Genomic DNA, 72,089 nt, shown 5'->3' with positions numbered 1-72,089 from the left:
GGTGTATGAGAACAAGCTGTATCTAGACGATACGTGTCTCGGGGTTAGAGTTGAAAACAAATCTTATGAGCAGTTGCAGTTGGTAAATTTCGTTGTTTGCCCTAATCAATGTAAAGTTTTTTCTAGCCTAAAAAACATAAACTAAAGTATTTTTAAAATATAACTTTATTGATTATTGCGATCTGAAAGTAACATATAAGTTTAGCTATTCAGAAAAACCATATGACATGTTTATGTTGCAAAACCTTCAACCATAATCAAGATCATTGTTCTTAAAAAATTTACAGATTTATTAATGATAAGAATAGATGTGATAGAAATTTTAGCTTATTTTAGAAACTCATATAATGACTGATCACATAACCTCCCTAATTTTATGAGCATGTGTCGGATAAAGTTTGTTGACAGCCAATAAGCTAATTTACCGCTGCGCATCAGTAAAAACAATGACCTCAGACTTTTAGAAATCCATATCAACAAATTATACTTTGTCATTGTGTGTCTGAGTGGGTGTCTGTTAGTCTCTGTAAATGTTATGCGTTTTTACATTCTGTTCCCAATTTAATCCAAATTTCATGCATATGGGATTTTTTTTTTTTTCAGATTGTTAGAGCTGTATAGTTCAAAACTCTGTCTGGTTCCTGAAAAACAACTTCTTAAATTTTTATTGGCGAGCTATGTGATTGGAAATGAAATAAATTCAAGGCATTGCTAGACTTTTTGCTAGTTTTTAATAAATTAAAGCTATGATAATCCAAAACTTGTCGTGTAGCAAACACTTTTGGTATAAACTAAAGGTTTAATTGAATTTTCTTGCTAGTTATTGGTGGAATTATTAGCCTGTTAGTTACATATTGCTGGAAAAGACATATGGAGAAGTCTATGCCAGTTTATGGATGTGGATGGAATCAATCAACAAATGCTTACAGTATTACACAATTATTAAAAGTATTTTTAATAGTTGGTTAAGCATTTACCTTTAGGGTACTTACCTTTAGGGTACTTACCTTTAGGGTACTTACCTTTAGGGTACTTACCTTCGGAGTACTTACCTTCGGGGTACTTACCTTCGGGGTACTTACCTTCGGGGTACTTACCTTCGGGGTACTTACCTTCGGGGTACTTACCTTCGGGGTACTTACCTTCGGGGTACTTACCTTCGGGGTACTTACCTTCGGGGTACTTACCTTTAGGTACTTACTAAAAGACGCAAAAGCACCATAAAAGAAAACATACAGCAACTTACAATATAGCCTGTAACCAATGTAGCCAAATATAGCCTTTCTAACCTGTAAGCAGTGTCATTCATGGCACAGAATGATCGTGTTGATACAGTTCGTTCCGTAAGCGCTATGACAAACTCTTCCCTTAAGTTGTACTTTCTCTTTGCTGGGCAGTTATACTTAGAACCCAGGTTAGCAAGCTGGGAGACTCCGTCTATTCCTAAAAAGTTACAGACATGTGAGTGGTACCAGTATCAGCATGAGTGCTTATATCTACAGTGATACGTATCGAGTACCACACATGCAACAAGCTACATGTGTTATTAAAAATGGCTATTTTACATAGTTTTATTGCATATTCTTAGAGATAAACACTGTATTTTTAGCAACACATAAACAACTGCCATTAAAGATGAACTTCCATCAAGTTTTAGTTGATTTTATCACAAAGTATCTGTATTTTTCCATTATTGAATACATAACTTATAGCAAAAACTAATGAATTTTATTCAAAAATGAAGGGGACACGACTGGAATCTAAAAAACTCTGTGTGTACTCAATTGAGTATCATGTATGCATAAAGAATTCAAAGGCACCCTACTTCTGCAAGATTTGTATCCATTTACTTGATCTGTATGATTTGATAAACTTGCGTATAAAATTATGACAAAAGTTTTATAGGAAAAACTGCACCTGACTCACATTAAGCCAACTGAATACAAATTGATGGCTACTACATTATGAAATGAGAGGGAACCTGGTATTGTAAAGTTCTCGGAATTAGTTTCTTCCTTAGCTATCTGCAGAAAGGTAGGCAACCAATCAGTCACATGTATCATGAAGTCTCTGGAAGTTCCTCGCGTGCTCGAACAGAGTCGAGGGTCATAATATATTGTTGGAACTCGAATTCCTCCTTCCATAAAAGTCATTTTAGAGTTTCGAAGAGGGTAGTTGTTGCTATAATACGGTTTACCTAAGTAGGCAGAGGCTTGAGTTGGACCTCCATTCTATAAATAGATTAAAAAGTCATAAATTATGTTTGAGTCAATAGATTTTACACTCAACTATGATAAAAGTTGCTTATTTTCTTTATTCTAAACATTGAAATAACATGATTTGTCAGCCATTAAACAAATTTGGAAATGTGCTGCAAATTAAGTTTAGCTTCAGGTATTTAAATTCATAATGAAACCGTTATAGCATTTTCAGATGTGACGCTGCAATATTTGACTTACCTATAAAATGGTACAAAATATTATCGATTTTGTGGAAATCATACCAGTATTTAATGTGATATTGAGACTCCATAACATTTACTCTTTACTGAATATACAAGTTTTAATGTAAACTCTGGAGACATTCCTCTTCCCCCTATATGTTTAGTATAAGAGCAACTTGTGTTTGCTAAAATGGCTCATCAGTTAGTTCAGACCCCTAAATTCAAGTTGCAGCCAAAATGATTCTATTTGATTTTACATTCGCTCAGACATTTGGCGAATCAAGGAGCATCTGGATGCTAACTAATTCTTTTTTGTTCACATCTTTTCACATTACTGACTATGACGATTTTATTATACAATGCTGTCGCTAAAATGCTAGTCCCACAGTAGCTATCGTGAAGGGAATTATAATTCATACAATCTGTGAAGGCCAATCACCATGGCTAATGGGGGGGGGGTCGCATTGTAGACTGTCACGGATTCACGCCGAAATATCAGGGAAGTTTCACAGGTGCAATATTTCTTGACATATCTGCACTGCCTCGGTAATGCTATAGTTAAGGCGTTCACATTTTCTATTTATAATAACTGAGAAGATAACCCTAACTTACTTCGATACGTTTGTACTGCTTTTTAGTTTTGGCAGGGCCAAATATGGCTGCTAATGAATCAACAATAATAATGCTATATAAGTGAGCTCAATAGCATTTTGCAGCCAAGTTATAAAAAAATTATGCAGAAAAATCGTTTTATGTAAATACTTGCCAAAACTGCCAAAACTTTACCGCAAGACAAGATTAGGAAGCAGAATATAAAGTTCAGCCAACATGCTACAGAAGTTGCAAATAAATGATACTGTCAATGGTCTCTTATTTATGCACTCTATATATCATAAATTTCCTTAGCTAAACCAAAAGTGGATGTGCTTACAAAACTTTGTGCTCTCATATAAACTTTCCTACATGCTGCCCTTTTAACACTTTTTGTGAAAATACAGTAGACGCTCCTATAACATAAATTCCATATAAGGTAAATAATTTATGTAAAGGTTTGGCTTTGTAGAATGTAAAAAATTTAAGTGTCAAATTTGGTAAAAATTCTTAACTTTGATTTAAATAATGAGAATCTCAGTTAGCCATTAAGATATTACTTTTTTTCTTGCCACACTTTAGAGAAAAATTGATGTATATTGTGCTCTCTATTATATACGCTAGTATGCAGCTCTGGAAATCTAGTTTGCTATTGGAGGGCTTCATTGCGTCGAAAAATCACAGAAAATTAATCCAGATGTTGGATTGGTGACATATCAAGCTGAATGTCATGATTGTTAGTCTCGTTGTAAGCAATCTTCTATCCTAACCTTGAACCAAGGTGACAGATAGATGGACGGCCAGACAGACACCACTCCTAATATGTATGTAAAGCTATATTTTTGTTTTACTTTTTTTTAGACAAAATATTTTGCAACATTTTTCATCTACAGAATAGAAATTGTTGTCTAAACAAATGAAAAAAAACTGATGTAAGTTGGCATTGAAGGTGTGCGCTTCTTAACTTATTGTAAAATTGCCATAATCATAGACCATAAACCGAGTGAAAATAATTAGAAAAAATGTTGATACAAGCCAATAATACTACAGTTAATGCGCAGTTTTGAAATTAAAAATGTGAAGTCTAAGTTTTTCTTTTAGAAAGGCCAAAAGAGTGAGTTTGGGAAGATCTTAAAACAGATTAGGCAATTTACCTGTATTTTACTATTCGTATAACGCAAAATCTTTATAACGTAAACGTTCTGGGAATGAATTATTCACGTTGTAGAACTGTCTACTGTATATCCAAACTGACACAATGTTCCTGTTATATTGGTTGCTGCTTGCCAAAATTCAAAGTATGAGACTGTAATTAGAACTAGTACTACTAGGAGTGTTGGTAATAATAAGCAAAATGCAGAATTGAACTTTATAATAATTTCATAGAAATAGCCAATAAGGCAAAGAAACTACTCACATCAGAAGAAAAGACAATTATGGTGTTTTTGTGGAGCCTTGTTTCTCTCAACGCCGATATTGTTGTTCCAACCAAATCATCCAACGCTGAAACTATCCCTAAAATAACATACGCTTTTTAGATGTACAGACCAAGAGCATGCTAACAGAAATTGAAACGATGTTACACTGGTGAAAGGAGGCTTGAGATCTGAGCTTTAAAATCACTAATTCTAAATAAAGATAAATAGCTCACTAATGCTCAAAATTAGCAAATAATATAATATAATAATATATATAATAATGTATTTAGCATAAGAAGTCTAACTGCAGTTACAATTCTGTAACAGATGCATGATGCAATGTCAGCATAGGATGCAGTATCTTGCCGTAAATATGGGCAATTACTTTTGAATGCGGAATGCCTAACTACATGTACGTGACATTTTTAAACTCCACAAAGAATGACTCACCTTATTTACTTATGGTTTACGTATTTAGTATCTTATGCTAGGTCACTCAGGTATTTCTACTCTTTATCTGCTTTCTCATATAAGCTTTTACTAGTGACTCCTTATAATCAATGGTACGAAAATTCAGTTTAGGAGTATTTTTTCAAACATTTTACAACATAATTAGGCAAAATATGGTTTTAGGGTAACGGCGCATCTTAGGTCGGTACAACGTGCATACAAAGCACGCGCTATTAATGTGTAGGCTAATAATAATAGTAGTAATAATATTATATTATTATTCAATATTCTATTTATATTTATAGTCTGTTCATAAAACAGGTCTAAAACACTACACAAAGTATTCTTTATATTTTCTATTGACTGTTGTATGTGAGTTGTGATGATAGTGCATGCGCGCTGTATCTAAGGCGTTGTACCGACCTAAGATGCACCATTACAGATTTTAGTATAAGGCTACAGAGTGTAACTGCTGTCAAAGCTCATATAGATAGCTGCAAGAATACTTAGAGGACAGACCTAAGTACGTTCGTCGATTCTTCTCTGCAGGGTTCGAAGCATTCAGGAAGTTGTGCACATTAAACATTTCTTCAGTGGCCTAAAATTCAAACAATATACAATACAACTATGTTTTAAAATTTCTAATTTTAGGCAAAAGCAGAGAATTGTTTGCAATAGTCTTCTCAATGACTAAATTCCTATAAAAAGGTATATTATTATAAAAATATTTGTAGCCCTATTATCTAGTAGAGCTTTAAGATTTATACAGACATAATAACTCTCAGCTAACAAAATAAAACTTTAATAACCAATAAAAGTAATATTTCTAACAATTTTCTGACTTAGCCTGGTTTACATTCTGAGTAGTCTAAGTGCAGCTAGGTAACTGGTTTTACCATATCCGTCTCCTAATATATCCTCTATCCTAGTTTTAGACCTCTGGTTATTATTCACTTCACATATGAGATCGTTAAACAACAACACACAATTAAAAAAATTTGATTCTAAATCCAAGTTCAAATCCAATATTAAAATTTAATTAAATTTTCTGTTCCTTGAGCCCAGCATGCTACATCTACCTCCCTATGTTTCAGTTTATAGACTTTCTATTACTACAACCTACAGTTTAATATACTTTTGCTCGATTGAATAATTTGCAATTGTTTCTTCTCATTTTTTTTTGACACGAAATAAAAAGCATCATTTATTTGATGATTAATAATGCAAATAAAAAGTTGTAAACACATAAAGTTATAAACACACATGTTGTAGATATGAAAAAAAGGCAAACAATATGAAAAAAAACTTGAAATGAGTAGAAGTCAACAAGCAGGTAGGCATAATTAAAGTTAGACTAATAAATATCAAAAAATATATAAATAAACTCTTTGAAGTTGGCATAGTTTACTTTAGACTAACTCAGTATCTATATTTCTATCATACACCACCTGTTTTCTTGTTCCTAAGTCTACAGTTTTATTAACCTGTTAGCAAATTAAAAACAAAATAGCTATTATATTTTATTTCCATCAATTGTTAAAATATTAATCTAATCTGTTACATAGAATTTAGTTTTTCACAGATTTTTTTGCATTATGTAATTTGTTTGCTTTGTTGCTATGTGTAGTTATTTGAAGTGTTGGTTGCTTTGGTGTATTCTTAGGAACTATCTGCTCTAACATATTATGATGTAATCATATTAAGTAAACACCAGAATTAATCGACTTTGTGAGATGTTTGACCCAATTCTTTTTTTGACCCAATTCTCCCAATACTTGTGTCAGTTATGAGTTATTAAGTTATGAGTTATCACATGCTGCAAACAGGTGAACTAACAACTACCGTCCACTCCTCACTTCTTGAGACTTTGCTTTTTAGGATTTTAATTGTCCAAACGATTGTCTGATGTGGTCGTGCCTGTCAAAAGAATGACAACTTTGATCGAAAGGTGGCTCTTACGACAGAAAACACTTGCGTGTGAATTTCCTGCCAGACTGTTGTACTGTAATTTTTGTTTGTTATAATGGCTGCTATTAATATCATATTGTAGCGTATTGCAGGTATAATCACATGTTACTCCTTCATGTACACTGTATATATGTATAGTGTACCATATTGTCACCTTGGAGCATGTGTGCAAGACAATATAGGTGGTTTAAGGTATAGTACTGTAGTCAATTTTCAATTTTTGGACGTTTTTCAATGTCTGGCATAGACCGGTCTGTATGATTTGAACAAACGAAGGTTGGCTGTACCTGTGTATACTCTCAATGCAAGAAGACTAACAAACTCCTACCTGGAGTGGGATATGGGGAGCAGTAGTAGCTAGCCACATAAAGAAAGGTTTCCTCTCACTTTGCATGGATTGATTCACTATTATTTCACGGACGTCCCTCATGTCTTGTATCTAAAACGTATCAAAGGTTTTGAAAAATGCAACTATGCGCATGAAGGAAGTATAAATACATGTATACAGTTGTCTATTGCAAGTTTAGTTAACTTAATAGCTAGCAAAATGCTTGAGAAAACAAAAAATGATTGTGCTAACTACAAAATTATAATTTTGAGAGTTATGATGATTACATAAAAATAATTTTGCTACATTTCTGCATTAAAAAAATTTACAGTATATTTTCCTAAAATTTTTAAAAACATCTGCAGTTCATTCTCAGAGCTTTTTACATTTTGGCTCAGTTAGCTTATTAGCTTATTTTTGTAACAACGGTATTAATTATGGTACTCAGGCTAGTGTATGACCGACCTTAGATCACAAGGAACTTGGCTAAGCACATAATTATAGATTGTAAACTTTCATAAAATATATAGCTAGGCAGCCTTTTAAGCAGTAAGAGCAAGTCATGTAACAAACATGAACTTCTTTAGCATAGATTTTAACTCAGTTTCCTGACAAACAAACAATAAGACACTGATAATAAGTCTACCATAAACTTACAGTAAGATGTGTTCCTATGTCTTAATAAGTCTACCATAAACTTACAGTAAGATGTGTTCCTATGTCTTAATAAGTCTACCATAAACTTACAGTAAGATGTGTTCCTATGTCTTAATAAGTCTACCATAAACTTACAGTAAGATGTGTTCCTATGTCTTAATAAGTCTACCATAAACTTACAGTAAGATGTGTTCCTATGTCTTTGATGCTTGGTTCACCATTAATATTTCTTTGCATTACTCCCCTGTCAGCTGAAAAATACAATAAAAAATTTGAAATTTGATTTTCAATTGAGTTTTATTTCCTTGCAGTAAATCTATAACTTCTCAAGTATAATTGGAGAATTTAGTTACTGTGGTTGACACAAACTTTTCTTACAGTTTGATAAGACTATAAACCATTGTGATTGTGCAAAGAACATTTGTCATGAGTGCCACACACATCTACACACGCTGGATTTACATGACACATTCTGCGCCATGTAAATCCAGTTGCAAGAATTTAACAGGTGTCAATTTAGAAAATGCATACAGAGGTTTGACCTCATAAACTGGAGACCTCTAGAAGCAGTGGCGGTGCCAACTGATTGTACAGGCTCCCTCTTGACATACATGTAGGTAAGTGAAACATTACAATTTGAACAAAGTCCAATCCACCCAAAAATATTATGACTGATTTAATTTGACATTAATTATTAATTACATTGCAATTTGGAATGAAACAGAACGAATGCTAAATATTCACAAGAACAATCTGGTTCGTTCTTCAAAAAATTTCAAGTAATATTTAAAAAAATTTTGTTCAAGTTTTAAAAGGATTATAGCAACTACATTCAAACAAAAAACAGTGTATTTAAAAATAAACAACTTGTATTTAAACACAACAGGGTAGTGGCTAGTAATACATGTTTTATGTATCATTCAATATGATATAAAATAATCTTAATATAAAACTATATAATTCTGTTTAAGATTAATACTTTCTAAATGGAGAGTTTATGGACACAATTTCTTCTATAAGTTAGATGAATTTTTTGGGTTGTAATGCAGTAAGGGTATATCATTACATATACTCTGACAATAATAAATACTAGTGTTTTTATGTAATTCAGACGGTTTTTAGAATAATTTCAAAAGCTATTAGTTAAACTAGTACCCTGGCAGTCTAGTGTGCTGTGAGTAATCATCAGGTGTGCTGATAAAGTACATAGAATATGTATGTGCACAATTATTCTGAAAATATGTAATTTGGTTGATTAGCTGGGGTGTTATGGTGTTGGTCTATCAATCCAAATGCTGTGAGTCTGAGTTTGATTGAAGGTGGTCTTTTAATCCAATCTGTACTTCTGGTTTCAAACAAATGGATGGACAGACAGACACAGCTCCCATTATAGCAAAAAATGTTTTGCATGTTTATGGTTAGGATTCTAGTACAAAATTGTTTCTTATTGCTAATACCTAAAGCACTTTGTAATTCCTACTGTATCTCAGTGTGCTACATTACAAACAGTTTAATGATGAAGTTAAAATGCTTTGCTAATGAAATATTTGCGTTATGATCTGTTTGGCTCACTCGCTAAAAGCATTAATAATTACCAAAAGCAACACTTACATGCATCATTCTACAGTTTAAATTACTCAAATGATTTTTGCATTGCTTACTGCAAGCATATGTCATATGTGTAGTACAACTTATATGACGTTTAGTTAAGTGGTGTAGTCATATGTGTACTACTACCGTAACGTACCTGACGGTTAGTTAAGTGGTGTAGTCATATGTACCAAGTTGGTAATCTCTAGTATAATAGAAATGTCTCTGTTGACCCGTCAGTCTCACCACAGTTAGTTGTTGGAATACAATATCTCTTCATATAGAATTCTACATCGCAACTTTCAGCCTTGTAGATGAACACTAACAACTGTGCTAATCGACCACCCACTGGATTCCCAGAATAATTGTATGTATAGCTATTACATCTGACAATTTCTCACAGCGCACTAGACTGCCAGGGTACTAGTTTATGTAAAAACTTTCATTTCAACTTTATGTAATTAATCCTAAAGACAATTAGTGCCTAACCCTGCATCAATGCCAGCGTGCAAACAGTCTTTTGTGAACCTATCTTTGTTACAAACACTGATATGTTGCCATGGTGAAACCAATTTTAAGTGTAGCTAGAATGTAGCAATTTTGAGCATATCTTTGATTCCAGCTATAAATAATATAACTTACAAGTTATTATAATGAAATAACCATTGCTACCATGAATATTACCATAGTTACAGTATATTATACATGTATGTACTAACATTTTTTTAATTGTACGTAGATGAAAAGACCTCTGTAAATGCCAATTTCAAGTTACGTGTCACATATTGCTAAACCGTGACAAGTCATACTGCTTGGGTGACACATCAGTCACTTGTCGTAATGCATCACATAGTTTTTCTTGACATAACTACTTGGCTATCTAAAAACTTAAAGCAAGATTTACTATAGATATTTCTACAAAGTTTTTGTTTATATGAAGAGTTGTTCACCCTGCTTTATTACTTAGCTACTAGACAATGTTAGCTTGAATCCAAACGTTTTAACCGCGATCAAGTTTTGTTGATTTTAATCTTGAAACATCCTGGCAGTCAAATCACCTCAAACACCAAAAACAATCGTAAATGATAGAAAAACACAAATCACTTTTGATAAAATCTGCTAAATTTTTGTGTAAGTTTATCTTTAACAGGCTCTCACTTACTCCAGTTGAAGTAGTCAGCCTCTCCTGACAGTATTCCTCTGAACTCTTCAACTCCACGATTCAGGGGCAGACAAGACTCACTGCAGTCTCCTAGGTGCCACCTGTTAGAACATAGTAATTCCATAATTTCCTGGCCTGATGACTACAATCTTTGCTATAATAAGAGCCGTGTCCGGGCATCTGCTTGTGCAAAGGTTGGAAAGTGAAAAAAAGATTGCATCTTGTGGGATTTCCGCTCATCTTGTGGGATTTCCACTTGTAACTATCAGCACGGAAGACCAACGGTCTAACGACTATACCAAACCCCCAGCCACTGCCATTTCTGAACAGCTGCGCGAAAAGTCATTGCACTTGACAATCTCTTGCAGCACACTAGACTGCCTGCATATGAGCTGATTATAAAAAATAGTTAAAGAATAGAGAAAGCATAATATTTTTATGCTTTATTATTTATCTTGAGGTGTTGACTGATGTTCTAAAAAAAGAATCAAGGAGATTGACCAACCAGAAGCTGAGATATAGCCAGCCAAACACAGGTCTCCCAAAAAACATAAGTGTTTTGGTAATCATCAATATATGACGTATGAAATCGACTTGTGTGCCATTGGTCAATTAAGCCAACTAATGCGCTCTCCTATAACAATCACGGCGTTTTAATTGGTTTAATTCCTGGAAGTATAGAACAATCAAATTGGGCCTAACAATCATTGCTCTGAGAATTCCGAACCAGTCCCTCTGACGTGTAGACTAGTGTTAGAATAAAATAATTACACGCATCTATTATTTCGCAACATTCTGCTATCACTTTTTACAAATTATATTAGTTACATCATTTATTCTATACGCAGTTATATTATTATTTTGTATAATATGCATTATGATTATAACATTATTCATAAAAAATAATCATAGATAAGATAATAGATCAATAGAAAAATCAAACCAAAAGTTATCGTTTTCTTTTCTTACAGCAAGAGCAGCACGGTCAAGTTATTCTTTTTTAAGATTATGGCTGTAGTGAACTTACAGTCTGTTAATAGTGACGATAATCATGAAAATCAACTAAATGCTGCAGTAGATACACAATAGAAAAATGATGAATGAACAAAAATTCACATTCTCATTTCTTATTCTAAACAAACTGCAATCGCGGATGTCGCATATAGACTATACGCGCGCCGTTCGTTGAACAGAGGATCTTCGGAGCATATACGTGGAGATCGAGTTAAAATTTGAAGCACAATAGTCAAACTCTGCTCTTCTGTTTTGAAAAATCACGGCGAGGGATTGTGGGCAAATGCCTTTACCACACAATGTTTGCTTGATTTTCCTGAGAAACCAGAGCTAGTCGGTAAATTATTTACTATCACGAGAAGCGTGTCCCATCTCGTAGCCAAAACAATCATTATACGTAACGGCGGTAAGGGTGCACAACTCCGGCACATGAACATTAAGTCGATTTTATACGTCACAGTTTTCGGGATTTTTGAAGGGTTTTCCTCTGATTCTTTATTAGGTAGACCTGTGTTTGGCTGGCTATATCTCAGCTTCTAGTGGGTCAATCTTCTTGATTCTTTTTTTAGAGCATCAGTCAACACCTCAAGATAACTAATAAAGCATAATAATATTATGCTTTCTCTATTCTTTAATAATTTAGCAGTATTTAGCAATTTATCTAGCAAAATTTCAACATATAAAAAAGTCGGTTTTACAAGCTATACGTTAGACACAATAAAACAAGAGATTTACTGAGTCCAGTATTCAGTGCAGCAAAAGCAAAATCTTCAAGTTAGTTTCTTCCAAATATTTTAAGTTGCTTTATAGCACGGCGAAAATTCCTGATGTTCAGGTAAAGATACCAAAAGGTCAACTAATGTAGTCAACACCAAGTAATTGTATTGAATCTCTATTAACGGGTTAGACCTTTCCGCAAGGGTTTACAAACTTAGCAGTCCCACTAGGGGTAGTAAAACTACAATGGTTCTCATAAGGGTCTCAAGCAATTACCCATCATATTAATCAGTTACCTACAAAGTGACACGCAACAAGCAATGAGCTGAACATCTCACATCGCATTTGCACTCGAGGGCGGGAGTTGTCTGACCCCAACTAACAGGGAACAATAAGGGACTACTACATAGCTAAAATTTAAAACCAATGACCAGCAACATAAAACCTTTTTTTATCTCTGATTGTGCTACGAATAATTTATAACAATAGACTAATTGAGAGTTTTCTGCCTTTTAGAAACATTTTTATCAGTGTTGTGCAACCATACATTGAGCAGGTTACAGCACAAATATTAATCGAATACAGTCAAAACTCGCTCTATGCTTACTTTCCAATGTGTGTGGTTGAGTATCCCTCCTCTCTCATATATTGGTGGATAGTTTTATGTTCAACGGGTAGACAACTCTGACTTGCTTGCATTAGCACCAGTAACTGCAATGAACTCTAACACGGTGTTGGTTGTTCTCAATTACTCTCAATTTATATTATCAGAAGCAAACAATAAAAGATATATCTATCATTAACGTTGTTATTATAAATTGGGTTGATAAGGGATATTCATCGAATAATTTATGGTAATTCAAACAACAACAGTACAAGGAAGTACCCAAGTGAAAATAATTACCTGTAATCCATTACGTGTTGAATACCTCCCAGTCATGAATGCTGACCTTGACCTATTAAAAGGCATATTAACAATATATGAACATGAATTATCTATGAACTTAGTAATTAGTAAAGTTATTACTATCACTTAGTCAGAAAGTCTGAGAAATGAAATTTTCTGAAGTTTCAAGAAATAATATTTTACTTACGTTTTGACTAATTTTATTGTGACGAAGCATTCAAACACTGTTGCATTCAAACAACTATACACATCATTAAACTGTTTTTATGCTTCTGCAGTTACTGTAAATGTTTTAAATTATCTCTATTCATTAGGTTTATGTAGCTATAAATAGCAATAAACTTTGCTGACTTTAAAATACTGCAGCAGTTATATACTATGATTTGTAGTGCTAAACATCAGTGATATACTAAATTCAAGATCATTAGCAAATTAGCATCTTTAGCGAAAGTAATGACATCTAGCTTTAATATCAAAGCATCCGAGATTATACTAAGGATAAAAGTTGTGTTTTGATAAGTATTCTGTGACCTTATAATGGTGGTAGTAATAGTAATAGTAGCAGTAGTAATAGTAGCAGTAATAGTAGTACTTAGTAGTAATAGTTGTAATGGTAGTAATAGTAGTATTAATAGTAGTAGTAATATTAGTGGTAATAGTAGCAGTAGTAGTAGTAGTGGTAATAGAGGTAATAGTAGTAGTAGTATTAGTAGTAGTAATAGTAGTAGAAACAGTAGCAGTAATAATATTAGTAGTAGCCTATTAGTAATAGTAGTAGTAATAGTAGCAGTAATAATATTAGTATAGTAGCCTATTAGTAATAGTAGTAGTAATAGTAGTAGTAATGGTAGTAGTAGTAGTAGTAGTAGTAGTAGTAGTAGTAGTAGTAGTAGTAGTAGTAGTAGTAGTAGTAGTAGTAGTAATAGTAGTAATAGTAGTAGTAGTAGTAGCAGTGATAGTAGTAGTGATAGTAGTAGTGATAGTAGTAGTAATAGTAGTAGTAGTAATAATAGTAGTAGTAATAGTAGTAGTAGTAGTAGCAGTGATAGTAGTAGTGGTAGTAGTAGTAATAGTATCCCATTCATGTGCCTCTGAACATTCTTAAAAAATGTTAGTGACATCTTTTAGATATAGTGTCATTAATAAAAGTATACAAAATCGTCTATTTACAAATATTTTAATAGCTTCAAAAAGGTTACGTAAACGATTGCCGTGGCAAGTCATTGCTTGAATACTGTTAGTTGATTGAAGTTTATTGTTACTGTCGTAGCTACTAGCAATTTTGTTTCCCACGCAGAACTTCATTCCTGCTTCATTTACTATAGCAGGAATGAAGTATAGTCAACAGATTTCGTCCCTCAAGGGCCATGTAAGTGAAATAAATTTATAATTAATTAATTATATATAGGCAACTCTCATTAATTTTATTAACTGATTTATAAAACATTACAGATAATACTCATCAGTTACATTACTAACAAATTTGATGAAGTCTTATATTTAAAAAAACCCTTAATAAGGAAGAAGAGCAGTCCATTGTATGCATGGGTTAATGAATGTTTTCCTTATTATGGTTACCAGAATTTCTTTGTTGATACTTGAAAAATCCACTAGTTCAAAAATAGTGTCTACATCACATAATCTGGATAGCAAGTGCCCCTGTAGAGTATAAATGCTATGCCAGGGGTAGGGGTCAGTACAGTTTGTTGATAAAACCTGGGGTACACGTATGGAATCCGAAAATGCCCTACAATTTCTAAATGTGCAAAGACAACAAGTTTCAAACTCTTTTGCTAATCTGCTAACTCTAAAAATCTAAATCAGGCTTTTGAAAAACGCTTTCTTTCTCGTAAAACTGGGCAGAATTGAAAGTATCTCACCTTCTTTAACAAAAGTAAGTGATACATGGATCAACATTATCCAGGTTAAATTATAGTGTGCAGATCTTGCTTGAATAAAATGCTTCACGATTTATATTGATAGAGTCAAATTTGAAAAGAACTACACCATAGCACTGTGGTTTTGTTTGTATTCCCACAGCAAGCAAAGGTAAATCTTGTCTATGTGTTCTACATTTACAATTATGTATAGTAATGAAGCCCACTTTGTCAGTGTGCGTATGTGTTTCTAGATATTTTGGCTGATTTCATTTCCAATGCCTTTCATGATGTCTTTGAAAATATTTGGTTTCAAAGCTCCATCTGGTTTGTCAAAACCAGTCTATGAAACGTCTAGCTGTAGGCTATTGATTGGAAATGAAAGAAACCCTAGGGATTAGCGAGCTCACAGCTAGTTGCTTATAAGTGGTTGGCGCTTTGGTCATGATTCTCTGTAGCCAACAGCAGAACCCTCAGAATATTCAACTCTACTGTATCTAGTTTATATGACTTTGCCTAGAGAAAACTTGTAACTTGTCTACATATATTATTAAACAGAGCTAATAATGATAACATAACTTACGCACTGCAGACTGGCTCCATATATGCCTGTGTAAGCTCTATTCCTTTAGCCTTCAGAGCATCTATGTGAGGTGTTTTAATCTTTGGGTTGTGAAATCCAACATCATTCCATCCTATAATATGGGTGCAAGAAAATACATTCATAATAGTAGGCACTTCCTACTGAGTGGTTTACATAAAGAAATTTTATTGTTGTCATTCTATTGTTGGCTGCTATGTACTGCATATGCTGCATAGCCTGGGATCCTTAGTAACAAAGTGACCATTTGACCATTTGACAAAGTGACCAATAAATTAACCATTTGAAAGGTAGCTGTAGAATTAATCACTAAAATATTGTGTACGGTTTTTATACATCACGGAAAATCATGATAAAGTCAACAATCAATTTGTATGTGTTCTTGTATGGAAACCGAGTATTTGCATTTTTCTAACAATTCACTAAACCAATTATACCAAAGTGGTTGCAAAAGCACGTAAGCATGTAAGAGAAATAAACAAAAAGAAATAGGTCTCTTGGAGGGTGACAGGTAATTCTTTGTAAAGTGACTGCTTTTTTGTTTCAATGTTTTTTTGCCCTTGTAATCGACCATAAGGTAAGGAAAGGCACTAGTGTTGAATAAACACTTTGTAAAGCCATGTAAACAGTTTATTACTAAGAGTGCATTCAGCCATGTTTATTTACTAAATAGCAATCAAGGTTAACATTCAGCAAGAGATGTTCACAAATACTGATCAGTACTTTGGTGGATCAGTTTTTAGAGATTTTGTTCAGAGGAAATTATACATTTAACTTAGCCTGCAATTTTATGGATGCATTAATGATTTGGGACTACAGCATAACTTCAATTGATGGAACTTTTGATCCTGCTAAAACCAAAATGTCCTATTTAGCTCATGAATACGGTAAATACAAAATTTTAACTTAGCCTGCTCCTACAAGCAACGAATTGACTAGCAGACCTCGAATTGATTCACTAATTAGAACAATGGCACCTAGCGCTGACCACATTCACATGTCAAAAGGTCAGGGAGAATGTTATAAAATGCTTTGAGCATCATGATAGAGTGACGCAGGTCAAAGTTCGTTTCTATTGCAATAACCTAATCTTGGTGGTTTTGCTATTCTTTCAAATGGTTTCAAGATGTCATCTGCGAGCAAAACAACAAATATTGTTATGCAGTATCAAACGTCACCAATGTTACACAAACTTCTCCTTTGCCACCAGCCATCACGGCAACACGCTGCAGCACTGCAGAATACTGTAAATAGGGCAGTACCTGCTGCCAACACATGTGCACAATCGAGTAACTATTCAACAGTCTCCACTGCTAGAAAATGGTTCTGTCTGCCCACACCATAACACTGATGAAAGTTTCTTGTAAGCAAAGGAGTAAGGGAAGGAAACTCAGTAGCGCAGTTCATGTGTTGTGCTCTTTTCATGCTTCAACAACATAACTGGTTTGCTGCGTTTCTATAGTTACTGGGTTTCCATGCTTCGAATGGATTTGAAGTTTCTTCCACTTCGAATCATAGAAGTGGTAAAATTCGAACGGATTCAATACCATTTCACTTTGCTAAATTAGTGCGAAGGCATTCACAGTGAAACTATTATTTATTCGAAGTCACAGAAATGATCACTGTGAATGGACTCAAATCAATAATACCAGGCTAAGCTCTCTTTATTGGAGGTGAAGAATTCAGCGCATTACAGCACACTAACAGCGAGTATATTCTAACTACTATTGTCAATGATACATGTAAGTTGTTCATATAACAATGATGAAATAATTACCTTTTTATTTTATTGTCTCATTTATTAAATAACTGAACCTACCGATTGTACAGATTTCCAATGCACTAATACCGACCTCTTCCTAGGCTTAAATTTTCTAGCATAGAAAAGTTAATTTTACTAAAAGCAACTGCCATTCGTGCAACCTTTTGCAGTACAGTAGTTAGAGTATAGCAAGTAGTAAATTATGTTGCTATTTGGTAATATAAAGGCATAGACCTATCAACTATACTGTATATTAAGTATAGTTAATAGGTCTATGTATAGAGGCTAGCCTACAAAAAGGAAAACAAAAAGAAAGTTCTGAGATACTATCCTGGTTGAGTTAGTGCAACAAGTGTACAAAGCATGATATGACAAGTGGCCGTAACCTGAGAGCGAGTCTACATTAATAATTTTTGTTTTGAGAAGTACATTAATATTCTTGGAAAAATCGATAAAGGGCAACTCTGAATTGTTGAAACATTGGGGTGCGAATTCATCGGCAGAGGTCAACTTCAAATCTATTCAAAGCATGAAAACCAGTGAGTGAGTCTCGTTAGCCAGTCTTCTGGTAGCTTTCCATGCAAGCCAGCTTTAGTATCACTGGCTAAACACACGAAAGCCAAGAATGCTCACATATCTTACGGCACGGAAGCCTAAAAGATTCTACATATCACTATTTCTTTTAACATATCGGCAATCAATTGGCCAGGCACTTAAGACTAGACATACCACTTGTACTAAAACGCCACTTTGAGGAAAAAATTCCAAAAAGAGCGCCATGGCATTTAAATAAAGGTTTTGCAGAGATTGGTGCTTTCGTCCAGCGCTCTTAATCACTCAACTACCACAACTCTATCAACATGTAAGTCTGGCTTTCAGGCCAAACCCTTCGTGCTGACTACAATAGAGCTGACACAAAGATTTGAGCGCATCTCTTATTTGGAACATGGAATACTAGTAGTTTACTCCATAATAGGGAGCTACTTATTAGTACAGTGCGTCAAGGTCAATATCAATGTGTAACAATATAAGTGCATATAATTGGATAATGGTGTTGGGTTCTGCATACAGTAAAACCTGTATTTAAATGCCAGCTTTATTTGAACACCACCTCTATTTGAGCACCACTATAGAATAAGAGCCAAAAATAAAGCGTCACCCTTTAATTGAACGTTCCTTCTATTTGAACACCACTTCTATTTGACCGATACTGTTTCACATTCTTATTTTTCACGAACCAATAACAGCAAAAGATCAGTAGAAAAAAGTCCACAAAACCGTACTAATAATGACTTGATTGCATTAACAACAATTTATTCATTCATTCATTGTTTTAGTTCATATTGAAGTCCAACAGTTCGTATTCCATCTGCAAGTTTTTAAGATTTTTCGTTAAAAAATTTGATTGCAACACCAAATAAGTAATTAGTAATTGTATCAGGCTAATAGTGGTTATTTTTTTAGTGCAGTTTAGTTACTTCGATGTATGTGGGAAAAGTTTTCACATTTACGATGGGAAATGTGCTACTACATATTTTGAGGGTAACATTTTGAGGCTATTGTGACTACACATGGTTTTTTTTATTTGGGCTGGAAGCTTCTATTTGAAACGGCAGCGTGTAAAAGGTTTTGCTCTGCTAAAAAATTGTTTGAATGCTAATATCTACTAGTTTAGTTGTGCAGAAGAGGAGTTGAGGTCAGAAGATACTGTGGAAGGCATTGAACTACCAGAAGAATGTGAAATGGTTTTAAACAAATACAACAATCAGAATACAACTGGCCGAGCAAACGATGCTAATATTTTTGTTTTAAATATGTTAAAATTTGTTTTAGAATGTTGATTTTTGTTGCTGTATGTATTATAATTATGGTTTAATTATGTCACTTGTTCTTGAATATATATTTGTAGCGTTTGATAGGTTATTATTATGAAACTTATGAATTTGCATATTTATAGCATATTATTCGATCGCATGATTGCCGTAATCTGAACTCAGCCTTCAATGGATCGATGAAAGTAACTTCTCTTCTATTGCACATAAAAAGCCAGTTTTGGCTGCGAACTGTAACTAAAATATTGATGAATGCAATGAGCTTTTATGCAATATTGTTAAATATAGTTATAAAATAAAAGTATATCTTCAAATTTAAAATGAAATAAAAACTTAAAAGCTCCACAACAATTGGCAATGCAGGCTCTAAGATCATTGTTAGTTAATCACAAGCAATAGATGTCAGCTAGTAGAGACATTTATTAGCTTCCTCATGCATCTTTATTTAAAAAATTTACGAGAAATTGGAGGTAAGTTAGTGGAATTCTCGCCTCCAAAAAGCCTAATGTTGCACCACCTGAAAGAGAGTGCAAAATATAAGCCACATTCAATTTGCCCGTAAAAGGGTTAAATTTATCTTCTTAACATCCTGACCAGGAGCTTGAAAAATACCACAGCACCTTTTATTTAAACGTCACCTTTAATAAAGAGCCACTCTAAGGGAAGGGTTGAAAAATAGAACGCCATGGCGTTCCAATAACGGTTTTACGGTAACTTTGTTTACATTGATCTTTCATTGCATAGTCTTTCTGAACTGGGACTACACACCAGACAAAATTAAAATTAAAATCTGGTAATTTATGTGTTGGTTATGGCTACACAAAACCTAAAGAATTATTGTGACAAATGGATTAACTGTGAAGAGCTAATCTGGTGAATACTGTCAACTCAAAATTATTCCAACGATTATTATAACTTGGAACTATCAGGCGCCCATTGCATCCACTGATTCGTGCACTTTTCAGCGGTTCAAACATAGAGAGTGATACACACTGTATTGCAGTGCGCTGGCCAGAGAGGCAATAGGCAACCCAGTGGCCCAGAAGGCAACCTAAAAAACAGAATGCAAATAATCTGCAAATAAATCAAGAAAAAACATGGAAATAAACCAAAAGTTTGTTGACTTACCATTTTTTCATTTTGTAAGGACAAATTCAAAGAACTTTTTTTGCCAAAATTGCAAGTATATTGGTATATTAAAAAGTATATATACCAATATATAGTATATATAGTATATATATACTTGTAATACCAATATATAGTAGGCCTATATTGGTATTGCAAGTATATTGGTATTTGCAAAAATTGCAAAGTATATTGGTAATAGGCCCTACGTGCTAATCATAACACAGTGATTGTATAGTGTATGTTTTATATTTTTATTTATTGTAAACATCCCATGTAATTTTATTAGTAATAATGCAATATGCATTCACTGTATAAACTGTCCAATGTTTAAAACATATAATACTAAAACAACCAGAAGAACATTAAAACAAAACCAAAAAAATCTTTTTAAATATCATGATGCCTGTTATTTATTTAGCTCTCAAGCTTGTGCATGTGATAAAAACGATATGAGAGAATAAATTAATAAAAATATCATAGAGTTAATTAACAATTTTCATAAACTTTACTGTGTCAATTTTTAATGAGTCCACTCCTTCACATGTAGGAATCAGGCAAACAATAGCTGACTGGGCTATGCTTAGGTACAAGATTGTTCTGTGGGTAGTTTTGATATAATTCTGACAAATTCACGTACAAACATTAGTTGCTTGAGGAAAAATCTAAAAATTATTTTTCTTCGAGCTAAGCCAAATTTAATCCTAAAAACAGGTGGTAGGTAGGCCTATTAACTACGGTAACACTGAAATTTGTTTCAATTGCTGAGACAGACAATTTTGAGTTAAATCAAACAATTTTTAAATTAAAATTATGTGTAAGTTTTAGTTAGTAATGTATTTTAAGAAATTCTCTTTTGGAGCCGATAATAAAAGCTCATCAAATGAAAATAAATAGCAGCAAATATTGTACTTTGAAACTTTTTGAAATGTTGACAAAGCTATGATAGATGACAAAAAGTGATACGAAACACCTGTTTTTAGTTGTCAACATTTTATTGCACTTAGTCTCATCAACCTTGATGTTAATATGCAAGAGTTGTCAACACACCTTGTTTCTTTTCTATAAATATATTTATCAATATTACCAGTAATTCTAATGGCTTTAAACAATAGAAGATTAAACTGCTGATGGGACACATGATTCTTAAGTCAAATTGATATTTTATACACCAGCATTCCTTGAAATAAAGAATGCAAGCAAGTCGGTGTGAATTAGATTAAACAAAAATATCAGGTTTCACATCTCACTCTTCTGCTTCAGCTACACCCCATCATAAAGTATCAAACTGGTGCTGAGACTTCAGTCTCAGACTGTTATCAGCAACAAAATTATAGCTGACCACAGCTGCCTGCTATCACTGATTCATCAGAAATGTGCCTCGGATAGCATCCTCAGAAATAATTAACTTGCCTGATTGAAAAACCATTGTGGTTGATAAAAAGGTTATGTATCTCGGTTTTTTGTTCAAATTATATAACTGGACTTTTTGATATAGCTATGGTTAAACATATAGACCATGTAATATATATGCTACACATAGCTACATTTTGTAATATAGCCATGGTTGAATAGCCAACCTACAACAGATAGCTACGATTATGTAGCTCTACCACTAGAGGTCACTGTATTTGCAAAGCTAGACCAGTTAATATTGGCTGCCGGAAAAATCTTTATCATCTAATCTAGCTCTAGCTAGAAAGCTAGCCCATCTATTATTAGTCATAGAAAGAAAGCTAGACCAGCTAATGTTAGCTATAGGTAAAAAGCTATACCTTCTAATATTAGTTATAGGAAGAAAGCTAAACCATCAAATATTTAGATCAAAGCAACAAGCAATATTTACCTAGACATAGTAAAGCAAGGCAGTGATACTTACCCAAGTCATCAGCCATAATATAGATGATATTGGGTCGATCTCTGTACCTGTCTCTGTAAGAATCACATGAAGAGTTGATATCACACTCATCTTGAGCTTCAACTGATCGTACAAGCAGAGACCAAAGGAAGGCAGCTAACAAGCGCATCTTGTACTGCCACTGTAAACGAGGGATATTTTCAAATTTATCCAAAGCTCATTGAGGCGTAGAGAGTTTATCACCTATTCTCTTTCAAGTCACAGTGTCAATGAGTAACACCAAATTTAATTGGCTTAAGCTATCTGGATATGTTAGCTCAGATAATAGAATTGATTGCAGCTTTTCACTTGAAATGCCATATGTTTATTATCATAGAAAATGATGTGTTCAGTTAGTTGTTTTCTAAACACAAGCCTTTGGTCAAGCTAGCAAGAAAAATAAATATGTATTGAGTACGTGTAGGGCTATCAAATCTCATGTGCTATAAAGTAGGTTGCAAATTTTAAGTATGTTAGGAAGATAAAAATCTAAGCAAACTTTACATAAATTAAGACCTTCATTATAAAACAGTTTTTAGTAACTTTTTAAAGTAGCATCTTAAAATAGCAATAAAACATGAATAAAAGGATTAATTTCAATTTCTATTTATGGACGCTTCATAGTTTTAAGAGAATGACAGTAGTGATACCGCAATAAAAGCTGTAGTTTAAGGTTTTTATCATATTTACAAATAAGAAATGACTTTTGGAGATATTTCTTATTAAAATAACTAATATCAGTCTTTGCATAAACAATTCGCATTTCACATTAAATGTTTTACTTTATAGTCTTGTTTACTTTGACCAAGACAAAATTACTGTTGTTCTCCTAAAACTGTATGAGGTGTACCATTGGAATTACAGTGCTTTACCTGTACCAATTACCTTTTATTTGTGTTTTATTGGAGTGTGAAGATGAAATTTTAGAAAATTTATTAGAATTCCAAGTTTGTTCAATTTCGAAGATGTTTAGAACTTGATAAACTTAGTTTAGATGATTGTTAAGAACTTACTGACGAAATAAAACTTTGAGCTTAAATCTGAAGCTATTTTTAACAATTTTTATTTAATACTTTAATAAAATAAAATTGTTGACCAAAAATTATGAGCCTAAATCTGAAGCTATTATTATACAAATTTATTTAAAATTTTGATTGTTGCTTTTAGTGCAGGCATGCCAAATTATTTAAAAGTTATTTTCTCAGATAAAACTTATAGTCAGCCATGTAAAAATACTGCAGTATAATCGCTACTGAGTGAGCTATCGACTCAAATGAATCGAGAACACATGAGGTTAGAGGTTAAGAACGTTAAAGGTTAGAACATCCAAGGCTTGTCATGCTCTCTGTAAATGATGACAGCTGATGATGTTTTTTTGCGGTTTGCACTCGTTTGAGTTTTTTTTATATCTGATGCAAACCAAAATGATTTATCGCCACTTAATTTCAGAAGTTGTTTTACCAATATGCTACGAGTAGATAACCCTGTATCCAACTGAGCTTTAATAACATTGGTACTACAGCTTTGGTTCAGACTAAAAAATAACACGAACATTGCCATTTGTTTAAACAAAAAGTTTTATCAAACATTAGCATTAACTCTGGCTCTTTTTATTGAAACCTCTATAGATAGCTGTCGAAATTAACTAATTATATTGAATACAAATTCGCTTCAGCAGGTTCAAATAAAATTTCCCTAAATTTTGCATAATCAAGGTATTTTAATCAAAGTAGTAACTCAAAATAAAGAGCTGCTAAAACCTTACAGTTGCTTCTAGCAACTACAAAGGAATTTTACTACCCCTCTTTTTTCTGTAGTTACCTTCAACAATCATCAAAACTTTGATAACAACGTAATCACTTTTTGAACTAGTCAAATACATTTTCTTGCACCAACTTTTATTCTTGCACCAAATAACTTTTGTTCTAAGTTACTTGCTAAAACTGCTACTCAAAAAGCTTTTCTGCTCTGTGACTGCCATCAAGGACATGTCTAAACTTTAATGTTTGTTGCTCAGTACCCCAACTTAAGTTGGCAAGATGAAAGACACCATGGAAACCAGCTACTTTGCCAATTTATTGCTAATACGCTCAATTATAGAGTTGGATTCAGATTTAGAAAAAGGCTCCGGTATGCTAAACCTCTTAACTTTTCTCTCAATTTAGAATTTATTTATTGTTAAATTTTATTCTTGTTTTGCTGCAACATCAAAAATATATCTTTAGCTAAGCTCATGAGTGTTTCTGTAACAAACTAACTTTGCAAAGACCTCAGCTATAAGCATCTGCCAAATATTCTTGCAGCTTTTTTAATCACATGTTTTGTGCAAGGTTTTGATGTTTGTAAATTCTTAGCATGTGATTAAAGAACCCGCAAGGTTTTTGAATTTTTATTATGTACTCCTCAAAATTATAAGAAAACTTCAGTAGCTTTATTATAATTAGGGTACACAAGGATGTATGGTTAACAGCTTCTGATAGAGAGAGCCCTTTCAAATTTTACCCTGGCAGTTCCTGTGTCATGGGAAATTATTGGTTGTATTTGTAATAAGTAACTGAACATTTATTATGTAATATGGCAAGGTAGTTGATCGGTATAAGTGGTAAAATGTCAGTATATCAATACGAAAATCGAAAGTTCAAACCCCAGTGGAATCAATTGATTTTTCAAACCTCATGGCATGACTTGCAACAGATTGAAGGACATGGCATTTACATTATCAGGGTATTATAGTGAGGATTGTAGTAAGGATTCTGTGATGATGTTTCATTCGGTGTTTGTGGTCAAGCTCTTCGTAAGATTTCAATGTTTTTAGACTAAAAGTGCCAAACACGAGTCGTATAACAATTGTATCCGTTTTATGATATCAATCTTTTATTGTGTTCCCTAGCATGCAGAGGTTATTACTAAAGTAATTAACATGTAAGTTGAAATGCCGAAAGCAGCATGGGGAAAATAACTCCAACCTAATGGAGACACCACAAAACATAGCTTATTGTGTATCCCACTCCGTGATAGATATTTTGCCAATACTTGTGATTAATTTTCATGGTAGATGTAAAGACCCAAACTGTTTCAAGAAATCTAGCTTTGTGGTTATTTATTATGTAATATGGCAAGGCAGTTGATTGGTATAAGTGGTGAAATGTTTGTATATCAAAACGAAAATCGCGAGTTCAAACCCCAGTGGAAGCAATTGATTTTCCAAACCTCACGATGTGACTTGCAACATATTGAAGAACGCGGCTTTTATTGTAGTAAAGATTGTAGTAAGGATTCTGTAATGACGTATCATTCAATGCTTTTGGTCGAGCTCCTCGTAATATTTCAATGTTTTTTGAATAAAAGAGTCAAACACAAGTCGTATAACAAATTTGTTCGTTTTATGATACCAACCTTTTATTGTGTTCCCTAACATGCAGAGGTTATTATTAGAGTAGTTAACATGTAAGCTGTAATGCTGAAAGCAGCGTGGCAAAAATAACTCCAACGTTATAAATAAACACACCACAAAAAATAGCTTAGTGCGTACCCAGCTCTGGTATAAATATTTCTTTCAATACTTATGATTAATTTTAGTGGTAAACCTAAAGACCCTTGTTTTAAGAAATCTAGCTTTGTGTACAGTTAAAAGTTGCACAAAACGTTTTTCCATTGGCTAATCAACAATAGATCTATTTTACCTAAATGCAGTTGTTGGTTGTTTTATGTATTAATAATAGATTAACCATAAATATAGACAGTAGATTGACAGTAAAGATAGAAATAGACAATTATTGTATGTCACAATAGTTATAGAGGCTATGCGCTTGTCAAAATACGGTTAAAATGTATCTAATGATAATTTATTAGTCATTTCAACTTTATTACACCAGAAACTGAAAGCTGATTATCTATTGGCTGTCTCTACTTGGCATACCTAAAGCAAGATTAAGGTAACTCAAGATTTTTGGAAATAATACAGTTCAGGTCTAGTGATTGGCTGATCATAAATTATTTTGAAGAGATTATACACCTTGTGATTAATGGCTACTACTGACTCAAATATAACCAGATAGGTGTACCTGGCAGTTCACACTCAGACCCGAACATGAAAGGTTCTATTTTTTACCTGTTGCTTGTTTTGGTTGTGGCAGTGGGAGCGAGGTATAGAGGAAGATGCAAGTTTCAATCTGTCGACTCGACGGCTGACGAATACAGAGACCGGTCAGGCAGAAGGCCAAATATTGTTTACATCATGGCTGATGATATGGGTGAGTCAGGTGGAAGACAAACCTTAATTCTGTTGATAGATTGTTTTTTATATTTGATTTGATTTGCTTGTCATAAAGCAGTGAGCTAGCTGTTATGAACTTTTTGGGATGTTTATCAAATTTATTTATCAAACCTAAAGAGCAAATTTATCAAAGGTTTCATGTAAGTTACTCAGTAGCAAAGAGTTTAAAATAAACATTCTTTTAGCTAAAATGCTATTTTTACCTCGGAAAAAGCTTTTATTAGTATAAGTAATAAAATATTTGTTCTATTTATATAACTACTAGCTTGATATAAAACTATAGTAAGGTATTTAATACTTTGTTTTCTGGAGAAAAGTACTTTGTTTTCTGGAGAAAAGCTCTTAGCGTCACAATGTTTTTTTTATTAGCAGCGTACTGTGGGACTCATCTATCATCTATCACCCAGGCAATTAGTTTCATAAGCATATTTATGCAACCAGGTAGCTGATTAGTAGATATTAAAACTTATGCTCATCCTCTATAAAGAATGATTAATTCATTCTTATTGCTAAGCCAATCAGTATGACGAGTCTCTCAGTGTCAACCTGCGTGTACCTAGAAATGGTACTGTAGTACCAGTTCAAAGATCTTTCATCTTGAACTATTAAACTTAATGGTATTTTTTATGCTGCGGTTTGTGCATTTGGAAAACTTCAAGCATTTTAAACGCCAACCAACCTTATGGGTGTGGTTTTAAAAAGGCGGTGTATTAAGATATTAGTAACTAGCTAGGTAGTAAAACTTCCCATTTTCGTCAATGTTAAGGTTTTATCTAGGAGCCAATCAATGCTAGAGTGCCCTGAGTTTGTCTATTGCTATCGGCTTTAACAAAAATATGCACCAATTTATTTAAAGTTATGAGAATATTATAGAGCAGTGAGGGTTATGAATTCCTTTGAACTATGTGGAGCGATGGAACTAGGAAGGTGAAGCTGTCATTGTTTGATAATACCATTTTCTAGTAAATGCAGAAGAACTTCGAAACCTCAGAAGAGTTTTTAGTGCAGCAGTTTCTATTGCAAGCATTCGGGATTAGATTAATAATTTTATGTTTGTTAATATTTATTCTGAATCTCTTTGACAGTTTATATCTTTTATTTAAATACTAATTTTAACAAAGAATATCTTAGTTACACAACATAGTTTTGTTATAAGTGTTGCTATGCTGTTAGATATTGTACAATTTCAAATACAGTTTTTAAAAAAAAACAGTAATGTCATCACTATTGGGCCATTACAAAATTCAATTATCATTAAATCTCTGGTTTTGGTTATAGATAAACTGAAATTAATTAAGTTAAAACTTATTTAAATTCTGCTTTTAGTATCTCACTTATTTCTTAAGGAGATTACAATACACCTGAAGGTAGTCTTACAGCCTTGTGGTCATTAAAATTCTCTCCTAAAACCAAACCCTGTCACATTATGCCTTCACATCTTTGACCACAATTGCAACGATGAAACGGATAGTTTCGCCTGCTCGACGATTGGAATGCTGGAAGGATTAATAGCATAAAGTTAAGACATGCTGCTTGCATATGGTCTATAAACATTCATTTATACGATGTAGCCAAGCAAAAGCTGGCTATACTGTAGGTTTGTAAGACCTTACAATAAAAATAATGCACTTTTTTAAATATGTTATAAATGTTAGCTTTGAAGAAAAATAAACAATAGCTTTTTTTCATAACAGCTTCAAAGCATTTTTGATAAATTCGTTTTGGAAATAACTTTTCATGGATTTAACTTAGGTGCATTTAGTTGCTAGGAGAAGTTGTTGGTGTTGGCCTTGATTTATTATGCTACCCAGAATGCAATACCTTCTCGTTAATATTCATGATTCTGATTTATTTGTAATCTACTTTAGCCGCTGTGTCTTGGTTGCTTAAAGGTAGAACTAATGTATTCTAATCAATTCCAAGTGGATGCTTGTTAGTCTTTAATAACTGCGAGCTGTCATTGTTGATTGTAAAAAACTACAGCTTTAAATTTAGTCTCATTTAAAAATTAGTATTGATACCAGAATGCTTATCAGAAATATTCAAATGTATCTCTTAGTTAAGTAACTACTACGAATATCCATTTTGAATTTATTTAAAAAGCTGAACTAGTTTTTCAGCTTTTACTCTAAGCAGCTGACCATCTGTCCCTTTGTCCTTCTGACCTTTGACCCTATGACCCTCCGATTTCCTGACCGTTGATCTACAGACCCTATTATCCATAAACCTCTGACCCTTTGACTGACCTTATTGCTCCTGATCGATCCTCTGACTGACCCTCTGACCATCTAACCCACTGACCTTGCGATCTTCTCACTCTATGACGCCCATGAATAATGTAGCATATACTTTTGAGCTAGAAGGCAAATGTCGCTATCAAGAGCAAAGCCTTCCAAAAACTTCACCCCTTCATAGCTTCACCATTTGCAAAACATTGCAAAGTCTGCTTCCTTTCTAATTTTACCGTATCATTAATAGAATCTGATTAGCAAAAGCTTAGTAATGCTTAAAAACTTAGAACAATTAAACTATTTGTACATGCTATTGTTACAAACTATTGTTTTGTAGGGTGGAATGATGTAGGATTTCACAATCCTAAAGTGAGAACCCCAAACCTTGATGCCCTGAGAGCAGATGGGATTGAGCTCACCCAGTCCTACGTACAACCTGCCTGTAGTGTGTAAGCTATAGGTTTTACTTGATAATACAAATTCACAAGCCAAATAAGACAATATTTTAATGATTGATTATTATTATTATTAATCAATCATTCAAAACATCGGGTGACTGATTAGATGGCTCTACGGAGAGTTTGTGTGAAGAAATAAAAGTTGCTACAACAGACAGCCCTGTTAGGATCTGCTACCATTCTTAGGAAAGGTCCTGGAAGGTCCTGTCTAACCTAGCCTAGTAGAACTAGATCGTTTGCAGAAAACAACACCAAACAACACAGCTAAAGCTGTGATAAAAGCATTAATAATAACAATAATAATAATGGAAGAAGATAGACAGAGACAGTTTTCTGCTCTGTTAGGATCTATAAGAATGTTACAGAAAGTAGTAGATATCTGAGGAAAGGGGACCTTACCAGACACCAGTATATTACCAGACAAAGAGCTGAGAAAAAACAACCTTATTTAGTAAATAATAATAACAATGATGATAATAATTGATAATATAAGTAAAAAATAACAGAGATTTGTTTGAATGAATCAAAACGCTGGTAGCCTGAGGACAGTAACAAAATAATTACTTGCACTCGCGTCATAGTCTGCTAGAAGCGTCCAATGAAAGTCTGTTAAAATGTTTTCTACACATTTTTGTAGAGAATTTCTTACATTATTTTTCTATATTATTCAGCTACTTCAAACTGCTGGTTCTCTTTTGGTCTCAGTGTGTCAGACAACAAATTTATTCAGATAGTTTTTTAGAGCACGCTTCATCGACTTTTGACTTCCAAGCTAGAATTTTTGTGCTAGTTTCGTAAAATTCCTGTTAAAACAAGAAAGTTAATATGAGCAATTGTTGGCTCAAGTTTTAAGTTAGAAGTAATCTATTTAGTTTAAATGCCATACAAGAACAATTGCTTGATTCAAAAGAATTTGTGCACAAAATATGAAATTAGTGCAACGTAGTAAATCTCTAAGAGTCTAAAAACAAATAATTTATTTTAAGAACTTAGTTAAGATTTCACAAGCTTAACGATTTTCACAAGTTTAATGATTTACCATCATATACATGCACATGTATGTAACGCTTTTATTTTTACATAAATTCGAATGTTTCGTTGAGTAGCCAATTAGCCAACAGTTCAGATGACTGCGCATTGCAGCCCAAACATAAAAAAACAATGAAACGTTTAGCAGTTAGACAATATGCATGAATTTATCTAACAAGGAGATGAATAAGTTACTTTTAGCCAGCTCTCCGTGTTGCAAGTTCATTGGCTTGCTATAGTTACTGTTTAATAAAAATACATTTTACAATTAAAAATCTTAATGTTTACTGAATTTACAGAGTGCTGGTCACTATGAAAAAATAGCAGCGTGCCAGATTATTTGACAATATTATTCCAACATGCAGTAGCATTTAATATATTTTCTAATCCTTTGTAGGTAGTACTTCACAGAAATCACTTTTTATTCTATTATTATTTCTTTGTCGTTGTAGAACAAGATCGGCTCTCATGACTGGTCGATACCCATCACATAACGGACTACAGGTAAGTGGTCTGACATCCTGGCAAGCCTAAAACTCATTTTGCTGGTGAAGTCAATGTAAACTATTTGAAGAGCACATACTAAGAGTATATTAAGAAATTATAAACTACTGTATTTCCAGGTACTTGTGGTGATACAAGAAGCCCAGGTTTGTTTACCAGTAGAGCACAAAACAATCTACGAATATATGAAGGAAGAGGGTTACGTGACCAAACATGTTGGCAAGTAGGTATTACATGTGTGTGTGTGTGTTTGTGTGCAAGTGTGTTGACATGCGTGCATGCATGTGTGTGCATGAGTGTGGGAATCATGAGAATTCACCATGCATTAACTCAGCGCTTCTCTATACGTTTTTCTCGTGGAACCCCGTATGAATGATGAGGGCAGTCTCGCACCCACTTATTTTGATTGAAACAAAAAAGACTCAAAGCATAATGAAAAATCGACATATTTGGAATCTATGAAAACATTACGTTATGAGAAGGTCATTCTCAGAACATTCCTACGCTTTCACACAGCAGCAACATATATGAAAAATATAACTTGCAACTCATTTCAGGATTTTTAATCATACCTATTCTTAGCTATTATCTGCTTCCTTGTGGGTAAACTAAATGCACAGAAATTGTTCAGGGTTGATGGTGCTCGGGTATTTATTTTAGACATATAGAAGAGGCGAGCATTCAGATGCACAAGTTGGTGCGCCAACAAATACACTTTTTTAGTTTTTGCAATTGACTTTTGCACTTTGCTAGCAACAGCTTGCACACTCCTATTTGGAAAGTCTACTGTATATATATGTATATAGGTGTATTGTACAGCAAAAGCTACAAATGAACCTCAAACTGATTACAATTGAACTGAGTATTTGTGTCATGGTTGTTTCTTTAACATAGGTTGCTGGTGAAATTTTGCAAATAGATATTCTAACGGTGCTGTAGACATATGTAAATAGCACCGTTAGAATATAGATATTCTAACGGTGCTGTAGACAAATGTAAATAGCACCGTTAGAATATAGATATTCTAACGGTGCTGTAGACAAATGTAAATAGCACCGTTAGAATATAAATATTCTAACGGTGCTGATAGATATTCTAACGGTGCTGATAGATATTCTAACGGTGCTGATAGATATTCTAACGGTGCTGATAGATATTCTAACGGTGCTGTAGACAAAAAAGTTTCTTTTCAACTACCTACACGTATATATAGCTCAAAATCTCAACAGAAAATTTCTCTCTTTTTTGCAGTTGGTTTAGGCGACTAAGTCTGTCTATTGTTGTGGCTTCTGTATGATAGCAGATCTACAATCAGCTTGATTATAAGCAGTTGACTGCCATAAGTTTGTATTGATCTATCTCTATTTTAAACTCCTCTTAGCTACCTCTTTACAGCAGAGTCTAGTCCTTCTTTGATTTGGTTATATAGTTGCCAATGAAGCCGGTCTTGCTTCATTTTGTATACATTGTCCAACCTTCTCAAACTTTTCCAATAACTATGTCTGCCAGTGATGCTAGGTTTGCCCGTTTTATAATTTCTATGTCTGTGATCTTTCCCTGTCAGTCGATGTTCATGATGTCCTCAAGTGTCTCACCCTCACAGCATAACATTTATTTATTTGAGCTAGATAAATTGTTTTGATCTCTGCCCCCATATTAGAAAGTTGAAAGAACCACTGCTCGATACACCGGTTCTGTCAAATCTCATAAGGGGCAGATAAATAAAAACAACAAATTCATGTTACTCAGTGAGTGAGAGATATATGGACCTTACTGGAAATGCTCCAAATAAGTTTAGTCAGATTAATGGTAATTCAGGAAAAACGAACATTAAAGCTTAACCAAATTAATTCCAGCGGCAATAGGAGTGATGATTGGACCACAACCGTTTCAAATCAAAGAAAAATGTTTGGCGCTGATGAGCAAACTGATGCATACGCCGGTATCCTTGGCATTAGCTTTTGGTACATATTTTGCTCCATATCCTTGCTCCATATAAAGCCTAGCGTTACTGGTGTTTCTAATTCTGTTACAGCCAATCACTGCTTTTTTGTCTTTGAAAGTTATTGAACACAATAGTTCTGCCAAAAAGAATAGCTGCTGAAAATAACTTTCAACAAATGAGCTACTTTATTGGTTAACACATCAATAGATCCAGGCCTGTGCGGCAACCCCTCTGGTGAAAGTTTTGGCATGCATAAGAACCCTATGTTACTACAATGTCATTGACCCAGTTCTCCTTACCACACACTGCTGTGTAAAACATCTTGCTCTATAATCATGGCTTTAGTAAGTGGTATGGTCTTCCTACTGAGACCTAGCATTCACAGGCACATCAATAATATTGTGGTATTACATGACATGATCTATCTAATAGACTCACTAAATGTGACAAATTACCTTGCATGGAATGTGCCAGAATAAATTATTACTTTTAACAGATAGTGTTTTTGACCATTAATAGGTGCCTTCTTTAGTGACGAGCCACAAGCTCCATCTAAATCTTTGAGTTCTTTAAAGTGTTTTCTCAGTTTAGACACCTTAACTTTTATAAATTCACTACCACAGCATTTAGTTCTCGCTGAACCAGAAAATCTGAGATGTTATGAAAGTTCCAGTAGCACTTTTGTAAATCGGTAAATTAGTCGTGAGAAGAGGTCTTCTAATAACGTGATTCAGCAAATAAATAGGTGTTTGTCATTGAGTCATGTCTTTAACTAAGCATTGAAGCATCTCAATGAGTGCTTAACTAACCGATATTATAACACTTTATAATAAACCTCTGGTATTGGCTACGCAGAGTCAGAAAGTCTTATTTAAACAACTAACAAAGTCATGTAGTTGAGAAATTGTTACACTATTTAGCGGTTAGCTTATGATGGAGTATATCTAAGCACTTGTTTTCTGTCTTCACTCACCTTCTTCCTTAAATGCTTTTATGTTCACTAATACGAGATAAGTTTGACTAGTTGTAATGACTTTGAAAATGTTTCCTTCACATAGGCATAGTGACAGACATAGGCATAGCTATAGGCATCAGCATAGTATGGAGTGCCATTTGTAAAATTTTGTGATATTCACACTATAAAAACATTTTCAGTATATCAGTTTACATGTTTAATATGTGAAGATTCAAGTTTAGTATGCTAACTTACATATTTAGTATGCCAATTTACATGTTTAGTATTTGAAGATTCGTGTTTAGTATGTCAGTTCACATGTTTTATATGGCAAGGTTCATGTTTAGTATGCTAATTTACATGTTTAGTATGTGAAGATTGTTGTTTAGTATGTCAAAATTCATGTTTGGTATGCTAACTTTAATGTTTTGTATTGCGAAACGCGCATTTTCGCTATTCCGTTGCGATCCTGTTTGATATGCCAATACACATGTTTGTTATTCAACGTTTATTTTATATGCGATCTCCTTTTTATTACATTTCGATGAAATGCTCCTAAGTCAATCGCGCCCTTTTTACACGTAGCCCGCGGCCCATCGCTAAATAGTTGGCAAACTTGGAGAATTTCGATCGATGACCCTGGAGAGCGAAGACACTAGCGAGATTTCCTCACCGCGTGCATCCGAAGCTAGCTTTGCCACATTTGTTCGTTTAATAAAAAAATCTTTCAAATTCAAGTTACTTGGACTTTGAAAAAAAGGCAAGGCAAGATTCTATTAAGACTCAACTTTCTACATCTGATTTTCTTTACCTCAGCAAGTGAGTATTGTAGGTTGCTGTTCTGTTTTGTAGTAACAACGACGTGGATTTCTTCATCGGCCTTTTTATTTCTAATATATTGGGGAAGTTATCCGTCGACTTACTGAGTTACGACTACTGACTACTTACGCTAAATAGTTTGCCAACTATTTAGCGATGGGCCGCGGGCTACGTGTAAAAAGGGCGCGATTGACTTAGGAGCATTTCTTCGAAATGTAATAAAAAGGAGATCGCATATAAAATAAAAGTTGAATAACAAACATGTGTATTGGCATATCAAACAGGATCGCAACGGAATAGCGAACATGCGCGTTTCGCAATACAAAACATTAAAGTTAGCATACCAAACATGAATTTTGACATACTAAACAACAATTTTCACATACTAAACATGTAAATTAGCAAACTAAACATGAACCTTGCCATATAAAACATGTGAACTGACATACTAAACACGAATCTTCAAATACTAAACATGTCAGTTGGCATACTAAATATGTAAGTTAGCATACTAAACATGAATCTTCACATATTAAACATGTAAACTGATATACTAAATATGTTTTTATAGTGTGAATATCACAAAATTTTACAAATGGCACTCCATAGCATAGGCATAGTCATATACATAAATGTAGATATAGATATGGGCATAGGCATTGATATAATCAAAGGCATAGACATAGACATGGGTGTAGATTTAGAAAAGGGTATAAACACAGACATCAGCATAGACATACCCGTGAATGTATACATATACATAGGCATAGCCATATTCATGAGAATAGACATAATTATAGACTTAGAATGACCATGGACATAGACCTAATACTAGATATTGATATATAATTTGGCATAGAAATAAATACTTAAAGTTACCCAATTACTATCACTCATACTTTTCTAAATCATTTTCGCACCAAGTTTTTTTTTAAGCTACCAAACTCGAACGCATCCTGAGTTTTATTTTACTGTCAAGCAGAACATATAAAAAAGTCAGTCAATAAAATAAATGGTTAAACTTTAAGTTGTGGTAAGCAATTCTTTTGAGTTTTTGTTACAAAACTCAACCCAGTCGCTTGCAAATCTCATCTGACAGCAATCAACTGTTGTAGGTGGCACTTAGGATACTGCAATGGAGCATGTCTACCAGGAAGTAGAGGAGTCGATGAGTTTAGAGGAATTTATACTGGAGCAGCTGACTATTTCAATTGGAGTGAGTCTTTACTACCGTTCATATGGCAGCTTTGTTACAACAGACTTGCCAGATTAGCTTCTTGCTCTATCTTAGTATACAGTTCAAAACAATAATGTAATTTAATTAAAAAAAACTTCAATAACTTGAAATATATATATTTATTTATATATATATTTGAATATATATATATATTTACTTATTTTGATTAAGACCAAATTATCGGGAGTAAAGGAGTCGCTCTGTCTGCTAAGAAACAGGCAGCTGCTACTGATAGGGAAGCACAATTGATATTGGTGAAAGTGCCAAGATTGTAATAGGCATTGTGTCAAATAGCTTCCTTACAACTTCCAGGTGTAATCTGCTTACAATGAACATATATTTCAGCTGATCACACCGTTATGCAAAGACACATAAATGGAGTCCCAACCACTGAAAATATCGGAACACACATGACAGTAAGTGCTATATTTATGGCTTCCTCTGTCTTAATTGTAACAGTGATTTGTAAATTTATGACCTTCATGTAACAATTGCTTTCACTTCCAGGTGCTGTAAAGTCATTTTTGATATTTGAGATAATTGTGAAGTGTTTTGACAGATATATTTCAACTCTGTCAGTTAATAGGCAGTTCTAACAGGTACCTGCCAGCATTAATCATTGCTATTTCTTTTCCATATTACTTTTTTAGTTGGCAGCTTTGAAAGGCAGTCTGCCAAATTTGAGATGGAGAGAGCGTCTTATATTTAGCTCAATGTGTTTCTTATTTTTAAAGCAGTACAGCATAATCATTAGCCTTTGTTATACTATGAGGAGAGAGTCAGTCTCAGATTTCATAAAAACTCAACAGCACATTAAAGTTCTGACATAACTGATAAAAAGGGTCATCAATATCTCCTCCGAAAGATAAACACTTGTATCCCTTTTCCAGAGATAGCTACTCTAGAGAGAAAATCCACAGACACTTTTAATGATCTCATTAAAATTTAGATGTTTGTGTCAAAAATAACTTTGAAATTTTAATTGAATTAATTGGTTTGTTAGCAATATAAAGGTGAACATAATTCCTAAATAGACCTATGTATTTGGCTTTTTGTTTAATGCGCTAAATATTAAAAGTATTCAATTTTTTTTAAAATTGTAAGCCAACTTTAGGCAATAAGTTTGTTCAAGCTGCATTTAAAACTGTTAAATTTTATTTTACAATATACCACGCAAGGTATGTTAACCACACACTTGTGCAATAGACATATATTTTCATAATTGTATGCTAATATATAAGAAAGTTGAACACATTTTTAACATATTGGTTTTAATAAAAAGGTTTTGGTTCCAAAAGTTTTTTCCAAAATAAGCATAATCAAACTTCATCTTTTCAAGAAATGAAATGTGCTATTTGTTAGTTAGGCTGGTAAAGTATACTGCAATGATGATCAAGGCCATTGTATCTTTAAGCAGCAGTTATAAATATAGTTTTGCAACTTAGTGTAACAACAATTGTGTAAGAATATACTAGCAAACAAATTAGTGCTAAAGGCTTTTTGTTTTCATCTTGAACATTCCCAATTGCTGTTCAACAATATGGTAGACCTCTTTAGCAACGCTATTTTTTAAGGTGCAAGCGTGAAGGAGATAGCATTAGATATACAGCTGTCTGTTCTTTACCAAAGGTTTACAGAAGGAGCAATTGCAACCTTTTTCACTCTTTGTCATGATCTATTTAACATGTGACAGATTATGTTTTGTTAATTTAGAATACAGGCTATTAAATGCGCCATTAGTAGCAGATTATCTTATTCATGCAGGAACACAGTCTATCAAACATGTAAATGCATGTAAAGCCTTAGGTAGCTAAGAAAGTTAGGGAGTACTCATTGCTTTAAGTGCCTAGTAATCACACTAAATAGAAAAGGATGTAACAGTATTTTGTTACTGCTAAATATTTTACAGCTGAGTTTTTGTCTTGACAAATGACCTATTTTACTTATTTATTTTATTTATCAGAATCAAAATATCAGAAAGGTTTCAAAATAGTGCCTTGTTTACATTTCTTTAAAGTGGTGAGTAGTGAGCAATGAATGTTCTTTTTTACATCTCACAAAATTTATCAATTAAGCATGGAAATGTATCAAAGACGAGCTAGTACTTAATATATTATAGTTTAATATCTAAATCTCACAGTTTTCAAGCCAATATCAATATAAATGTATATATTTTTTTACACTAAACTGTATTATATTACAATAACTTTTACCAGTATGTTGATTACTGCTGAGAGAGTTCAGAAACTGTTCAACAGAACTTTGCAAGGGTATAAAACGTCATAACAAAGCTTTTAGCTTTCATGCTTTTTCTTTAATTCTGTTGACAGTCAGCGTTATGATACGTTATGAAATGATACATTAGCCTTAGTTGAAGTTTTGTGCAACTTTGAGTGTTTCAAAAACCACAAAATCTTTTAATAAAGTTTAATAGCCTAAAAGAATTTCAAAGCTGCATAATAAATATAAATACTTCTGCGATCTTTTGTTTTTATTTACTTTATTTGTATTAGAGTTATGTTATATTTTAAATTGTTTCAGCATAAACATATTATCAAAAATATAACTAAAAAAACAATTATATAAAGCAATGTAACTTCTATTTAATATTTAACAAAATTCAGATATGTATATATTTTTGCTTTTTAGAAAAAAGTCAAAAGGCCAAAAGACAACATATTGACTATTATTTATATATTATATAATACTATATTTAAATTATTAATATATATATATATATATATATATATATATATATATATATATATATATATATATATACACATGTATATATATATATTGACATACATGTATCAGTAAATGTATTGATAGAAGTATCGACATGTAGACCAATATATGTATTGATATAAGTATCGATATATGTATTGATATATATTGATATGTGTTATATATAACTGCAAAACTCTTGTGTTGCTAAACTATAACAAAAAACAAATGAAACCTTATTATAATATTTTGCTATGGCTACAATCTTTGTGAAAAAATATTTTTATTGCCGATTGATGGCTGATTTTTTAAATTTACATTCTCTATATTTATTGAGGCTTGTTTATTTTTATATACGCAAAACTAAACAAGTAAATAAATTCAGACATATATATTTACAAACAGGTCTACTAACGACAGAATAAATTAAGTGGCCAATTGAATGATCATGATTAGAATTACTTAGTTGTTTAGTAATTTAACAAAATTCAACAAAATATTGCTAAATTTAAAAGCAACTATGAAATAAAGAATGAAAATGAATTCTAAACTAGTAACTAGTAATCAAAAGATCTCTAAAAAATTTTAAACTTTCTATGAACAAGGAACAGTAAATTGTTCTAGCAACTATTATATTATCATAACTGTTATACAATGATTAAAATTTAAACCTTATAAATTTCCTTCAAACTTGTTTGTGCTGCTAGTCAAATATCTAGCAATATTGTTATGTGTTTAAATTAAATGGCAGTTTTCGTTTCATGTTGCAGCTGCAGGACATTAGAGATGTCAGAGAAGTGATAATGAACCACAGATATAACCCAAACCCTCTATTTATGTGGGTAACACCAACAGCACCCCACGACCCACTTCAGGTTTGATATATTATTATCTATATATATTATTATATTTTAAGATTTAAAAAAACTTTATGTGATTCTTGTGTTTCATAACTTAGATAATACTTCTCTTTAAAATAAAATCATTGTAAATAAAGGGATATATATTATATAAACATTTTTTGTTGAAAAGTAATTTTTGCATTGATTTATAATTTTCTAAAGTTTGTGCTACTTTAGAAAGTTACATAAAGAAGCGAGGTTAGGCTGTACGGAAGTCAAGTGATCAGTATTTCCTAATGTTGAGCACGTATAATGGCCTTGAATGCTATATTGATAACAATGATGATAATAATATTAATTATACCAAGAACATTTAGAATACAGATGAGATGTTTGCGAGTCATGACTTCTTAGACCCAACCAATGAGGACACCAGAAACAGGAGGCTGTACTTAGGTTGGTAGATATAGTGATATTCACAATTATAATACATGAACACGAGCAGATATTTATAGATTCATGCCATTTGTGTGTTATTCTATATTTTGTGTCTGTTAGATTTTGCTTGTTTGAGTTAATTTTAAAAATTGTTTAAAATATGTCAGACATTTATTTAGCTTAGAACCGAAGATAATGAAAACTGATATAAAAACTTTCAGGATATTGTTGCTCATATAAGTTTAGAGATTACTAGCTTTAAGCTAAGCATGCCCAGCTTCCATTTTCAATCAGATCGGCTGTAACACGGGTGTAGATATTTAACACAAATTGCTACACCGCTTTCATGACAATAATCCATGAATGAGTTGGTTAAGGGTGATTGTCCGTTATGCATACAATAGCACATTTTTGTGTTTCCAATTAGATGGATGTCGAAGAAACTGGTTCTCAGGAACCAGGTGAAGTTTTAAAACCAGTTATTTTTTGGTGATCTGCCGGAATGCATAGAACCTATGCATAGAACCTATGCTTGTGAAGTTTAAATAAATTTGTTAAAAGGATGGAAATGCATAGCGTTTACACAGACTAACAGACTAACAGACACACAGACACACAGATTAACAGACTAACATACTTACAGACTAACAGATGAACAGACACACTGACTAGCAGACTAACATACATACAGACTCACAGAATAACAGACTTACAGACTAACAAACAGGCTAGCAGACATACAGACTAACAGACTAACAGACACACAGATTAACAGACACACTGACTAACAGACTAACATACATACAGACTAACAGAATAACAGACTGACAGACTAACAGACAGGCTAACAGACACACAAACCAGCAGACTAACAGACTAACATACACACAGACTTATAGACAAACAGATTAACAGACTAACAGACTAACAGACTAACAGACACACAGACTAACAGACACACAGACTAACAGACACGCAGACAAACACAAACACACACAGGCAAAGTGGGGTTTATTAATAGGTATGTTTTTAAACTGCAATGACTCATAAATTTAAACATACAAACTTGCAATTTGATTAGTATAGCTACATTTTATTGTTTTTAAATGTGTAGGTCTGGTATCTGCTTTTGACAATGTGGTTGGAGCAACAAGAGATGCTTTGAGAGATGCGGGTTTAGATGACAACACAATCATTGTATTTTCCTCTGATGTAAGTAAAACCTACATTCAATGGTTGAGATTTAGATCATCTAGAGCATGTTCAAAATTAGTCTTGTTTGCGCAAAGCTGTTTTTTGTAGCGCAAGCTTATTAGGACAAAACATTTTTAATGAATTTCCTACAGATAGTGTACATGATTCTTTATATTAGTTTTATAGGATAATCGGAAAACCTATCCATATTAGATGGTTTGTTTAAATGTTTGCTTTACGAGAAGCTATGCAGATTAGTTGAGTTTAAATTGGCAATAGTTGTTTAACAAGGTGTTTATAATTTATATTATATTTTTGTTTGTTATAAAATAGTCATAGTGCATTAATAACCAATTGTGGTGTTTTTATAGGTTGTCTTGTACTCTAAAAAAATAAACATAGTTTTAGCTAGCTGAAAAACTTCTGCCATCACTACAAATAATCTCCTTTGTGGTATAAGATTCATTGTGAGCAATTGCTCATGAGCTTTGGCACAGGAGTAATTATAGTTGAACGCCCCTTCCAACACTACTAGTGTTAGAAGGGGCGTTCCCAATACCACCCCTTCCAATACCACTAGTGGCCCTTGTGTGACTTGAACCATCACCTTGCTCATCATAAACTAGCAACCTAACTACTGAACCATGGTGGATCTTCTTTAGCTAGATCAAGACAAATAGTCTGAATCATTTTGAAACATTTCCGGTTCTGTTCCCCATGAGCCAGATTTTTAACAAACACTAGAAAGTATTTACTATACAAAAAGTATAATCAGCGGTGTGTTGGAATTACTCATTAAGCTGACAGTTACCATAGTTACCCAAGTATAATGCTCTACTTTCATAGAAAAGTTCTTCGTCAAAAATTTTGGGAAGCATTGTATTTGAGTATTTGAAAAAACCGATATTTTAAAATCAATTTGTGGTATTTATCAGTCGGTATAATACAGAAAAAAATTTCCAATCTATATCATGTAATATTTAATAGCAATTGCATAAACTCACTATGTTTATAATACTCTCAAAACCAAAATAAATGTTTTCCGTTACCAGTTGTAGTTGACCTTTTGCTGTCACTTTGACCTAGTTCAATCTGTTCTAGTTTTTGAAATTCTTTCTCATTCTTTTTTCCAACTTGAAATCTTTTTCTTCACTGCTGAACCAGTCAATATCAGCGACAAACTAATTTTATTAGCACAGCAAAATTCTTTATGCATAGCCCTACTTTTCATGGAAAGAATGTATGGAAACACGGAATGCATGTGGAGACTGCATATGCATGCTAAGCAGAAATATTAGCATTAAAACAGTAGAAGAGAATGCAAAAAAAGTAAATATCTTTTCAGAAACAAAGTTTTTTAACAAAAAACTCTGCAAACAGAAAATCTGAACACTTATGGCAGTGTTATACTTAAGTACAATTTATGTTAAAATACCAGTTTTTCAATTTAAAAATTGAGCTAGTATTGTACTTTGATCAGTGTTAAACTTGGGTGATTACAGTGATACAATTCCTAAACAAGTTTTTGTCAAAAATACATTCAATAGCACAATATTTTGAGTAGCAAAATAATACAAAAGTAAAAAATAATAAAAAAAATATACAAAATAATTATCATAAGCTAAAAGAACAATTGTTGTTTTTGTGTTGACAGATAACAAGATTTGAGACACAATTTTTCCCTACAGAAATCTTAGCACCATGCTGCAATCAATTGACACTTTTTATAAATCTTTTAAAATGAACTTCAAAAGCTTTAAACGGCTTCAACACATGTGTAGCTCATAAGCAGCGTACCTGTTGCTCATAAGCAGCGTACCTGTAGCTCATAAGCAGCGTACCTGTAGCTCATAAGCAGCTTACCTGTTATGGCAAAACTTAAATTAAAATTATTAATCGTCATTTATAAAATATTTATTTTTAGTGAATAATTTTATAATATCTCTTTGATAGCTAAGGTTCTGCATAAAAATAACTTGAAAACTTCAGTTAGGGTCATTGGTTTGCTGACATAAAGCTGTGGATAATTTATAACAATGAAAGTACACATTCCATCTTTGTTTAATACATTAAATATTGCAAACAATTGCCTCTATTTAAAAATATAGGCTAAATTTTAGCAGCTAGCCAATTCTAGGCAACCCTTTTTTTAAATTAAATTTAAAAAACTTAAATTTCGTTTTGCAATATATCAAGAACTGCAAGCTAACCATACAACTATATAATACACATGTATTTTAATAAATGAATGCAAATTTTATGCAAGAAAATTGAATACATTTTAACACCTTGCTCTAGAATTTTAACAAACTGTTTACAATTTAAACTATAATTAAGTGTTCCTACTTTAGAATGGCGGTGCAGACCCCTCATCACAAGTCGCTAACTTTCAAAACCATGCAAACAACTATCCACTAAGGAATGGTAAGCAAACATATATGGAGGGTGGTGTACTTACCCCTACTATCTACTATGATCCAAGACTGCATCCAAGGACAAGAGGAAAAAAACGAAGCTTCTTGGTTCATGTCACTGATTGGTTACCCACGTTTCTTCAGCTTGCCAGGCCAGGCCTGCCTCCTCTTGAGCTACCAGGTATATTTTAAGTCTGATCCAAAAAAACTGCATTTTTTGTAGACAAATTTTCATTGCTAATGTAATGCAATGAAATATAATATAAAAACATAAGTACATTGTATAACTTGAAGTAATACAGTGCAACATATAATGATATAATATATTGTCCTCTATTCTATAATAGGAAATGAAAAACTATCACATATAAGTCATCAATTTATATCAAAGCAAGACAGCATCTATAAGCGTATTGATATACCTCGCACATACTCTAACATTATTTGATTGTTTTAGTATTGAACTATGATAAGCTAGACATATAAGCAACATGTGTGATCTTACTTATTTTAAGAGTGGTATTTTAATTCTGCAAGCAAACTTAGGCGCCGTAGTGACATTCAAATTCAAGCAAGCTTTTTTGGTATTGTAACAACTAGAAAAAATAAACAACTTAAAATTTTAATTGTTCAGAAATAACAAAAAGCAGATTACTATATCTAAGCACTAAACTACTGTTTATCATAATTCGGTGCACAGGTAATGTTAGTTTTATCAGCATATAAAAATACTTTCAAGCAGTAATATGTTTTCTGTTATTTTTATATTATTTTGTCCAAAAATTTAGAATTGGAAAAAATATTGATTTTGCTTAAAAAGATGATCTTTGAAAAATGAGTTATCAGTGCAGACATCTTGTAAGTGGAAGTTGCCTACACCTCAAGGTAATCAGATTCACAATAATTTTTCAAGAAATTCTGTTAATCTGCCTAAGTCAGGGTAACAAGAGAACCTTACAATGATATAGTTGAAACCAGACCATGTATTTTGGCTAGCCACTACTTATGACATGAGTTTACAATGAATCAGAACTTAAATTTCCTTAAACACCATTTGTACGACGATTTTATTATAAACTCTGCCGGCTAGATTGCCTAAACTTTTGTATGCTCATATACTGTTTCCTAGACATCAGTTTTAATGTATTATTGTTGTAAGCAAATAGATAACCGAGTATTATATTTTTGTAGGTATAGATGGAGTTTCACAACTAGCCAACTTGGGATCTATTTACAACTGCGCAAGAAAGAGGAGATATAACATACGAGACAAAATGCTAGTTGCGCTATCTGACGCTACTATGCAGTTCCGTAATCCATCCGTTTGTGCAACGGAAGACTCCGCTTTTAGGTCAGTGTTTTAGTTGTTCAAATAAGTAATTATTTATTTCATGAATTAGAAAAAAATTGATTTGTGATCCGATTTCAAGTGTGTATACTGAAAATAATTTTGGTTTTTAATTCTAGTTGTTGATGCCTTTCCGGTCACAATTGTGGGTGTCGCCAAATTTTCAATAAGTAATCCCACATATATTTACATAAAGGAGATAACTCCTGTATTTAACTTAGTGTTGCTAGGTATGGCTTACAGGTTATGATATATTTTTCGAAAAAGCACCGATTGGATCTTTTAGTTTTGCTGTTGTAAGGCTTTGCTTGTGTGATTTCCTTCTCACTGGTGTTGCATTTTCATTGTTGTTTTTCAGTTGCCGTATATATTTATTGGCTGATTTTGGTATGGTTCTGTTTTAATTCATGATTGAATGAGGTTTTGTGATTTTTATATCATTATTTTTAAATCCGTTGAGCATAACCTTATGTATGATTCTATATTTATTAATCATAGAATTACCTTCAAAAATAAAATTAGAATAACTCACTACTACATATATTTACTCACTAATGCATATATGTACGTATATATATAAATATGTATATATATATAAATATCACTTAGAATAATTTGTGACTGGGATAATATTATTGCATTTTACTTAATTTAAACAAAGTGTAAGAGAAAATGTGAAACTTTTGGTTTGACTTGGCAAATATATATATACCGATATACATACATATACATATAATACATACATTCATATATAAATAATATAGGCTATATTAATATATCATTTATATATAACAATGTATATGTTAATATATCATTTTTATATTAATGTATATTAGTATATAAATGGTATATTAATATATATGTTAATATATCACTTACTTTACAATATAAATGATATATATTATATAACTTATATATCATATTTATATATTGTAATATAAACATATTATTTATGTTGCAGTATATATTATATATACATGCATATCATTCATATATATGTATACATAAATAATAATTCATGTATGTGTATACATTATTTATATATATAAGCATATATATACAATAATTCATCTATGTATATATATTTATGTATCTATTTAAATATTTCTTAGTCAAATTAAAAGTATCACATTTTCTTTTACACTTTGTTTAATCTAAGTAAAATACAATAAAATCATCTTGGTTACCAAATATCTCATAACCTGAAAATAGAAACAACATGCACAATGATATGATCATCTAAAATTTATATTATAATCACCTGCTTACTGAGAGGATTAAATCTAATAGGCACTCCTCCAACATTAACCCATTCCAAAAATGTTTACATTCCAAAAATGTTCACATTTTAAACATTTTACAATATGCGAGCTGTAAAATATATGTAAATTGCCTAATCTATTTTTTCCTATCTGTTTCAAGATGTTTTCAAATTTACCGCTTTTGCTCTTGAAAAATGAAAAAACTAAGCTTACCTTTTTTGTTTAATGATTTTACAGTACCTGTGGTATTATTGATTTATACAATTATAAAATTTTGCCAAACTTGACTGCTAAACACTTTTACACTACAAATTTGCTGCCGCTCCAATATTTAGCATTTTTCCTTGCTGTGTTTCTCAAGCTGTTGTTTGTTATAATCTAATTTTTCTCAAGATGTATGTGACTCTTAATCAGATAGACTATGTATTTTAAAGTTAAGTTCACCAACAGAAAAACATATTTTACTTACACACACCTTTCAAATTTTTTATGACTAGAAAACCAAACATAACTTTTATCATTGCAACATATTGATACTTGACTGCACAAAGTGCCTCCTGTTGTCCGTCTTGAGTGGCATATAGATAGCTCTTGTGCCAACCTCCAATTTTTGTTTATTTTATTTCAAAGATCTTCACAGTAACCTCTGAATAATTTTCAGAGTCAAGTAGGTTTCATCGCATGGTTTTGATGCTAACGACTCAATTCAAAGTTAAGGTTACAAGCTAATATCCTTTCGATGACAGAAAATGACATGGCGTTATTTTTGACAGGTGGAAAAATTACAAGTTGATTTACGGTGATCAGTACTACCTCGTTGAACCCGGAATTCGGACTTCAAACTGGCCAATTCCTCCAGAGTCACCCGAGCTTCCTGAAATTACTGGAGACGACTGCCACCGAATTATCGATGGAAAGAGAGTAGTCAGATGCCTGTTCGATGTTGTCAGTAAGTGAAAATATAGATAACCAAGTTTACCTATTTTATCTACTTAAGTTAAAACAATTCATTTGGATGTAGTTTGGTTATTACGCTGTGGCTCAAAAAACAAAATCTTTGAATCATTCATTAATAAACGTGGCAAAACAATTTCATTTCCCTTGCAATTTAGTAACTGTTTCAAACTTTTCTGCACAATATTTTTGAGTGCTGATGGATGACTAAATATCTAACAATAATTCGGCAAAGCTCTAATAATGTTTTTGACATCATTTTAAATGATAAAACTGTTACGCCAGTTTTAAATTTATTTGTAAGGACATTTTAGTTTTAATTTTGTCAAAAATAATTTTGTTTAAAAGATAGGACTATTTAAAGACTCTTTAAATAAAGGAGCTTGATGTTACCAGATGTATGTACTACATGACAATTAGTTGGCAAATTGCTAGCCGGAAAAATGCATATCATCACTGTTAAGTTTGCCAGCTACTGTTATTTTCATAATTGTATTCCTATAGCTTTTCTGCTAAATGTAAAAATCAATACGGAACTGAGCGTTGGTTTCTTAATATAGTTCATAGCTAACAAGCAAAAAGCTAATCATTAAGGTGTCCAAAGTTTTTCACATCAGAATTTGTTAGTTAGCTGCATGAAGATGCAATAGTGCAAAGTTTTTTAATGGATAAAATTTACATTTAGCATGACAAAATTGTTTCACGAAAAAAATTCATGAAAACGCTTATGAATGGAAATTGTCTTGAATGCACACAAAGACAGCTTCTTGAGTTTTTAATCAGATAGAATATGGCGCATTCATAGGGAAAATAAATGTTCTAAGATAGCCAATTGATCCTGGCATTGCCTCAAGTGTACCTGCTATTGGACATTAACTAAGCCATAGTGAGTCTGCTTTTATAACTCTTCTTTCACACGATAATTTTTTAATGTCATGGAACACAGCTCTTATTCCATAGCATTCAATGGTGAGAGATTACTCTGTTGGTTGTGAGCTGTTTTACCAATATGAATAACTCGAGTTAGAGACCCGTACAGAGCAACCTTTTAATTACCTACCACCCATATTTTTTCTTCGGTGGGATGGTTTTAAGATTGTGAGACCAGAGTTTTATAATATGATAGATATCTAATAAATAGATATAGTTTAATCTACATGTTTAACTGAGCTTTAACATATTGTTGAGCAAGAAAAATTCCTCAAACAAAATGTTATCAATTTGTCTCTATGCTTTTTTGTTTGTTTTTATTTTTCTCATCTTGTTGAGAAATACTTCAAGCATTGTTTCACTTTACCATTCAGAAGACCCAAGTGAAACAAGAAACCTGTATGATGAAAAGCCTACTTTGGTCGCCAGAATGATTCACATGATTGAGCAATATAAGAGAACCTCCGTAAAGTCAGTGTACAAAACTTCACTTCCAACAGACAACTTTACGACCCAGGCTTTCGGGGAGTACATTGTACCAAGAAATGATTATTGCGAGCCCTCCATTCACTTTCCACTAGAAGCCAATGATCCGTCATGCTATGAATAGTCATGTACACCTTAGCCACTAAATGCACGTAGCTAACAAAGCTAATATCGAGTGGTTTTCAACTGTTTTGTTCTATTATCTCCTTGATGACGCGTGTTTTTGCACTAGATTATTAATTTTCACTCTAAAGTTATATAATTGTTATTTTAGGAGATTCAGAGTTACAATAAATAACAATTCTCCAATCCCGTCTTTAGTAACCTGCTTAGTTGCTTGGGATGTAGAAGTTGCAATTATATCACAACTCATTGCAATACCAGGACATCAGTATTGAAAAGCATAATGTATATAGCTACTCGGCATAGGGCCTCCAAAATGTATTTAGCCTCCTACAAACAACCAATCAAATTAATAGCTGAACAGAAGTAACCAATGAAATAGTGTGAATAAACTAAACACCAGATCAAATGATTAAATGCTTAAAATTAACCAATGAAGTCATGCATATATACTAATCAACATATCAAATGATTAGCTGTAGAAAAGTAACCAATGAAATTGTCCCTATAAACTAAACAAGTATTTAACAGGTAAAAAATACTCTAAAGGCTACAAACTCAATTAAATGGTGTCGATGAAATGACCATTAAATTACTACTACATGTAAAATTTTAGTTAGAGCAAGAGAAAAACTGATGAAAACTCTGATGAAAACTTATATTTTGGCCAACAGTTGTCCAACAACCCAACGAATGGCTCAAAATTCCGACCACGATGGTTTTCGATGCGGCAACTAGATGGCCAAGTATTTTGAGAACAGCATTGCATGGTCGTGATTGTGAAAGGCCAATTGTGCCAAGTGTGAATTGTGCCAAGCTGGAAGAAAACAGCAACCAATGAAAATGAAGACAGCGTTATAATTGAGATTAGTGTAAGATTTAAACTTAATTTTAAGTGTGTGATTGTTTAGTCAGCTAAGTTCATTTAAGTTAATTTAAAGTTTATGTTATGTCGCGTCATGCAGTGTAGCGTAGGAAACGTGTTGTCGTGAAGTTTCTCGCGCTGCCGTAAGCCTCTACATCTGTCTTGCAGGTAAAAACTCCAAGCAGTACTGCACATAACAATGTTATATTTTATAGCAGATAGTAATCACTAGATAGGGATTTAGTGAATTAGAACAAATATAAACACATTTTCCTTCGTTTCATGGCTTAGGTGGTATTTCAGATTATGGGAATAAATTAATTTGTACTTAGTAATTTAATACAAGAAATATTGCTTTGAGATACATTGAGAACATTGATATACAAGCTCCTTTGAGATACAGTACATTGAGAACATTGACATACAAGCTCCTTTGAGATACAGTACATTGAGAACATTGACATACAAGCTCCTTTGAGATACAGTACATTGAGAACATTGACATACAAGCTCCTTTGGGATACATTGAGAACATTGACATACAAGCTCCTTTGAGATACATTGAGAACATTGAAATACAAGCTCCTTTGAGATACATTGAGAACATTGATATACAAACTCAGACACTAAAAGCATTAAAGATGAACTTACACAAAAAAGTTTGTAGAATTTATCAGAAAGTACAGGTCTTTTTTATCACTTCCGGTCGTTTTTATGTTTGAAGTGATTTGGTCACCAGATAATTTCAAGAATACCATTGATAAATCCTGACCGTGATTAAAACGTTAAGGTCAATCAAAACTGCGAGTTTTCTATAATTACAAAAACTTTAAACACAGATTTCGATTGCATGATTGTATATATATATTATATATCTGCATATGTATATATATATACATATATACATACATATATATATATATATTATATATATTATATATAATATAAATATTATATATATTATATATATATTATATATATTATATATAATATAAATATTATATATATATTATATATATATTATATATATATTATATATATATTATGTATATATATACATATGTATATATATATACATATGTATATATATATTTATATATATATATATATACATATATATATAGTCATTGGGGCACTGGGCGCAATAACACCAGCGCATAAAATGTGGCTTGCCCAAATACCAACAACAATCAACTCAGGTGAGTTGCAGAAAAGTGCGCTATTGGGAACAGCTAAGATCTTGAGGCGAGTGCTCAAACTCCCAAGTCTCTGGTAGGAGACCCGAGTTAGAACAGAATTTACCACCCATACGGGGTATCCGGGACATCCGGGGTGAGGAAACATCTTTTTATATATATATATACAAAGTTTGTCGTCTTTCGTTTCTCCTTCGGTATATCATCTGTCCTTCGATATGTCGTCTGTCTTTCGGCATGTCATCTGTCCTTCGGTATGTCGTCTGTCTTTCGGCATATGATCTGTCTTTCGGTATGTCGTCTGTCCTTCGGTATACCATCTGTCCTTTGGTATACCATCTGTCTTTTGGTATGTCGTCTGTCTTTCGGTATGTATAGCTATGAAAATTTTGATAGTAAATTTTCACATTCTGCTGGACTTGAACTCAGCATAAACGTTCCTAACCACGAGACCACGAAAGCTCTCACTATCTGTCGCTCTTACTACATAACGTAACGTATACATCCTTCACAATTTTCAGACCCAAAATGACGTATTACTTGAAACTCTATGAACTCTGTTAACTCTATGAAACGCAAAGCTTTTTCACGTTTTTGTGAACTTCTATTTCCAGTTTTTGTAAGGTTCAATTGCTAAACCGCGGTGAAGGTCAATACTTTTTTACGCATACAATTGTATTACCTCAATTAGGATTGGCCTCTGCATTCTCTTACCGTTCGGTCAGACAAAGACAGTCAGATATCCCATTTTCACATCTGTACCAGTGTCGGGAGGTACCAGCATCATTGTATTCAAAGTTTTGATGGATAGCTTATGCTGAAAATGTAAACCTTTTTTATACACACACACACTTCTACGCACAAATTGTTATTATTTATTCAACATGTTTGTACTTTTTATTTAGTTTTCTCACTTTGTATTAATGTAGCTGTATTATTACTGAATCATCTTTTATTGTAATCATAGCAAAACAGATTTAATTTAGCTATTACTTGCTAATTATTTCACACTTACATTGAAACCCTTTTATAGTAGTTTTGTTTTTTAAATTTATTTGACCTGCACAGAACATTTTCCTTGTGATAGGAAATTTGAATGTTACAGTTGTTTGACAAAATTTGAAACCTTTACAGTTGTTTCTAATTTCTCTCTTAATTTATTTCAACTACACAAAACACTTTTCTCATGATATGTAGTTTGAAAGTTAAAACGGCAAATGTTGTTATATGTTAAAAATAAATGAATTTTCTGTGCAAAGACTTTTTTATTACCCGGGCAATGCCGGATAGTACAGCTAGTCTATATATTTTTCAAAGTTTGTGTGTCCATGTGCCTTTCCGTATGTCCAGCTATAGCTATCAAAATCTTAGAATGAAGAATCCGTATCACAGATTTGATTTCATACTCTCCCATTTGCCAGTCCATTCCCTTACCAATTAAGCCACACGAGCTTGAGAGATTCATGAGGCAATATATGTTGTTATCTTGGTGCAAATACGCTACCGCTCTTCGTTACGGCGCAACATCATGGCGCAACTTCATGGAGAGCATTTGCGTAATTTATGCCTGCTCAATTGCGAGACCAAGTAGTTAGCTCATATTAGTAAGCTTGCTCAAATTAACCATTGGCATTGTACCAGGTTAATAGCAAGTGGCAGGCAACTACATTGCCTCTCATTGTTTATATACTGATTTTTAATACCGGTGCAATGCCGGGCAGTCCTATAGTATATATATATTTAAATGTATATATAAATGTATATATATTTATATATATATATATATAAATATATATATATGTATATATACTAGTGGACTGCCCAACGTTGCAGCATATACATATATATATATATATAAATGAGTATGAATATAAATCTATATGTATATGAATATATATATTATATATATATATTATATATATATTGTATATATATATATATATATATATATATATATACCCATATTTCCAAGTTAGGAGTTGAATAAATATATACCAGTTAGGAGGTTTCGGAATATAAGGGATTAGGAGTTAACGCAAATATATATGGGTTAGCCTCCTATATGGTTTAATTTATCTACATTGTAGATATATATATATTTATTCACCTCCTAATTATTATATATTTTTATGGAAATTTTAGGAGAATATGGTATCATACAATATATATTCATTGCCTTATCATACTTTGTATATATGCATACTAGAAAAACTGTCAAAACTTGGAGAATGTCTAGATGGTTGTTGTAAATTACATATCAATTTGAATGTAAAATAATTCATACCTCAATGAGTAAGCAAAAATAATGATTACCAGTTAGCAGATTGCTACAAATTACACATAAATTAGAATGTTACCATTGTAACTTATGCAATAGTTACAATGGAAACATTACATAGCATGGCATAGCTTACATACCCTTTAGTAAGATGCCGTAACTTATATCATTTAGGAGTTTTCTATAACTTGTTTCTTTTAGAGGCTGCTCTGATTTACATATAATAAAATATGTTGCTATAACTTATAGATCATTTGAGAAATTGCTATAATTTGAATTTCACATAGTTGGTAGCAATTGTCTATATATCAGTGACGAGGCTGCTATAAGTTATATATTATTTAGGAGGCTGCTGCTATTTATAAATTGTTTTGGAGGTTGCTATAACTTACATATCATTGCAGAGGCTGCTATGAGTTACATATAATTTAGGATGTTGCTATCACTTATAGATCACCTAAGACCTTACTATAATTTGAATTTTCCATAGTTGATAGGTATTATTTATATATCAGTTAGGAGGCTGCTATGGATTATATATTAATTAGGAGGCTGCTGATATTTATATATCATTTAGGAGGTTGCTATAACATACATATCATTGCAGATGCTGCTATGAGTTACATATAATTTAGGATGTTGTTATCACTTATAGATCACCTAAGACCTTGCTATATATTGAATTTTCCATAGTTGATAGCTATTATTTATATATCAGTTAGGAGGCTGCTATCGATTATATATTAATTAGGAGGCTGCTGATATTTATATATCATTTAGAAGGTTGCTATAACTTACATATCATTGCAGAGGCTGCTATGAGTTTCATATAATTTAGGATGATGCTATCACTTATAGATCACCTAAGACCTTGCTATATTTTGAATTTTCCATCGTTGATAGCTATTATTTATATATCAGTTAGGAGACTGCTATGAATTATATATTAATTAGGAGGCTGCTGATATTTATATATCATTTAGGAGGTTGCTATAACTTACATATCATTGCAGAGGCTGCTATGAGTTACATAAAGTTTAGGATGTTGCTATCACTTATAGATCACCTAAAACCTTGCTATAATTTGAAGTTTCCATAGTTGATAGGTATTATTTATATATCAGTTAGGAGGCTGCTATGGATTATATATTAATTAGGAGGCTGCTGATATTTATATATCATTTAGGAGGATGCTATAACTTACATATCATTGCAGAAGCTGCTATGAGTTAGATATAATTTAGGATGATGCTATCACTCATAAATCACCTAAGACCTTGCCATAATTTGAATTTTCCATAGTGCATAGCTATTATTTATATATCAGTTAGGAGGCTGCTATGGATTATATATTAATTAGGAGGCTGCTGATATTTATATATCATTTAGGAGGTTGCTATAACTTACATATCATTGCAGAGGCTGCTATGAGTTACATATAATTTAGGATGATGCTATCACTTATAGATCACCTAAGACCTTGCTATAATTTGAATTTTCCATAGTTGATAGCTATTATTTATATATCAGTTAGAAGACTACTATAAATTATATATTAATTAGGAGGCTGCTGCTATTTATATATCATTTAGGAGGTTGCTATAACTTACATATCATTGCAGAGGTTGCTATGAGTTACATAGAATTTAGGATGCTGCTATGACTTATAGATCACATAAGAGTTTACTATAATTTGAATTTCATATAGTTGGTAGCTACTATTTATATATCAGTTAGGAGGCTGCAATGAATTATATATTAATTAGGAGGCTGCTGCTATTTATATATCATTTAAGAGGTTTCTATAACTTACATATCATTGCAGACGCTGCTATGGGTTACATATAATTTAGGATGCTGCTATCACTTATAGATCGCCTGAGAGTTTGCTATAATTTGAATTTCATCTAGTTGGTAGCTACAGTACTATTTATATATCAGTGAGGAGACTGCTATGAATAATATATTAACTAGGTGGCTGCTGCTAGTTATATATCCTTTAGGAGGTTGCTATAACTTACATATCATTGCAGTGGTTGCTATGGGTTACATAGAATTTAGGATGTTGCTATGACTTATAGATCACAAAAGAGTTTACTATAATTTGAATTTCATATAGTTAGTAGCTACTATTTATATATCAGTTAGGAGGCTGCAATGAATTATATAGTAATTAGGAAGCTGCTGTTATTTATATATCATTTAGGAGGTTTCTATAACATACATATCAATGCAGAGGTGCCATGGCTTACACATATTTTGGGATGTTGCTATCACTTATAGATCAACTAAGAGTCTGCTATAATCTGTACAATAAAACAACAATCTGTATAAAACAACAATAATTGTTGTTAGAACTTACATATTGTATAGTATGTTAAACTTTAACGTAGGAATCAATAAATTTGTATTTAAAACAACAAGAGCGACCATGCTTGATACTAAAAAATTCAACTAGTCAAGTACCATAGAATGGTCGCTGCTTAGTCACCAAACGGAGTAAATTTATTCAGACGTCAAGTTTAATGCGATATTACAAAAGCCTCAACAACAAGAAGACCCTGCTGCCAGTTTAATTTTGCAGCTTCTTGAGTAAATTGTGGGCTCGGGCACAAGTCATCATTATAATTTTCAAACACCAATTTCTTTTAACAGAATACAGCTCTGACATTTTTGGTAGTTTGCCTAAATCTTCCGATCATGGCTTTTTGAACTCTCAATTTTCTTTTAGGCTGCATAACTTTCTGCTCACTAATATAAACGAATAATGTAATTCAATATTTATAAATATGGTCTATGTTATAGTTTCTTATTCAGTCACTTATCGCTGCTGCATTGCATACAAAAACTTAAAAAAAATTAGTTGGTAACAATGCATGGACGCAACTCAGTTACTGTGATTGCTAAAATGAAACACACACATCTTTGCTTGCTGTGCATATTATCTACAGTAATAATATGAATTACTTGCACAACATACTTAGTTACTCAATCTAACATACAATAACAGCAATGTCTTTCTATTCATCTTAAGCCACTCTTAGAACGTTAAGTAAAAACATTTCCCCACTCGGGAATGGAGTGTCAGGTTGCAAAACCAGCGCAATACCACAGCACCATAAATTGGGTAGATTCCAAACAAGCCCATTGTGCCTATGTAGAACCCTGGGAAAAACTTAATGTCACATAGAGAGCCAATAAAAATACAATAACATTCTATCTTAAGGGCATTTTCGCTTTTCAAAACTTCTTTCTTACTGCAATCTATTGTTAGCAATGATCAGTCAGGCTTGACCCAGCACAGTACCAAATTTTTTCTAACTTTAGATCTCTTGACTTTGGGTGGTTTTATTGATCAATAGTAATACTGAGTGCTATTATTCACATTTTACCAGTAATAATAATGCCCTGAGCTGTCAAGAAATTGATAGAACATTCTACTCAGACACATTCACTTAAACTTGGAAAATGACCCAAAAAGATATATTTCTCATTGTGTAGTGAATTTCTGATTGTTTTTAGTCAAGCACAGCATTCTAAGTAATTTTTTGGGCTTGTCGGTTTGACAGTAAGTTGTCAGTAGACTGGCTGCTGCGGCATATTTCCTTATATTTGGTTTTTCTTTAAAAGAATTGTTATAATTTATCTTAGAGCTTGTTTCTTGAATAATACATCATAGTGTACAGTGCAGTACAACAGATAATATCTATTGTCGGTATTGTATTATCTATCATAGTCATTGTTTTATGCACATTTTCTGTACATAAAATAATAGCTAAGACTGCTTGATACAAAATAACTATACAAGTGCATTACTGCGGAGTTGGTCTCTTTTAGTCTTCAAAAAGAGCACATTTATTGACAAATACAACGCAATGATAATAAGAAGGTTCAACAACATAAAAAATTCATCTGGCATTTTTTCTCCCAGTCTTCTTTAGCAAGTTGTTGGCTCGAGCCCAAATCACTATAACACTTCTGTTAGGCAGCGTTGAGTGTATAGCATCCAACACTGATCTTGTTGGCAGTTTGCCTGATTTTTCAGTCCAGTGCTTGTCAAATTCTGCTATTTCCTCTGCACTTTACCGTTTTTTGCTGACTGAAATAGTAAATAATGTGAATTATCATTTATAAAAATCTGATAAGCTATGGCTTTGATGAATCACATATCATTGCTCAGCTCCATTCAAAAGTTAAATAAGCTGGTTTATGTGCGGCAAATCAAAACATAATTGACGGTTTCTCAGATACAAGTGAACAATAAGGACATTAATGCTCGTTAGTGTCATTTCTCATTTAGTAATATAATACTTAACCGATGTATTGTTTTTCAAAACACACATATACTGTAGAAGGTACTTTGATGACCACTTCTATATACTACTTTAGTAGCTAATTATGAAACTAAATGGTGTGCCACTTGTGTGCATGCGATAGAGCAGTTTGGATTTCTATTTGCTTCAAACTATTAGAGAAATGATCAGGATTAACATTCATTGAGCAGTCTCAATGGCCAGTGTTCAGAACGATTGCTGCTAAGTTTAGTGTGACCTGACTGGGTAGCTATTTATTGAGTCATTAATTAGGCTAATACTTGACCTATGAGGTCAACCACTGTGGTTAAACACCATTGTTCAGGTGTTCATTGAAACCACTAATGCCTAGATTGCTCTAGATACCTAAATGCCTCTGACTAGGAAAGCTATGTTTTGTAACCTGACAGCAGCAGAACACAAAAACTAGTGTCAGCATTTATGTAGGCAACAAATTTGACTGAAATACTTGAAAAGTTAGACACCTTTATTTTTTCTACTGCATTTGAGCTACAGCAAAATAATCACGCTTGGTTCCCTAGTACATTGTGTTAGTTTAAAGCCACTTATCATAGCATCACCCACATTTAATCTGATGTCTGAAAATCACTCTTCGGTGTTGATAATCCATGTATGTCACTCTGCACTTATTTAAAATCAATGCATTTTTGATTAGATGCTACTACACAAAGAGAAATATACCCTTGGGTTCTTTTTTTAAATTCATGCATTAGTGATTTGCAAATATATGAAAGCAGAGCCTTATTTAAAACTAAAATCTTTTTGCGTCGATATTTGCAAAGTTATGCTTGCTATTTTAACCTTGACCCAAAACTCCAATATTATAACATTCTGAAATACAGCTAAATTGACATAAGGTAGAATCTTAATTTGAAGGCCATGTTCATTTGAGTGCTACTCTAAAAGTGTTGAAAACTAGAGTGTCACCCTTTAATTGACAACCACATCCAGCTGACTGCGACTTCAACATTCTTTGATCTTTGGATCCAATTTTGGACAGGATGGATAGAAAAATGTTGACAAATTTTTACTAACAATGACTCAGTTACAACAATAGCAATTAATACTTTTGTCAATGCATATTGAAGCGAGTTTTCTAACTTCTAAGCTTTACAGTGTTTTCGTTAAAGCTTTGAAAGCAGCACCGTGGAAATAATTAATAACTATCAGGCCGATAATAATTTTATTGTTTAAGCGGCCTTGATAGTTCGGCATATATGAAAAAACAGTTTAGCAAATATGATGAAATCTGTACTACTATTTGAGGCTAAAATTTCTTGCACATGCTACAGCATTAGAATAAGCAGTTAACAATGGCATTTTGCAAGCTCAACGCCCAGTGTACATGTTATCACTGGATCACAGCTTAGTTTGTGTGTTATATAGTTTTTATGTGTTTTTTTAAAAAGAAGTAACGTTCACTCGAACGGTGGCGTTCTATCTTTAACCGTCATAAATTATAGTACAGGTCTAGTAGAGGGGCGTTTGAATGAATGGGGATTCAATTAGAGATTACATAATATTTTATTAACCCTTTCACTGCTGCATGCGCATTTAGGCTAAATCAATGGACGACCGGCATATGTGCATGTTGCGAATTTCCTGGCAATTGCGTAGTAACTTAATTTTATTATTCGTTGACAACATAACTAACAGTCTTTTTATGGTATTGACAGTGTTATCCAAAAGTTTCCCTGTAAAATTACCTAAACTCACGAAGCAATTTTAAATTTTTGTTTAGGACTTTTCAACATAAAAAGAAACATTTGTTTATTCTGATTTTCGAAATATTTAGTGCTATTATAGCTTTCGCAAGTACATCCAGAATTGAAAACAGACAATTACTTATGTTGATAACATTATTGATGATTGTTGATGACTGACGGATTAAGATTTTAGTGATTACACATATAATTAAAGTAGCAGCTCCAATAGTGACTCCAATGGTGGTCAAAGTAATAGTTTCGTAAAAGTAAGGAACATGGTAGAGCATTGTTTTTCCGAGATTCGAAGGGATCGTAGCTTCACATAGCATTAGCAATGCACGAAGTAGGAATGCATTAAGTTTTTGGAATAGTACTATTTTTAACGTGTTGGAAAAATAAATTCTTTAACAAAAAGGTTTTAGATAGAGTTGAAGCTAATAAAGATTGAACATATATTATGAAGCACAATCGACAATTTTTGCCACTATAATTGGAAGGGTTAAAAAATGCAGTGCCATGACATTCAAACATAGACTTTATAGTAATATTATTTCTTATAAATTTTTTGAAATAAAACTTTTATTAATGTGGCACGCTCTTGTGGAAATTAACCGTTAATCAGCAACATACCCTCTTCAAGAAAGCATCCAGCTGTGCCTCGTACCATTTTCCATCTGGTGGATATAGTGCTTGGATGCGGTGATCAGGTTTCTACCAAAATAAGCAAAACAATTTTAATAGCCCAAACAGATGTTATGCAGATTAAAAATTGATGCAAAAGATGCCTGATGTTTTTAGGTTTTTCAGCATATCCGTGTCCCTACCTCCCATTACTAAAATTCTATGAAGCAGTAATATTTTATCTTTTGCGATATTCTTCTACAAAATTGAAACATAGATTTTAAAGCTTCAACAATTTAAAGGATTTCATTTACTCCAGTCACTTACTTGTGACTCAGCCTCTAGTTTAAATCCGTATCAAATTACGACTAAAATGCATCAACTTGTTAATTACAATGAAAATAATACATTATCATAACTTTGTACTGCCCTAAGCAAGCAAAACGCCCTATCTGAAAAGTTTTTCAAAATTCACTTTTTTGTGCTTATATGTAATTTAGGTTGAGATCTAACATGTCTCGAAATTTCATATATCTGAGACCACCAGAAATAGCACTTTTCACAATGTGCAAAATGCCCTATCCACATTTACCACACATAAAGTGGCAATCAAAGCTCTCTATCTGCAGATACAGCGTTTTGATTGGCCTGAACAAACACAAAGTTGGACATTATGAGCAGCATTATGTAATCAAAGAGTATATAAACAAAGGGAAGCGAAACTGAAGCATATATATTTGGTTGTTTTAAGGCAGCTCATACAAGCTAGTGCACTTCTAAGTGCTCATCTTATTGCTATATTTTTTATCATAATATATTTATTATGACAGGACGATATCTAAGTGACAAAAGTCTCGATTTAAAGATCCGACTCAGAGATTTGATGAAAAATTTGTTTTAATTACATGTCCATTGGAAGGTTTTGCTTTTTTAAAATACTGACATTATTGCACTCAGTTGTTTGCTTTAAATTATTTTCAATAAAAGCGTTTGATCTTTTTTAAACTACTATTTTACTTACTCCTTTCATTTCATGACATCAGGTTTGAAGGATACCTAGATCTTTGATCATCTCTTAACTTTTGAGCTAAATATGGCTATTACAGGGCTACGACACATTATCCATGTGTTGACTGGATGAGTAATAAGAATTGCAACATATATCATTTTGTTGACTAATTGCGGGTTAATATCAGAATTTAAACTTGTAATCCTTTGATAATCCAGTCATGGCAAATGGTCTAGTGGCAAACTAACAATGAGAAACCAGTCCAATTGAGCAATCAAAAGGCCCTATCTGCAGTGATAGGGCGTTTTGATTGCCTAGTGCCAGCTTAGAAAATTGTCAATATAAGCAAACAAAATGCCCTAAGTGAAATAACTCCTTTGATGTTAAAGTTTCACGAAAAAAAAATTCGGTAAAGATTGTTGGATATCTCACCATAATAAATAAAAAAACAACTAAAATACTGCTAATACTGATGCCAGGCTCGACCAAAACGCGTTTGTGCTTGTGCTGAACAATTTACAAATATCAAGATACAGCGTTTTGCTTGCTCAGGGCAGTAAAGTATAGGCTACTAATAATTCTGCCTGTTTGGTGCTATCAATCAGCTAACACTACTAATCAGAATAAAAAGCATCCATAATTATTTTAATGCTTTTTAAAAAGTTACAAAAGTTAGGAGCATCGACAGAGTCACAGATATTCATCAATTGCTGGCTACTGTGCTATATGCTACCATAACTATTTTAATGTGTGTCGGTTAATCTCACAAAGCTACCCTCGTGTATAATTACAAAGTTATCATTTTATGAAAATTAGTAATAATTTCATTCTTTTAGCATTATAAAGTTGGGGTTTCTTGACCTTTTTAACTTTACAATATTACGATCTTGCAATTAAAGCAGTAAAATCCAAATCCAAATTAGCTGCGAAAACCTATGCATTGTTGTTTGCCGTCGCAATTTGATGACATGAGTAAGTTGCTTTGATATAGTATTTAAAGTGGCTCACCCTACAAATCAAAAATGGCCACTACCGGTCTAACCTTTTGCATTGGTATTGAGGCGAAGTAAAATACTTTTTCATGATGCCTTTTCACCATAATATGGTACAATTAATTCAATGACAAAATTGGCAAAAGTAATATAAAACAAATGTGACAAACAAATATACCAATTGTGACATGATTAGTCTGTTCTTCTGCTGCTGCAAAACCCTAAATGGCTAGACGCGTGAAAAAAGCAAACTGTTTAGCGGCTACAATCTCGCTAGAAGGTTGAACTTATGTGATAAGTCTTTAGGTTGTGTAGGAGTGAGAGGTTGGCTTGTTTCTTACAATCTATTTAATCAGTTGAATAGCATGCAAGAAGATAGCAAGCCATGCCACATTAGGAGAATGAGTCACTTTAAGCACAAACCACAATTGCATAAGTACATAGGTCATTTCTGCTAGTGAGAAGACCTTGGAGAATAAGACCACATTATGCAATTCTGTGAAGATTTTATTACTGCAGTTATACTTGTGCTGCAATACTTCTAATAGAGTGAAAAGCAAATGAGCTGCCCAACCACAACCTCCTTCATTATAGAGTTACAAAGAATAGGAATAACAACAATAGCTTTCATTCGGAGGCTGAGGCTATTGAGAAGTAGAAAGTAAATTAGCTAAGAAGGCAATAGTAGAACACACATAATAAGAGCATAGGGATCATGATTGACATGTATGCAGGCAATGAATTTATGTACAATTTCACTACCAAATTTTTTAGTAAAGCTAGACACCTTTGGCTAAAGAGTGCTAGATATAGGTCAAAACAAGCCAGTGACAAATCTCATGTTATGCATCCTTGTTTGGACACTTTATTTCTAAAGTGTTTAATGCATTGGAAGTTTAACATAAAAGTGTGCTAAGAATGCACAAAGAACATTGACAGCAATAACTGCATAGTACTGACAGCAATAACTGAATAGAACATGATGTTTAATTAAAATGTAACATAAAAATAAGCGTTTTATTTTGTTTTGGTAAGCTTGCAGCAAAAATGTTTGCTGTGCACATAAAATATTGTTTTGCTCCAAATACTTTACAAACAAGTAATAATAACTTTATTGATGCAAATTGTACTGAAATTATATTTGCTACGAGCACCAATGGAAGTCAAAATAAGTAATACAATTTTTACAGACCTTTTAAAAACAATGGCCTTTGCTGCTACAGAAAAGTGAGTAGACCCATAGGAAGAGAAGTATATGTTCTTATACTGCTAAAACTACCTTTGGTTCAGAAATCAGATTTGAAAAAAGCAATGAATTATTATAAGCGTTGGCAAAATGTTTGGGATTGATAGGAAACAAAGCTGGGTATTGCACATGCTGGTAATTTAGCTAATGTAAATAGATTTCCTACACTACCTAATTGAAAGCATCAATGCAAAATCTAAATACATGTAAATACTTACTAGCCATAGTACAGAGTGACCGTTTAATGTTTGTTAACATAACATCCGTACGCTTTGAGCATCTTGAAATTATATTAAAGTTGCTTTCATTATGAGCTCCCTTTGACATTTTAAAGTATTAAAATGGGCAAATACAAGTTGCGTTTTTAGAGAACTCTTCAATTCAAGTCAGATGCCACAAAAAGTTCCTCTGCGTTGTTTGTAGTATATTCTAAAAGTGCTAACACTACATTTGTTTAAAATTTTAAAGTTGACACCAACAATTGAGCAAATTATGTAGCTTATTAGTAAAACTTTTGTTAACATCAGCAAACAAACTGCATACATGCTGCCCGATACCGAAGGCCAAAAATAATTATATATATTGCTATTTATATTTTAACCAATAGTTTTGCAGTTTTGTTATTGTATAGCAATTTGTATAAAACCTACTGTATTTCAGGTTTGAGTAATTATGAGTTTTAGTAGTGTTCTGGCCCTTCCTATCGCGTGTTTTCAACATTTTGAGGTAATAATTAAAAGACATGAGTTGAATTGCGCAACTTCAGCAGCATCTTATACATATATACCATTCGCCAAACTCATTGTCTTGAATCATCAAAGTTCACTAAATCATTCAAAAGGAAATACATACACTTGTATCTCTAATTCTGTTATAGCTTTACCCTTTTACTGCCACCCATGTACAAACTAAGCTACCGGCCTACCGCCAGCCATTTCACCGAAAATTGCCAATTTAGCTTCATGATATGTACATGAAGCGTGTATACAATTTTGTTTCAACTTCAAAGTTTATCTAGAAACTTTTTGTAATATATTTTATTTTGCTAAAATGTTAACATATAGTGCTATGCAAAAATCAATGTACCTTCACTTTGTGCATTGCTAAAGCTATGTGAAGCTACAATCGCTACGAAGCTAAAACGATGCTCTACAATGTCCCTTAAGGTCCGGCCACACGTAACGAATTATTCGTTCAATCTGACCGAATCCACGAATTTCACAGAATTCACAGATCTATTCTGCCGAATATGCTAGATTCGTCTGAGCTGTGCATGCACACCGAATTCGTTACCGAAACGCGTTTAATTGGCTAACCAATTTTTTTAGCGAGCACGATTCTATTAGCTTTGACAAGTAATATAGTCCAAGACACGTACGACGACCCACAATAAAAGTTTTACCGCGATATGACTTGATACATACGATGCAACTGCCTATATGCGCTATTGTTGGTTCTCTCTCGTTGGTTCACCATGACAGGAACTTCTCATCGTGTATCTAGAATTTTTTTTAGATATTTTAGAAGTTATGAATTATTTCTTTTTCAATAATAATAATTTCTTTTTATGCAGCAAAAGCTCCGTCGCAAAAACAGTCGCTATCTCTAGCGCATATAGGCAGTTGCATCGTATGTATCAAGTCATATCGCGGTGATACTTTTATTGTGTGTCGTCGTACGTGTCTTGGACTATATCACTTGTCAAAGCTAATAGAATCGTGCTCGCTAAAAAAATTGGTTAGCCAATTAAACGCGTTTCGGTAACGAATTCGGTGTGCATGCACAGCTCAGACGAATCTAGCATATTCGGCAGAATAGATCTGTGAATTCTGTGAAATTCGTGGATTCGGTCAGATTGAACGAATAATTCGTTACGTGTGGCCGGACCTTTACACTTAAAAAACTATTATTTTCACTATCATCAGAGTCACTGCTGCTACTTTAATTATCTGTGTAATCACAAAAATCTGAATTTGAATTGGCTATAGTGTCATCAACATACATGTAAGTAATTATATGTTTTCTGACTTGCGCGATGCTTAACAAAACTTACACAAAAATGTCCATTTTTATTTTGGAAATTCTCAATAAAAAATTTGAAACTGCTTGGTTATCTTAGACTAATCTATTAGAGAAATATTCGAACCACACTGACAATACCATCAAAGTTTTAAAATCATCCGTTATGTTTTTAACGGATAATAAAATTAGGTGACCACGCAATTGTTGGAAAATTCGCAAAAATGTGCATACGGCAGTTGCTGATAGATTTAGCATAAATTCGCATACGGTAGGGTAAGAGTAAAAACCAACAAAATATTTGTCAATCTCCTGCCTCTAAACATGATATCTCAAATCTGATAATTACTCTCAGTGTTGACTGAGTAACTAAAAGTGGTAATGAGTAACCATGGAAAACTATTCATTTTATATAATTATGCAATTGCTAAGCAATTGCAACCATGACTCATAAAGACTAAGAAGAGCAATACTAAATCTCTTTGCTATGCTACATTCCTTTGATTGGTTTGCGCTATTTATATTATGTAATCTGCCAATAATAGATGAATAGAACACAATAGTGGCATAATGGTTTATGTAAGCGTTTGAAATAATACAATGCCTGTAAAAATTGACAACTTTTCTTACTGAAGCTATGGCTATATCAAATTATCACACTAATTTTTGGCGCGCATGTATAATGTGCTAGTTGACAGCAACTTATTGCAATATCGCATACCTTTAATTTTATGTCTGCAAATCAGTCTTTGGTGTGGGCCATCAATGCTTCTCATCCAGCAGTTATCTATAACTAATTGATTAATTTGATTATGAAGCGTCATTGATTATTTGCAACTATACAAAGAAAAACTAATTTTGAGCATGCTGTTACATTCTTACGTCAGGTAAGAATTTTAAGTTACAGGTCAGGTACAGTTACGTCAGGTAAGAAAGGCTAGTTACAGTAAAACTTTGTACAGTATATTTTGTGTTGGTGAATTTAAAGTTTTGCTTATCATAGTAACTTTGCCAAAACGTCAAACATTACTACATTTCAAAATACAACCTTACTGATATAATGTTTTATAGTTTGTAATCTATACTTATGCACATGTTAAAAAATATTATAAAACTCGGTAGATAAAACCTTGATTATTTTGACATATTTTTTATGCAAACCAACGTGTAATTAGCAACATACCTTTTCTAGAAAAGAACATCCAACTTTGTCTAATACTCTCTGCCATCTGATGAATATACTGGCATTAATGCTTACCAAGTTTCTAAAAAAATGAATAGATAATTCAAATAGCATAAACAGATATACAAACCAAAATGAATGCAAAATACACATTTTAGTTCACTGGTTAGGTTTTTTGGCAAACTTGAATGTCTGCCTCCTACTACTGAAGCTCTATAAAACAGCTAAGCTCTTAATTACTACACAATTACTACACAAGATTCAAACTAAATACTAAAAGTTTTAAAATTCAAAGGCCGCATATACACCACTTACTTGCTTATGCCTATGCATGTACTACTATTACTTACAAAATCATAACTGAAATACGCAAACTCTCACTATTCATGATAACAATAATACAATTACATAATGATCATGATAATCTAGCAACAGTTTTGACTGTTGGTAGAACCACATTAATAACTTTACTTATCATTATAAAAAAACATCAAAAATTATTATATTAATAACTGAAAATAGATTAATGTTAGAGAATTAACTGATTCACTAAAATAACTATTAATTGTCAGCTGGCGTGTCTGTGTTGATGTTACAAAACCGAACATTCGTGTAACAATAATAAAGTCCAAAATTAGGATTTTACAAAAAGTTTTGATATTCTCCTTTATGGTATTATAATGCTGAACTTTCTTGACTTTTCTATGCAGAACAATATCAGCAGTTGGATGACATAAACAGGTGTAAAAAATATATCAAACGTGAACGTTCTATGCTACATTCCTTAAAAATTATAATAATTGAAACATACTTTTTTCACGCTAGTCCTATTTCTTTATTAAATAAAATTTATACTGCTTTTCTACAACTGTATGTTTCAAGTAAATAAACTGTAAATTGACTAAAATAACATGAACAACTTACCAAATGTGACGTGCTCCCTTACGTGTAGTTATTCCGCTGCTACCAAGCTCTAGTAGACTACATGGGTGAAGAACTAATAGTCCTAACAGCCACAGCAACATTATAACAGCCACATCTCGCTAGCTGTTATATACTGTGGTTATACTTTCGCCACTTTATTTCAATAAATTTTATAAATCAATTCTTTGACTAAAAAATCATCTCTCAGGTTTTGCATTCGGATGAAAAGTTTCAAAAAAAGATTTATTTTGTGGCTGGATGCAACGGCAGCAAAAATATGAATTGTACGGATTATACACTTATTTAAACTTTTACTACAGCCATGCTTAAACATCAGTGGAAACCATAATGTGCAATTATTGTGAATTTTCACAAAAAGGAGCAGATCAATGAGAAACCGTGCAAAAAAGGGAGTGCTTAAATGGCAGTCTTGAAAACCATAAAGAGGGTCAGCAAATAAATTGTGGTGTATTGTAGTTTGTTAATATACAACTTTATTTCCCAAATCTAATAAAGCTATCATGAATATTAGCAAAACTGACTGTATCCGACATAGCTGCTAATTCCTTGTATTGGCTGATGATTAGTCATAAGCTTATTGCAATATGTTTTTAAATAGATTGTGCTATTAACTGAAACGATACCAAAACACTTAAAAGTAAGAATATTTTAAAATTGATATATGCCTCCTAGTTCCATATATAAGAGCCTCCTAGAGTTTGTAATTTATTGATAGAAAATTACACATTTTTGTTGGAGTTGTCTCCTCTTTTCCATTTATATGAATATAGATATATAAGGCAATTATGGGAATCATGTTTAAAATACTTCTATAGGGTTGTTAAGCAGTATAAACACTGCTAGAATTAGGAGGCTCCCTGGACGCCTCCTAATTTTTCAGAGCCTCCTAACATGGATTATATATTGATAGAAGCCTCCTAGTTGGGAAATATAGTTCTATATATATATATATATATAAGCCGACTGCTCAGCATTTGACGAGTATTAAATAAGAGTTTATAAACAGTTGCAGTTAATGTAGTTGCCTACCACCTACCGATAGCCTGGCACAGTGCCAATGACTAGTTTGAGTACGCTATTATTCGTATTGTTAAACTTACCAATATTAGCTGTGAGAGCAAGCTTTAGTTACATTGATATGGTAACGTGGTTCATAATGACTCATATCGCCTCAGAATTCAATGCAACTCGCATAGTTTAATTGCTGAGATATTTGCCAGGCGAACAGGTAGTTCCGAGATCAACTCTTCTGCGATACGGATTCTTCATTCCAACATTTTAATAGCTATAGTTGGACAAACCGAAGAACACACACACAAACTTTGAGATTTATATATATATATATATATACATATATATATATATATATATAAATCCCAATGTATATATATAAATTGGTGAAGGTTTAGATTGTTTACTTATCTTTGTTAGCTACTGTCGGTTGGTGTATTTATTTTTGTCAGGTACTGTCTTGCTTACCCGATCATCAGGCTGTAGATCTCAACTGAAACAAAATAGTGGCTTTTCAAATACTCCACTCTGTCATTTTATTGGTGGATTCAGTCGTGTTCTGATTGGCCTATTACTAAAATTACAAAGAAGATAACTCTCACAATGAGGAAAAGATGAAGCAATTTCTGTTCTTTTATCCAGTGTTGAAATGTCAGTTTTTTTGATAATGTAATATTTTTTAGAAAGACACAAGTTGCACCTTCAACTTAAGTCACTGTAGGGTTTAGCATGCTTTAGTATAAGCCAGTCTAGTTTGGGGTCAATTTCTCTCTCTTTAAATGCTTATATATGCTTACTCAATTCTGTAGCATTTCTTTTTGAGTTATTATTTATTCGGTTCTTATGGTTACGATATTTTGTTTTAAAATCGGTTTCACAAAGTCTCACATAGATAACAAAAGGCGACTTTCAAAGCCACTAACAACTGGCATTAAGAAATGTAACTGCAGAACAAAATCAGACAGTCTACAATAAACCAAAGCTACCTTTAGAAGAACGTAGTGTACAAAGCAAAAGTAACAAACCTAAACAACAACACTTTTGAAACCTATGTGGAACTTTGTGAAACTGATTTTAAAACAAGATACCGTAATCATAAGAACAGTATAAATAATAGCTCAAAAAGAAATGCTGCAGAACTGAGTGAACATATATGCGCACTGAAAAACAAAGACGTTGACTTCAAGCTAGACTGGACTATATTAAAACATGCTAAATCCTACACTAACTTAAGCAAAGGTTGTAACTTGTGTCTTTCAGAAAAATATTATATTATTAAAAACCTGACATGTCAACACTTAATAAAAGAACCAAAATTGTCTCATCCTTTCCTCATTGTGAGAGTTATCTTCTTTGTAATTTTAGTAACAGGCCAATCAGAACACGACTGAATCTACCAATCACGTGACAGTGTTGGGTATTTGAAAAGTCACCATCTTGTTTTAGTTGAAGTCTACAGCCTGATGATTGCGTAAGCAAGAAACTGACAGTAGCTGACAGAAATAAGTACACCATCTCATTCTTTACTAATTTATTTATATAATATTATATATATATAATAGTATATATTATATTATATATATAATAAAATATTAACATATACCAAAAAACCATATACCAATTTTTATAGACTTAAAAATAATGAATACAACAAAATGTTGCACAATAGCGTGACTAAAACATACAAAAAACTTTACAAGACAGCAGTAAACTAAATTACATCAAAAGACAATGAAATAGCGCACAAATTAAGACTTGAGAAAAGAATTGAGATGAAGAGCAGAGAAACAGCCATTCATAACATTAAAAACCACAAAAATAATTTCACAAACCAATTCACATGCAGATAAATCAATCCAACAAAATCTGAACTAGGAAAAATTAGCAAAATTCTACTCACAAATATTAACAACAAAGTAGCAAGAGAAACTAATGTAAAATTATGGCGGAGCACGAGTGATGTATTGAATTGGTTTAGAGAAACAAAGAAAAAACAATAGCAAGCATTTATTATTTATGAAGTTTGTGAATTTTACCCTTGAATAATGTAGACACTATTAAAAAGCATTAGACTTTGCAAACAACATCAGATAAATCACAGATGACAAAAAACAACCATACTACATGCAAAAATTGCTTGTATTTTACAACGACATGGCTTGGTCAAAGAAGGGCTCCAACAAGTTGCTTGACGTGACAATGGGTAGCTATGACAGAGCTGAGACTTGTAAATTAGTAGGAACTTACTTACTGACTCAAACACCCGAAGATTTGACTTGCAGTATTGGATTATGCAAAGATGACAGGCTTGCAATTTGCAAGGGAACACCGCAAGCTACATACATGTAGTATATAGTGAGAACAAAGAAACTATTATGCAAATCTTAAATAAAAACAATTTGAAACTTACTATTGACCCAGAAAAACGATCGATTAACTTTCTTGATGTAACTTTAAATCTACAAGATGGCTACTTCAAACCTCTCCAAAAGCCAGGTAATACAATACTATACGTGCATACGCCAAGCAACCATCCACCTTTCATATTGAAAGACTTACTAGGCAATATCAACAAATGATTAAACGCACTCTCATCAAACAACAACAATTTAACAGCGCAGTGCAACCATACCAAGAAGCACTCAACAAGAGTTTGGACACAACAAAAACTACAATATAATACCAACATGAAAAATTCAAAAACCTAACAGACACAAAAATATCACACGGTACAATCTCCCCCCATTCAACACCAACATTACAACCACTATAGGCCAAAAGTTCTTTAATGTGTTTACGACATGCTTCCCAAAGAAACACCCACTCCACGCAATATTTAACAGACAAACCTTAAAAATAAGCTACCCAGTAATGCCAAACATGTAGACAATCATTGATTCAAGCAAGAAAAAGAAGACAATGAAAAAAGTTGCAACTGCAAACAAAAGGACAATTGCCTTTGGAAGGAAAAGGCCCGGCTAAGAATGTAATATATCAAACAACCAAACAAACAACCACATAGCACAACCACGCACAAAACATTTTCCTCATGATATAAAGTTTAAAAGTTACATTTGTTTGACAAAGTATGAAAACCTTTAATAAGTACACTTTAATACAGTATAGTATTCAATATATATATATATATATATATATATATATATATATATATATATATATACATCTATGTATAAACATATATTAAAAATATGTATTTAAATATTTGTGCTTTTGCACAAATATTTAAATACATATTTAGGTATGGTATTAGGTGACTTGCGTTATATGTGGTACAACGCATTTAATGCAACTCGCATATGTATATATATATATATATATATATATATATATATATATATATATATATATATATATATATATATACATATATATACATACATATATATGTGTATATATATATACAGATATATGTATTGTTGTAATGTATATTTATATATATGTATATATATATATATATATTTATATATATGTATATATATAAAGTATATACAGTACATATATATACATACATATATATGTATATATATATGTATGTATATATGTACTGTCGTGCCGCAAAATACAAGTTTAAAGATGAACCAAACTTTATGTAGTTTCTATCAGAATTTAGGGGTGTTTTTTTATTTTGCGATCGTTTTATATGTATGAGGTGAATTGATAGTCAGAATATTTCTAGATTAAAATTGATAAAACTGATCGTGATTAAAGCGTTAAGCAGGATAATTTGGTAAGAAATGACATCACTTCAGTAGTTGTTATTTTTGCGATAGCTGATATCGGCTACTGCATTCAAAGTGGATTACTGATCTCTATTCTGCCTGTCCTTTTTCAATTATAGACATACTCGCACTTTTGACTGATCTGACCATTTTAATCTTGATCAAGATTTATCAATGGTATTCTTGAAATTTTCTGGTGACCAAATCAACTCAAGCATAAAAAACCATCGGAAATGATAAAAAAGACCTAAACTTTCTGATAAAATCTACAAAATCTTTTGTGTAGGTTCATCTCTAATGCGTTTAGTGTCTGAGTTTGTATGTCAATGTTCTCAATGTATCTCAAAGCAATATTCCCTGTATCAAATTACTAAGTACAAATTACTTTGCTCCCATTTTCTGAAAAAACATGATATTACAAAGGAAATATGTG

General features: G+C 32.6%; 2 protein-coding genes across 2 annotated transcripts in view; one reads left to right on the top strand and one right to left on the bottom strand.

Annotated features, from left to right (window-relative positions):
* Positions 1-22,476, bottom strand: part of LOC137406003 (arylsulfatase B-like) — a 26,317-nt gene extending 3,841 nt beyond the window's left edge. Inside the window, exons 1-11 of the mRNA XM_068092502.1 lie at positions 22,322-22,476; positions 15,706-15,817; positions 13,243-13,294; positions 12,946-13,049; positions 10,608-10,708; positions 8,036-8,106; positions 7,199-7,309; positions 5,422-5,500; positions 4,452-4,549; positions 1,982-2,231; positions 1,290-1,443 (exon numbers count right to left, since the gene is read on the bottom strand). Coding sequence (XP_067948603.1) covers positions 1,290-1,443; positions 1,982-2,231; positions 4,452-4,549; positions 5,422-5,500; positions 7,199-7,309; positions 8,036-8,106; positions 10,608-10,708; positions 12,946-13,049; positions 13,243-13,294; positions 15,706-15,817; positions 22,322-22,469 — 1,280 coding nt within the window. The 5' untranslated portion in view covers positions 22,470-22,476. The remainder of the gene's footprint in view (positions 1-1,289; positions 1,444-1,981; positions 2,232-4,451; positions 4,550-5,421; positions 5,501-7,198; positions 7,310-8,035; positions 8,107-10,607; positions 10,709-12,945; positions 13,050-13,242; positions 13,295-15,705; positions 15,818-22,321) is intronic.
* Positions 22,477-26,420: 3,944 nt separating this feature from the next.
* On the top strand, positions 26,421-48,697 carry LOC137405995 (arylsulfatase B-like). Its single transcript, XM_068092494.1, has 13 exons — positions 26,421-26,592; positions 29,184-29,295; positions 30,786-30,837; positions 30,957-31,060; positions 35,672-35,772; positions 36,139-36,209; positions 39,291-39,395; positions 39,740-39,818; positions 40,915-41,012; positions 43,346-43,589; positions 44,600-44,759; positions 46,792-46,967; positions 48,277-48,697. The coding sequence occupies exons 1-13, from the start codon at positions 26,430-26,432 to the stop codon at positions 48,510-48,512; spliced, it is 1,701 nt and encodes a 566-aa protein (XP_067948595.1). The 5' UTR covers positions 26,421-26,429; the 3' UTR covers positions 48,513-48,697.
* Positions 48,698-72,089: the final 23,392 nt, after the last annotated feature.

This window comes from Watersipora subatra, chromosome 10, assembly GCF_963576615.1.
Source record: "Watersipora subatra chromosome 10, tzWatSuba1.1, whole genome shotgun sequence".
Taxonomy (NCBI): Eukaryota; Metazoa; Bryozoa; class Gymnolaemata; order Cheilostomatida; family Watersiporidae; genus Watersipora; species Watersipora subatra.
Note: the sequence above shows the minus strand (reverse complement) of the source record. Positions and strands in the feature narration are given on the sequence as shown.

Coding starts and splice junctions, on each gene's coding strand:
- LOC137405995 (XM_068092494.1), top strand. CDS start 26,430: ATGAAAGGTTCTATTTTTTACCTGTTGCTTGTTTTGGTTGTGGCAGTG. Junction 26,593..29,183: donor CATCATGGCTGATGATATGG/GTGAGTCAGGTG, acceptor ATTGTTTTGTAG/GGTGGAATGATGTAGGATTT. Junction 31,061..35,671: donor GTGACCAAACATGTTGGCAA/GTAGGTATTACA, acceptor CAACTGTTGTAG/GTGGCACTTAGGATACTGCA.